Source organism: Pinus tabuliformis, chromosome 3_1, assembly GCF_031772625.1.
Source record: "Pinus tabuliformis cultivar Carrire ecotype Pingquan chromosome 3_1, CPIR1, whole genome shotgun sequence".
In the NCBI taxonomy this organism is placed as follows: domain Eukaryota; kingdom Viridiplantae; phylum Streptophyta; class Pinopsida; order Pinales; family Pinaceae; genus Pinus; species Pinus tabuliformis.
Genome location: NC_142301.1, coordinates 659,788,723 through 659,860,811, shown reverse-complemented (window position 1 = coordinate 659,860,811; position 72,089 = coordinate 659,788,723). Strand labels below are relative to the sequence as shown.

Sequence of the window (72,089 nt, the reverse complement as noted above, 5' to 3'; positions counted from 1 at the left end):
TTTTCTTCCCTCTCTCATCTCATAAAGAAGAAACTTTGAATAGCTTTGCATTCAGTTGTTGCTGAAGTACTATCACCTTCAGAGTGGAATAGAGGCATTCTGCATTAGATACTTTTCCCCCCAACAGTCCTTAAAATTGCATCTTGTCTTATTTCATCTAGCTCATTCAGCTGCTCCATTCTGTGCTTTTGGGCTTCTGATAGATTCATCCCCAACTGAACTGCCATCTTGAAGGTCTTGACTTGAAACTCAATGGGGAGCAAGACTTCTTTCCCATAAACAAGTTCATAGGGAGAATGTCCTGTTGTGTTCCTCCATGTAGTTCTATAGGCCCATAAGGCTTCAGGAAGCCTTTCTGCCCAATCTCTTCTGTGGAGATGAAAATTTTTGGTGATGATGCTCTCAAGAACTTTATTTGTAGATTCCACTTGACCATTTGCTTGCGGATGGTACGGAGTAGATTTTCTATGCTTGATTTTGTATTCTTCCATCAGCTTCTCCATCAAGTTAGATGTAAATTGACTTCCCTGATCTGTCACAATTTCTCTTGGGACACCAAAACGAGTAAAAATATCCTCAAAAAGAAATTGAACAACTGAATTTTCAGTGGCAGAAGGCAATGCCTTGGCTTCTACCCATTTAGTAACATAATCAGTGCAAACCAATATATACTTCTTTTGTTTAGATGGTGGATTAATGGGTCCAATGAAATCTAAAGCCCATTTTTAAAAAGGGTTCGATGAGTACTTGTGGCTGTAATGGCATTTTATTTGAAAGAGTTGGTCTCCCAACTCTTTGGCAGCTGTCACACCTTCTAACATATTGTTTTGCATCTTTGAAGAGAGAAGGCCAATAATATCCTAAAGAAAGGATTTTATAGGCTGTCCTCTTGTCAGCAAAGTGTCCACCGCATGGTTCATCATGACATGCCTTAAGGATGTCAGGCATTTCATCTTCCCGAACACATCTTCTGATCACACAATCTAGCCCTGTTTTAAACAATTCATTAGAAATCCATGAATACTTTGAACTCTCCTGAATGATTTTCCTTTTCTCATTAGGAAATAAGTGTGGAGGTAGCTTCCCTGTAACCAAATAGTTAGCAATATCTGCATACCAAGGAGTTTTAGTAGTTACTGCAAACAAATATTCATCTGGAAACTTATCCTCTACGGGAGAATCTTCGTTAGTATTTTGGATTCTATACAAGAAATCAGCTACTGTATTTTGTTTCCCTGGTCTATCTAACACAGTAATATTGAATTCTTGTAAAAGTAAAATCCATCTTGTAACTCTGCCATTAGTAACAGGTTTGTTCATGAGATATCTAATTGCAGAATGATCAGTATGGACAAAAGTTTCATATCCAGTTATATAGTGTCTAAACTTGTTGATTGCATGAACAACGGCTAAGAACTCTTTTTCAGTCACAGTATAATTTAACTCAGTAGGAGTCAAATTTTTACTGGTGTAGTAAATGGCATAAGTAACTAAATCCTTTTGACCCAACACAGCTCCTAGAGCTGTATCTGATGCATCTGTAGAAATATGGAAAGGAAGTTTCCAATCTGGCCCTCTCAAAATGGGTGCTTCAGATATTCTTGTTTTCAAAGTTTCAAATGCAGATTGACAGTCAGGATCCCACTTGAATTCACAGTATTTTGTAAGTAATTTGAAGAGTGGAGATTCTTTTTTGGTGAAGTTTTCAATAAACCTTCTATAATATCCAGTAAATCCAAGAAAACTTCTAACATCTTTTTAACAATTTGGAATAGGTAACTTGGAGATGACTTCAAATTTTGATCTATCAACTTTAATCCCATCTCCCGAAATATGATGTCCTAAAACAATCCCTTCAGTAAACATCATAAAACATTTTTCATGACTTAATGAAAGATTTGTTTCTTTACATCTTAAAAGAACTTTTTCCAAATTTTCTAATGCCTCTTCAAATGAATTACCATAAACTGTAAAATCATCCATATAGACCTCTACAAATTCATGAATTAGATCAGAAAAGATTCCCAGTACTGCCCTTTGGAATGTTGCGGGTGCATTACATAATCCAAAAGGAAGTACTCGGTAAGCAAAAGTTCCCCATGGACATGTAAATGTGGTCTTGTCCTGATCTTCAGGTGTTACCTGAATCTGATTGTAACCACTAAAACCATCCAAGAATGAGAAATACTTTTTACCTGCTAAAGTATCTAATACTTGATTAATAAAGGGTAAAGGAAAGTGATCCTTCAAGGTTGCTTTGTTCAATTCCCTGTAATCAATGCAAACCCTCCATTTACCATTCTTTTTAGGTACTATAACCAAAGGAGAAACCCACCGACTATCTGAAATGGGGTAAATGAAGTTTACATTAAGTAACTTTTGGAGCTCTTCTTTCACTATCTCCCTAAGGTTTGGATTCATCCTTCTTTGAGGTTGTCTGATTGGTCTACTGTTTTCCTCAATGTAGATGTGATGAATACAAGTCTTAGGGTCAATACCTTTCATATCAGTATACTCCCATGCAAATGCAGTAGAATGTTTTTGTAAGATTTTGGTTAGCTCCTCCTGTTGTGATTTTTCCAAGTTTTTGTTGATATTCAATGTTTTTCCTGGAAAAATCTCAATGGTAGAACTACCAAACTCTTCCATAGAGAAAAGAGACATTTGTCTAGATGATAGATACTCAATGTCAGAATCCAACTGAAATTGTGTGTGGTCATATTCTGAAGATGGTTCAAAGTTTTCTAATGTGTTCAGAATTTGACTATCTTCACTAATCTCAGAAATGGTAAAGATAGGTTGTATAGTATCTTCATCATCAACCTACTCATTATCTCCTATTTCTGTTATTGCTTTTGCTAGAGGATACAGATTGAACTTCTTTGTCGAATTACCATCAGAAATATACATATCCCCAGACCTACAACTTATGAAAGCATCAACTGTGGCTAGCCAAGGTCTCCCTAAAATAAGAGGATGTCCTCTTAGATTACTCTTGGGAGTTAAAATCATGAAATCTACTGGATATTCCCAAGAGTCTAAGGAGACTGGAATGTCTTCTAATACACCATCTGGTTTAATAATTGATCAATCTGCAAGTTGCAATAAAGTAGGTGTAAAAAGAAGATTAGGAAGTTTTAACTGTTCCATAGTCTGTCTACTCATGATGTTGATAGCAGCCCCTAAATCAATCAAAGTATTTGGTATTTCTACCCCATTGATATGTGTTTTGACAATTGGACTACCGGGATCTACATATTTCTGCATAGTAATTTTTCCCATCATGATATCTGCAATTTTCCCTACCAGGTGGATTCTTCTGGTATCTCTTGGTTTCCTTCCTGGCCTTTTAAGACTCAACTCCTTTATTGTTTTTGCTAGAATAGGAATTTATTTAATGGCTTGTAACAAGGGAATCTTGATACATACATTCTTCAATTCATCTAGAAAGTTATAGTCAGGCCACCAAATTTGTTTTTCCACCCCTTTATCAATTTGTAATCTTTCGGGAAAAGGAGGTGTGGATAATGGTGCAGGTTGCTCAACTATGGGAGTTGTGGGGGTTAATTCTTTTTCTTTTTCTTTTTGAGTGTTTGGGTTTTGAAGAGATGCTTCAGAACCCTTATTGGCTTCAAGAGACTCTTCCTCAAAAATGCTTTGCTTTTGAGCATTTATAGAAGGCTTATCTAGAACTCTACCTGATCTGAGTTGTACTTCATTGATAGGAACAAGCATATAGGTAGGAAATTGTTGACCTTCCATCATGTAAGCATTTTGAGGGTTTTTATTATTGGGGTTTGGCAATGGCTGAGAAGGAAGTTGATTTGACTTCTGTTGGAATGGAAGCAAGAGTTGAGAATTTGGATTCTGTTGAGAAGTTTGTTGTTGTTGTGGAAATGGCAATGATAGTTGTGGATTTTGATTTGGAAGTTGTGGAGCTTGTTGGTTTTGAAAAGATGGAGGATATTGGTAAAATTGAGCAAATCTCCCATAAGGATTTTGCATACCTTGTACCCATGATTGAAAAGGATTTTGAGGTTGGGACCAAGGTTGTTACCAAGGATTCCAATTTGGTGAGGGTTGAAAATTCATAGAGTTGTTAAACCCTTGATTTTGTTGCCCCTGCCAAGGTCTCCTTGCAACAAAACAGAGAGATTCGATTGTATTTGGATCTTCTTGTAAGACAGCTTTGAGCCCAGGAATTGAAGGACAATCCTTGGTCTCATGATTCTCTGAACAAATTACACATGTTTCTACAAATTTTGCATCCAAGGGACATTCCCTTAGAGCATGTTTCTTCCTACACTTTGGGCAAAAGATGGCCAAAGCCTCAGCTTCTGCTTTCTGCTTATTGTGAATCTTAAGGGTATCCAGTTGCTTACTAAGACTCCCTAAGATGTCAGTTTTGAATTCATCAAGCATGTTTCCAATCTCAGCCCTACTTACTGATCCAGTTGCAAATTTATTTGCTCTGATGAGAGAAGGATCTCTAGGCCCTTTTTGAGTTTTAGATTTCCCTCTTGAGAGATGGACACATAGCTCTGCTATATTATTGAGTGAAAGTTGAGATATATCTCCCTTCCCCATCATGTTTAAAATGTCTATCCATTCATCTCTAATGGCTTTTAATAGAAGGGCTTTCAAGGTCTCCTCATCTAAGTTACTCATTTTTTCTCTTTTCAGGTTGTATTGAAATCTTTCAAGTAAATCCTCCAAGTTTTCATCTTCTCTTTGCATCATTTTGAATACCTCATCCTTGTGATTGGTGGGCATACAATAGTCCAGGTACCTATCCAAAAATGTTTGTTCCATATCATTCCAAGACCTAATGGATTGAGTGAGTAATCCCATGAACCATTTCAAGGCTGCCCCTTTCAATGTTGAAGGAAACAGTTTGAGGTTTTGAGAGTCTTCCAGATAATCATAAGTTCGACACATGACTTCAAACTCAAATAGAAATGTTTCAGGGCCCTCATTCCTTAACCCATGGAAGTTTGGGAGGACAGATGGTGAGATGTTTTTCATGGTGGCTCGGGAGTCCTCATCGACTATAGGAAATCCGAATGAGTTATATCCATCCCTATTTCCCCCAATGTTATCTCTACCTCCTCCATTGTTTCCTCCTCCTCTTCCTCCTCCTCTTCCTCTACCTCTACCAAATCCAGTTGCTCCTTCCTCTGTCATGGTAGTTTCCCTGGAGACTTCAGAGTCTTCTGGTTCTTCTACTAAGGGTGAACGAGAAGGAATTTCTCCCTCTTCTTCTTCAGATGACTCTACTTCTTCAATTACAATTTGTCTCTCTGTAGAAGGAAGGAAAGGATCTCTTTCTAATTCAGATTCGATGGAAGGTATGGGAGAGTCGACTCCTGCCTCTTGAATTCCAGGAATCCTAGGGCTAGGAGTGGAAGTTGGAGATGATGGAGGTGTCTCTTGTCTATTCCTTGAAGTAGATGGACTTGTAAAAATCGAACTCTTAGCTCTAGCTAAAAACCTTCCCCTAGAATCTCTTGCTCTATGCATGTCATTTTTTTTTCTTCAAGTCGGGGTAATAATTCCCTTTCTGATCTTCCAGGTCACTCTAGGTGCAAGAAGAGAGCATACTCAAGAAACTATTAAACCAATCAATTTCTCTTTTCTGATCCTCCAGATCACATTAAGTGCAAGAGGAGAGCATACTTTGAGAGGTTATCAATTTTCCTTCCTTGAAATTTTCTTGTTTTTTTTTTTTTAAGAATTTGGCTACCTAATTTCACTTCCCCGGCAACGGCGCCAAAATGTTTGGTCAATTTAGTGTGATCTAAATTGCTATTTATAATGTCAACCCGGGGTTCGTAAATTGACGAAGTGAAGTGTATTGTATGTACTTAGATAACCATTTCCTTAGTCTTTTGTCGTTTTTAGTTTTTTTAAGTTTGTTTTTGAATTTATCTTTCCCTAATGTGAGATGATGAAAAGGTGATAAAGCAAATGAAATGTGGATGATTATGGTGATCTCTAAGTGGTTTTCAAAACTTAAAAGAAAGAAAGCTTTAAAATGACTGAAATGAAATCAATTCTTCAAAATAAATAAAGACATCAAACAATGAACTATGACATCGGCCCAGTATCTTTGTTGCTGATTGAAAATGAAAGTGAAATCTACACTAAATGAAAAGTAAGAACAACTAATCCACACTATTTTAACTCTTCAAATCAATCTTCCTTGTGAAAAGATATCATGAAATGTTAAGCAATGTGAAATCTAAAAGAAGTTAAACTGCATAAAAGAAGCTAATCACACTACTTTAACTTTCTTGACCTTCTGCCTTTCAGCTTAATGTACCCTGTGAGAAACAGTCATGAACAAGTCAAGCAATGTGAGATCTAAAGCAAACTAAATCAAGCTATAGTAAGTGATATTCTGGTTCCTAATAAAGTTATTTGATTATAGAAAGGAACCGTTAGTAGATGAATAGCATGATATCTAAAAACAGAAAATAAATGTACTACTCAAGGAAATGACAGTACTTGAAAATCAAACTTCAGAAAACAAGAGTCAGCTACAAAGATAAGATGATCTCGTATGCCAATAGTTATAAAAAGAAAAGGTGAAAAATTGCCCCGGGCTGCCTAAGAACACCTGCAAAAACACTGATCAGTTGTAACCATAAAAGAGCAGCAACGAAAATGTAAATCAACAGAAATCAAAAGCTTTGTTATGTACAACTAATATACATGTTGAAATAAAACGCAGAATTTAAATGACAACTGTACAGCTAATATACATGAACAGAAATAAAGCAATGCAAAAGTGAAAAGACAACTATACAAGGTCTCAGTAAGCAGGGGCCCTCTGCCACTTCAACCAATTCAATGAACAGCTACATGCGGAAGTTTAAACTAGTCTTCTCATATATTAAACAGCAACATAAAAGTGCAATGGGGAAATACAACAGTCTTCAAATTACATTAACAACGATTAACTTGTACAACGTTCATGGACGCATTATTTATAAGGAAAGAGAGCTAAAACAAATTAACTAAATCTACGCTATTAACCACGCTGCCAGAGACACGTGAATCCTCCTCAGCCCAGATCTAGGTAACTGTCATCATGTTTATTAAATCCGAGAGGTATGGTTGTTGGATTTGCACTGCCAGGATGTCTTCGTGGCTAAGGATTGTGCCACGTAGCTTCACATGCTAAAAAACAGAGCTACGCAGAGCCGTGCCACCGCTGGACACTTCCGTTGACCATCCTTTGCCCCTTGTTTGACTGCGGGCTTTTATGGTCGTGTTGGATGATCTAGAGGGATACGATCCATGTCCTTGACTCCTGTAACTTGCCCATGTGGCTCATTTCTTGAGACGCCACCTGTAGCATGGTATTTGACAAAACAGCTGCGGAATCCTGTGCTGGCTGCAGAAACCTGGGTCAGCTGCGGAAACCTGTATCGGCTGCGGAAACTGAGAAGCTTCCGCAGCTATCTGAGAAAAATTCTAAACCAAACAACAGTCATCAGCGTAGTTATAAAACCATGTCAAAAGCTCATTTTTAAACTAAAATTCAATGATTTTATCAACTTGGTGGATAAAATGAGTGGAAAAGAAGGCTGAGAGGGTGTATGGGAAGGTGCAGGTTCAAGGCTCAACAATTACATCATTTATAAACGCTTTTGAATCCTTAAAGAAGCTAAAAGGCTTATATGACTCACACTTTGAGCTTGAAGTAGTCCAATTAATGATCAAACTGTTCAATATAGAATTAAAATATGATGATCCCCTCGCCTTAGCCTATGAAATAAGAGCCATTATGCATGATATAGAAGCTACTAGAGTTAAAATATATGTTTCTCTCACAACTTTTGTTTATAGGTTTTAACCCCGTACAAAAATTACCTGCATACGAATTCTAAAACACAGAAAATAAACAATGCGAGAGCATAACACATAAAACACATACACAGAGATTTTCCCCTAGATCCCAAAACCGAGACTACCAGCTTGATTTTTCATTATGTTCCTTTTAATGTTATAATACATATTTATGCATGCCAAAGCATCCAATACCATGGACCGAAAACCATCGCATCCAAAACCATCGCGTCCAAAAACATGTGTGAAAATCATGCACAAAACCATAGGTGGGTCCCCCCAACCTAACATAGGTTCCAAAACCAAAATTTTCCGAGGCACTACCCCGGACCCCATAGAGTGGGGTTACTTGCACCCCTCAAACCCCCTATGACACCCCCGCAACGCAATCGGTGCAACGAAGGGGGGGCTCTGCCCCCCTTCTTATCCCCCGGTTAACTACGTGGGCTAGTTGTGGAAAGAATATAACACAACCCAACATTCTCCCACTTGTTGTTTTCTTTCCACAAGGGGGGGCACAAGAGAGCTTAGTCATTTATCTAGCCCTGCAATGCCCATTGTTTCTCTACACCAAGAGAACTTCTCAGAGCTCACAGATTTTTCAATGCATCTGTAGTACTCTTCAAAGTGTTCACCTTTACCAGCAACACCTTTTTGTCTTCTATCATATCCCTCACAAAGTGATACTGAACATCAATGTGCTTTGTCTTTGAATGATATGCAGGGTTCTTTGCCAAGAAAATTGCACTTTGGCTGTCATAGTCTATCCTTATAGCTCCCTGTACTAACCCCATACTTGAACACAATCTCTGCAACCAAACTGCTTCCTTGCTTGCATGAGTGGCTGCCATGTATTCTACCTATGTAGTTGATAGTGCCACTACAGATTGTTTCTTACTCATCTAACTCACTGAACCTCTAAATAGGTTAACCACATACCCACTTGTAGATCTTCTCTGATCCAGATCTCCAGCCCAATCTGCATCAACAAAGCCACGAATATCCAACACTCTATCCAATCTTGGTCTTCCTTGGTAGCACAAACTATAATCACTAGTGCCACGCAAATACCTGAAAACCCGCTTCACTGCTGTCCAATGCTCCTTTCCTGGTTTTGACATAAACCTGCTCAATACTCCCACTGCATGTGCAATGTCTGGTCTAGTACAGACCATTGCATACATCAGGCTACCGACTGCACTTGCATATGGAACACGGGACATGTCCTCTTCCTCTTCTTGTGTCTTGGGACACTGTTCAACAGATAACTTTACACCTACAGGAATAGGAAACTTCACCGGTTTACTATCATGCATATTAAATCTCTGCAATATTGTCTCGACATACTTCCTCTAGTTTAATCAGAGCTTCCTCTTTGCCCAATCTCTTTTACTTTCCATGCCCAAAATATAGCTTGCAGCACCAAGATATTTCATGTTGAATTTGGAGGACAATTGAGTCTTCAAATCCTGGATAAATTCTTTGTCATTTCCAACCAGCAACATATCATCCGCATACAAGAACAAATAAATAACACGGTCACCAATTAATTTAAAATACGCACAGTGATATGCTTTGCTTCTGGTGAAGCCAAGTCCTCATATAAATGTATCAAATTTATGATACCACATCCTTGGTGATTGTTTTAACCCATACAGAGACTTCTTTAACTTGCATACTAGTGCTTTCTTACCCTTTACAGTAAAGCCTTCAGGTTGCTTCATGTAGATCTCCTCTTCCAGATCCCCATGAAGAAATGTTGTCTTCACATCCATCTATTCTACGTCAAAATCAAAAGCAACAGAAATAGATAAAAGTAATCTAATAGAAGTTACCTTGGCAACAGGAGAAAATTTATCACCAAAATCAATTCCCCGCACCTGGGAATAACCTTTTGCTACCAACTGAGCTTCGTATTTCTCCACCTTTCCTTCTGCATTTGTCTTCTTCTTGAACACCCATTTGCTACCAATGGGTTTCCTTCTAGCCAACAACTCCACCAGATCTCAAGCCTCATTTTTGTGCAAATATGCCATTTCATCAACCATGACCTCTTTCCAGAGTTTTCCATCCTTTGAATCTACTGCTTCCTTCACAGTTCTGGGATCATCATTAGTAATACATATAGAAAAATTTGAACAGAAAGTAGATGGACTATAACTTTCTAACTGCCTTCTTTCTCGAACTAATCTTCTCACACCCAGTGTTTGTGGCTCTTCGTCTTCTCATTCCTCCTCTACTATAGAGTCTGATTCTTCCTCCTTTAGCTCAAACTCTATCTTCTCATGTTCTGTTGGTTAGACTTCATGTTTAATAACATCTTTCACCTCTCTGAACTCCATTTTGCTGAGGTGTATATGGAGTAGTATTCTACCGTCCTATACCACACTTCTTACAAAATTCTTCAAATTCCTTACTGCAAAACTCTCCACCGTTATCTATCCTCAACACCTTTATCTTCTTCTTTGTCTAGTTTTCCACCAGATCCTTGAATTCTTTAAACCTGTCATAGACTTTATATTTCTTCTTAAGGAAATATATCCATGTATTCCTTGAGAAGTCATCTATAAATGATACATATAACACAAACTTACCCAGTGATGGAACCTTCACAGGTCCAAACACATCACTATGCACAAGCTCTAATATACATTTCGCCCTCTTACCACCAGAGGGGAAACTCATTCGATTATGCTTCCCTTATACACAATTTTCACAGAAGTCGAAATCAAAAGAGCTATTACTCATACCTTATACCATACCTTTACCATGAAGTATTTGAAGGCCCTTCTCTCCAATATGTCCAAGCCTTTGATGCCACAACATGGTATTTTCTCCAGAGACCACTAGATTTTCTGCTCAAATTTCAAGAACCATAGAACTATTGCACCCATCAACAACAGTGCTACCTTGCAGCTTGTATAGAGTTCCAATCCGAACTCCTCGCATCAATACCAGTGCTCCCTGAACCATCTTGCAGGTATCCTTCTCGAACATTGTTTTTACACCTGCATCATCCAGCTTGCTTATAGAAATCAGATTTCTGGCTAATGCAGGAATATGCAGAACACCCGGAAGTGTTCTAACCCTTCCACCTTGCAATTTCAACTTTACTTTTCCGTGACCAACGATTCTCGCCTTCCTGTCATTCCCTAAGAAGACATTACCACCATCATATTTCTCATACTTTCAAAACTACTCTCTATGGGGAGTGAAGTGAAAGGATGCACCTGAGTCAATCAACCATGCCTCGTGATCTACATGTATACTTGAGGAAGCCAAGTACACATCCCCACCTTCATCTGAGGTGGTTTTCGCCTTTGCAGAAGGAGCATCATCAGATCCATTTCCTTTGTCAAGAGCTTTAGATTTACAGTCCCTTTTGTAGTGCCCTTCCTTTCCGCATTTCCAACACACCACCTTTACAGGTTTTCTTGGAAATTTAGATGTCCCTCTAGATTTAGACCTCCCACTCGATGACTTATTTTTGTTTCTGTTCTAGGACCGTCCTCGTACAAACAAGGCATCACCATTCTAGCTCTCCATATTTTTCCGTCTCATTTCCTCCGTCGGCAAGGATGAGACTATTTCATTAAACTGCAAGGCAGTTGCAATGCTACCTATTGCAATAACCAGTCTATCCCACGAATTTGTTAGAAAACACAACAAACTAATGCACTTATCTTCATCTGAAATTTTGATATCAATAGACGATAACTAACTTACCACAGTATTAAACGCATTCAGATGCTCTGTCACCAAGTCTCCATCTTTCATCCTCAGGTTATACAGCGTTTTCTGTAGGAACAATTTATTCACCAAAGACTTAGATTGGTACAAAATCCCTAACTTGTCCCACAAAGCCTTCGTCGTAGCTTCCCCTGATACATTCAGCAAAATATTGAATCTGAGACACACAATCATATTGTGCTCTTTGCCTTCCGATCCAACTTCTTCCATTCTTCAATAGACACTCCCATTGGTTTAGTACCTAGATCTACCGCGATCTGCTGATCTTTATTCACCAACAGATCCTCCATCTTGAGTTTCCACAACTCAAAACTTTGACCATTAAATTTCTCGATCTCTATCTTTCCACTGCTCGCTATGTTCTTTCACCACCAGAATCGATCTCGCAGATCTCCCACTAAACAGGGTTTACCACAGGCCCGAGTGAAACCCCTCAGCAACAAAGGCGTCCCCTTGAAGCCAAAACAACTCTGATACCAAATGTAGGTTTTAACCCCGTACAAAAATTACCTGCATACGAATTCTAAAACATAGAAAATAAACAATGCGAGAGCATAACACATTAAACACATATACATAGAGATTTTCCCCTGGATCCCAAAACCATGACTACCAACTTGATTTTTCATTATGTTCCTTTCAATGTTATAATACATATTTATACATGTCGAAGCATCAAATACCATGGACCGAAAACCATCGCGTCCAAAACCATGGACCAAAAACCATTGAGTCCAAAAACATGTGCAAAAATCATGCACAAAACCATAGGTGGGTGTGCCCAACCTAACATAGGTTCCAAAACCAAATTTTTTTGGGGCGCTACCCCGGACCCCATAGAGTGGGGTTACCTGCACCCCTCAAACCCCCTGTGACACCCCCGCTACGCAATCGATGCAACGAAGGGGGGGCTTCGCCACCCCTCTAACCCCCTAGTTAACTACGTGGGCTAATCGTGGAAAGAATATAACACAACCCAACATCGTCAAGACTCTATATCCCACTTATTCTGATTATCTTGAGTCATTACAAGCAAGTGGTAAACTTAAGGATATTTCCTTTGACTCTCTTGTGGAGAAGTTTGTTGAAAGAGAGAAAGATTTTGGGAAGAAGAATATAGTTGCTCATTCTTCTGAAGAAGCTTTGTGCCTTGCAAAGAAATAAAATAATTAGGCACAATATTCTTTTAGAGGAAGAGGTGGTAGAAGAGGACTTGGAAGGAAGAATAATAGAGGCAGGGGGGTAGAAATTACCAAGGAGGAAGACTTGATCTTCATTGTGTATGGTGAAAAAGAAATGGACATGATGCTTTAAAATTCAAGCTCTCTTGGTATGTGAGAGAAAGGAAAATCACCAGATCCAAGAATATGCTCATTATATTGTGGCACATTGCAATATTGGAGTAACTGAAAACTTGTTTAATGCCTCACTTGCTTCATTGAAAGATGCATGGCGTTGGTATCTAATTGATCATGTCTATCATAGTTCATTTAATGTCAACCCGGGAAGTTAAACTTAGAAGTACTTATCTAAAATATATAGATCTAGAAAGATTTCTAATTTGTCCAAGATATTTTGGTTCTTTTACAAGAACACATTCATCAAGATCTCTTCCAACAACTAAAAATAAATAAATCTAACATTCGTCAAGATTCTAAGGTTCTCTTACAGGAACACATGAATTTTAGGATCTCCTCCAATATTAGAACATCTAACAAAAACTTAGAAGTTGAAATGAAACAAACCTAAATCTAATAAGTGTATAAGGTCTTATGGTTCTCTTACAAGAACACTTTCAAATAAGACTTCTTTCCAATATTAGAACATCTAACAAAACTTAAAAACTGAAATGAAACAAAAACATAAATTAAATTATACTTAAAATAAGTATGCAAGTGAGGCCATGTGGGCCCTCCATAACTCCACAAGCACACCACTTCAAAGGAGACTCAGATGTAGAGGCAAAATCAAACACTACAACAAAACCAACGATTTGCGCCAGATTTTAGTGCATTTTTTTTGTAATTGTGATGAGCAACCTGGCGCTAAATCTGGCTCTATTGTACAATTTTTAAAGCGTCCTTTTTTGCACCCGATTTTGCATCCTTTTTCACGCTAGATTTTGCATCATTTTTTACACCAAACTATGCATCATTTATTGCGTCAAATTTTAAACCAAGATTTGCATCTTATTTTATGACAGGTTTTGCTTCTAGTTTTGTGTCATTTTTTGCATCTATTTTTCATTCTCTTTTGCTTCCTATTTTGTGTCATTCTTTGCTTCCATTTTTGCACCATCATTTGCATCAAGTTTACACTGTATTTTGAATCCAATTTAACGTCTTTTTATGCATCCATTTTGTGTCATTTTTTGCATATAATCTTACGCCAGGTTTTGTATCTATTCTTACACTAGTTTTTGCTTCTATTTTTGCACCAGCTTTGGTGCCTATCTTTGCACCATGTGTTGAATTTGATTTAGCACCAAATTTTGCATCCATTTTTGTGCCCATTTTTGCATCTTTTTTTGGACCATTTTTTACATCCACATTTACGTTTGATTTGTCTCCATTTTTCCCATCTCATTTTGCACCATATTTTGCGTCATTTGTTTCATCCAATTTTGCATCATTTTTAACACCATCTCTTGCATCTAATGTTACATCATTTTGAGCATCCAAATTTGCATTTATATTTGCATCTTATGTTGAGTCATGTGTTGTGTCCACCTTTGCATCTTATTTTGTGTCTAATGGTACATTCAATGTAGAGCCATTTTTTACGTCTAATTTTGTATTTGTTTTTGCACCAAGTTTTGCATCCAATTTTAAGCTATTTTATGCCCCTTTTTGCACCATTTTTTGTCTACTTGTGTCCAATGTTGCACCATTATTTACACCGACTTTTTCATCCAATTTTGCATTTCTTTGGTGTCTAGTTTTACATCGTTTTCACCATCCAAATTTGCATCTTCTTTTGCCTCCTTTTGTGTCCACATTTGCATATAATTTTGTGTCTGAGTTCGAGCCTAAATTTGCATGTGATTAGGAATCATTTTTTACATCCAATATGGCATCCTTGGTTTCACCTTTTTTCAGCCCCATTTTGCATCTTGTTTTATGTCTTTTCTTACATCTTTTTTTTTCCTTTTTTGCACCCAAGTTTGCATCCCAAATTTACACCATTATTTGCATCATCATTTGGCATATTAATTTGTAACGTTTTTTGCTTGTTTTTAACGCTTAACTTTGCATCTTATTTTACATCTAGTTGTTGTCTTTTTTTGCATCTAATTTGGTGCCCATTTATGTGTCCTTGTTTTTGCCCAATTTGATATCCTTTTGTATGCCATGTTTTGTTCCCTTCTTTGTGTCAACTATTGCACAATTTTTCACTTCTAATTTAAAACACTTTGTATGTCAATTGTTTGCATTTTGTATTAATTCCTAGTTTAACATCCAATTTTACTTTCAATTTTGCATCCATGGTTACATCCGCATTTGACTTCTTATATAGAGTATATTTTTCTTTACATATATGACCCCCTTTATAGATTCATAGTGAAATATATGATAGTTTCTAAATATCATTAAAGCAGATATCACAATTCAAAATCATTTGTAAAGAAATTTAAGAGAAATTGACAACATCCATCCAAAAAAATAACAATGTGCCATTAACAATTTTCAAAACATGTATAAAATAGCAACATAATACTAATAAAATCAATATTATTTTTAATCAAAACAACTAAAATTCAAATATGATTAACAAATCAAAATATTTCATGAATATCGTTATTCTACGATAAATTAACAACATACATAAATCAAACTCATCGTATGATTACAAAATCAAAATGTCTCATTGATATAGGGTAAATTCACAACACCCATCTAAACATAACAATGTCATTCTACACAATAATTTCTTCATAAAAAAACAATGCATGTGCATGCCTAGCTACCACCACCAAGATCATCCTCATAATCATCTTGACCATCCTCATTACTCTGATCCACATCATCACCAACACCGCAACTATCATCATCATCTCCTCCTTCACCACCATCATCCTCATCCTCATCCTCATCATCTCTTGATATATGTTGAACATAATTTGGATCATCGTCTTGGCAACCATTACCTATAGCATTCTGAAAAAAAAAAATCAATATTACATGTTAGTATTAATTACATAACACAACGCATGTTTTTGTTATACAATGTTAACCATAAAATGAGGTAAGATATAATATCTAATAGTACTAAAAAATAAAATGAAAATATGGTTTAAAAGTATATTGGAAATCCAACTAAGATTACATACCATAGAGTCCATCCAAACAACAAATTCAACCCATCAACACAAATATAACTTGTTAAGTTGAATTTATGGAATTAATTAACACAAATATATTAAACTACATGCAAAAGTTTGGTACACTTGCCTACCAAACTACTACCCTAAATTTTCCTATCAAGAACCTATGCCTTTGAAGTTTGGTACACTTGGGCTCCTCCCAACACTGTTGTTTTTATCTTCTAAATTTTTTGCACTTGGAGTACTTCCAAGTCATCCAACATCTTCTTCAAAGGAAAATCAATAGCAAAATGATTCTGATAATAAAGGAAACAAACAACATTCTTAACACTAGATTTGGGCAATTTCAATTGCTTCATTGTCATCACATACTCTTCTTTTGCACCATCCATCTACATATAGGTATGGGCAAAGAATCTACTCGAAGTCTCAAAGACTCAATCTACTTTACTACCTCAGCCTACTTTTGTCAACCTGCTTAACTTGCCACCGAAGCTTGAAGCGCCCTTCTAAGTCATGGTTAAGAGAGGTTGAAGTATTCAACTTTTGTGCAAAAATGTAGTCTTGATTGCTTGATTAAAAAAGGAACAAAGTTTTTGTTCCAACCTTTAAGTCACTCTTGTGGTTGATTTTGTCCCCAAACCTACTAATTTGCCTCAAGTTTGGTCAAACATAATGAACATTTGCACTGCTTTGATACGATTTGTCATGAACCTACAGTTTGCTAGAATTTTTCTACAAGAACCTAAGTTTCCCCAAGCCTGTTTTGACTCTTGAGGTTGTGTGACACTATTTTTACTCAACCACGGTCGGTTGGCCAACATACACCTACAACAACCACACTACACACTTTAACTTGAGGTCTACTCATAACTCTACTGTAAGCTACAATGTATCAAATGCAAATGAATCCAACTTAATCAAATTCATTAAACAATAGGCACATGTCCCACCACAACCTTTAAAACATCCCAACAATACTTAACACTTAACCAACAAAATACATTGCAAGGAACATAACATTCATTCAAGTAAACATATTATAACAACACACAAAGTAGAGGTAGCATCCAAGGCAAGTGCCTTATTGTTATCATATAAAAAATGTCACAGATATATAACAACATAATTGCAACTTTATTCTAGATATACAATGAGTCAAAGAAAGTATTGCCTTAACTACTACCCAATAGACTTTCACAATCCAAACCCTTTAAAAAATTGAAAGATTGCCTCTTGTAATTCTTGTCTTCTTGTTCTTCTCACTCACTTAGTGCAGTTTCACCCTACCATGCCAACCTTGAACTTAGCACGATAATCGAGCTCATTTACACTCTTGGTGAATGATCAATGGATGATGCCTTAGCAACTTTGAGGTGTCCACTACTTATACAAGACTTGGCTCACACTTGCATCCTTCTTTGGCATATTACAAACCTCTCTATGCTTAAGTGGACTCAAGTGTCCACATCACCAACTTCTATGCATAGAGAGGTTTGTAATATGCCTAAGGCACCCAAGCACACATGGCAAGGGTGCACCCAGTAAGCATGTCTAACATATGTGTGCCTATTAGTCTCTACCCCTTCTTTTCCATCCACTATCTGACATCCAATGGTGTTGTGTAGAAGGTGCCCAAGCACAACCAACAAAGTTACACCCAACAAGTGTGTCCAGTTGATGTGTGCCTGACGAATGTGTAGCCAATGGTGCCTAAGGGTGCACCTAGTAAGCATGTCTAACATATGTGTTCCTATTAGTCTCTGCCCCTTCTTGTCCATCCACTATCTGACTTCCAATGCTGTTGTTCTGAAGGTGCCCAAGCACAACCAACAAAGGTACACCCAACAAGTGTGTCCAGTTGATGTGTGCCTGACGAATGTGTGGCCAATGGTGCATTTTCCCACTTCATTCTTGTTCCATCAACTATCAAACATCTTTATCACGTTGGGCCCGAGATGCCACACACCCAACAAATGTGCCCATCACACCCAAGTGTGCTTAGCAATGGTGCACATAAGAAGTTCATCTAGTGGATGTGTGCCAAATGAATGTGAACCCAACTAGTGCATTGTACAATTGTACTCTCGGATGCTTACGCCTTAGGGCACTTCTACCCATCCATTGCAACCCTAAAATAGCAAATCCCCAACTCTTGGAATCTACATGTATCCTAGGATCACAAGTCTATAAAATCTAATCAAGTTCTTTATGCCAATCTTGTTCATCATGCATCATACTTGCAAATCACCAAGTTCCCTTCCGAGCTTCTCTTAGTAGGCCTAACTAATGGGAGCTACACAAATTTGCAACGTGCCAAGTTTGAAAAAGGGCAATAGACATGTCCATGGTGCACCTTGCCATCAACAAGGGTACCTATAAACTAACTATTTTTAGCTATCAACCTTTTGTCATGTCCATCCATGCCAATCAATAACCACAAAGGTTATTGTCTTGTCTTAGTAGCTCAAGTGGTTGGGAGCATAGTTTTTTCTCCTATCCACCCAGGTTCAATTCCAAGGGGCATGTTTCGCCTGTTGTGATAAGGCTAGAAGGTTAGGCACCCTCACTACAAAGGACATCTCAACCCTTGCTAAGTCATAAATTATTGGTATATCCAGTTTTTGCATTGTTGGATATACCATTGGTGTTATAATGGCAGCCAGTAAGTCGAAGGTTGATATGTCATTACATTATGAAACTTTATCGTTTGGATTACAAGATAAAATACGCTACTTATAATTAGTACATCCCACTCAAACTATATGTTATGAAATGCATGTGACGGCTCTACGCCCATCATATGCATGTGAATTCAATGAAGGTTTTGTGAGTTCTGTTTTGTTGTTTTTTTAAATGGAAATGCATTGCACAAATAGTTGTCAACAATAAACAACAACTTTGCATGATAATATAATGTGTTGGAAGCATTTAGGAAGTATGAAAGTATCCCTTTGATTAAGAAGTCAGAATTGGTACCTAGCATCATCTCCACACAAATATGTGAACATTGTTTTTACTAAAATGTAACAGGAGATTTGCATGGGACACCATTAGCAAACATAAATACAAGTACAATCGGAGATATTCTAGAAAGCTTTGCATGGGACACCATTAGCAAACATAAATACAAGTACAATAGGAGTTATTCTAGAAAGCTACGGTGTGTATACCACTGTAAATTAAACAATGAAAACGGCACAACCAGAGTTAGTCTAGATATACACTATTATAAATTAAATAATGCAAATGTTATGTGGAGAGGGTTTTTTGTCTCACAAACAAGTGGGTCTCATACATCATTTTAGTGTCTAGCTAGGCCATGAGCTTGAAATAAATTATAAATATACAACTATCTAACTTTACAGCCAAAGGATGCCTCTTGTGGAAAGATTTCGAAAACCGTGTCCTTGGAAACCCTTCAAATATCAAATCTGGAATTCTCTCCATTTAGAAGATGGTCTAAAGTTAACAATCCTTCATTTTTGGCACATATATCCTCCTAGGCTGATTCACATTCTTCCCCTTTAAACGAAGTGGATCTATCCCATTTCCCTTCTTAATACTCTGAACACCCTTTGGACCTTTCTGACCCAAGTCCTGGATGGGAAAGCTCCAATAAGAAAGGAATAAGTAAAACAGGGCACCCAATCAAGAAAATAGATTGTTAAAGAAGGATACCTCAAACTTCGACCCAAGTCCCGGATGGGAAAGCTCCAATAAGAAAGGAATAAGTAAAACAGAGCACCTAATCAAGAAAATAGATTATTAAAGAAGGATACCTCAAACTTCTTGGAAGGAGCAGATCCTTCCTCTCTCTAGAAATCAAATGAAACAAGATCGAATTGAGCTATTCCATCTCCAAACTTGAGTTTTAATGTCTGGCCAAATGAGACACTTTTAACAGAGGAGAACCTGGTGAAACAAGGAATCAATGGTCCTTCAAGATGTGACTATTGTTTTGTAAACAACGAAACCCCCTTTCCTACGTTCTTCTGTTATAGAAATGAGTCTCCCCTCCTCTATTACAGCATCTTCTAAAGAAGAACTGTTCAGTAACTGGTTTCTTTTATTGCTTGAAGGATTCAAAAACAAGCCAATTATAAAGGTAATTTGGAATATTATTCTCTTTCGAAGATACAACTGATCAAAATGACAAGATATTCAATGAAAATAGGTATATTCCCAATACGTCTAAAGAATCAATGCCAACTTGATTAGAAAAATTCAAAAATTAGGCAGAGTGAATTAAGCCAACAAGAAAAAGGTTGGAAGAATAGTTATGATTTGGCAAATTGGGAAGAGAAAGGGAGGGAAACCAGCACCGAAAAAAGTACATGAATGTAATCCCATTTAAGTAATCTCCTGCAAATTTGATTATATTAATGATTGGATGCGAAGATTTTAACAATGCTCTTTGATGAACATCAAAAGGAGATCCAAGCCATTCATTCATGGCATGGATAATCTTAACAACAAAAGGAAGATTATTTGAAAATTTAACTTGGGACATTGGAGTAGCAACCAACAACTATGTAGAATCCTTGGCATCACTCAAAAGGAATACTTATATTAAAACTTACAAAAGAACACCTCAGAAGATCTAACAGTACTTAGAGACTGACAAGTAGTAGTAGCTTCATAAATGGGAATTTCAAGTTCTTTGAATGTCGAGATAGAAAGAAACATAAACAGATTTAGAGAGACTCTAAGGAAATTCCACGTTTGGGAGGGAAAGCACCTTGTATTGGAAAAAAATATAAACATGTCCGAATTTTCCATGAAAATGAAACACAAAAAACAAGGAGCTGGAAGAGGTGTGGTGTCCTTGCTTCAACATATGACATTATGACTCAGCTAGCAGGCTATATTGGGAACGCTTTCCTTCTCTCCGTGCTTCCTCTGTTCTCAACTCTCTGTGAAGTATTGGCTTCCAGCATTAATTCCTTGCAAGTGAGACCAACAACTATTGAAGTTCTCACTCCTTACAAAGCAACTTCACAAGACCAAATCCCAGATTCAAAAGGCTCTCAACTTCAAGAGACCAAATCCTAGCTTCAAAAGGCTCTCAACTTCAAGAGATGAAATCCCAGCTTCAAGAGGCCTCTGTACAGAGATTATGCAACAGAAAAGTTCCATCGAATAACTCTGTTTTCTTATCCCAATATGCTAGAATCTATGGTCAGCTTTCAAGGAAGTACCTCCCATCATAGTGGAGCGAAGGCTTTGATTCAAGCACTTCTTACTCTACTCCAAATGACACTCCTCTGGAGGATACCCTGTTGGGGGTTCCTGTAAGGCAGACAAAGATATACTTCAACATATTAACAAGTGGTTAATAGTTTTGTCAATCACGGCAAAGAAGTATTGAGAAATTACAAACTATAAGGATGACTGTCTCAGGAAGTCGGTTTCAATGCAGCTGTTTATGTAGCTAAGTGTCACTCTAAGTATGTTTTGCCTCTAAACAAGACTTCACAGTATGTAAACTATCTTTCGTAATATAAACATAAATTGTTCTTGTTTAAAAAATAAAAGAATGAATTCGTGTTCGCTTTTATATCCCATAACACTATAGATGTTGGACCTAGATTTGCTAGCATAATTTTGGCTATACCTTTCATACTTTTTTCCAAATTCGAATCAGTCAACCTATGGTGTTGTTCAAGATCAACATAAAAACAATATCAAATTCCATTAAATATAGCATCGAGATGGGGAGAAAGGGAATACTGTGATTATAAGTAGTAAATAATGAGAACGACCAAATTTTGTTTTATGCATAAGTCATTCCTCATGGAAGTAAAATTCCCAAATTTTGCTTTCCATTCTCTTGTTGTAGTCCTATTCACTAGTCATTCTTGATGGTATTAAGCCTTAGCAATAATAATCAGCACAATTTTGATAAATAAAGATGTTTTCTTCCTTTGTTCTTTATTCTAGTTCCGTTTCTGAATGAAACGAATTCCTATGCATTTCCTATGTTTGTGTGTAAGTGAGTGAAACTTAGATGCAATAAAGCTGTTGAACTTGAGCAACAATGGAATGAAGGAAATTATATTCCAAAGCTTGAAACACAGGACTGAAGCATGGACAAGTGAAAAATACCAAAAAAATCCACCAACAAAGTGATCACTGGAAAGGAAAATATAATTATAGTATCTTTGGAGCCAATCAACCATCCACTGTCAACCTAATCTTCTATATGCTGTATTTGGATTTTCATTACTAATCTCTATGAATAAACTTGGCATAGCATGATCACTACATCTTTTATCCATAACAAAAAAGAAAACTGAGAACTGAGAAATAATGCATAACTTCATATTCAAGGAATAGCTACTTCCTAAAAGAGATTTTGGAAATACAAACAACCTCATTAAACAAAGTGAAGGAAGCATCAGCTGATCCTGAACTCAATTATATGTCTCTATAAAATAGCATTAAGGAAACTGTTTCTATAAAGCATTATGTGCAACTCAGCATGGACAAAGAATCAAGGTTTGACTTAAAATCAGGCAAGACTTAAGACTTAATTCAGGAAAGTTGGGCAAAAGAAAATAACTTGGACAAAACTTTTATTTTCTAGTTGTCAAGTTTTACCTGATTCTTGCCAAGCCCAAGTCAGATCCTAAGATAACTCTCAAGTTTTGTTTGAGTCTGAGTTAGACCCTGAGTTCTGACCAAGTTAAGCTTCAACTCCGTTTGATCTGCTCATATTTAGATCCCAGCAGAGTCAGACTAGCCAAGTTAACTCAGCTGAGTCTGGTAACTATGGATACAATTATCTTTACAAGCTAACGTAGCAATGGCCCAAACGTGATATGAAAAATAAATACAATGTGATAGAGTCATCACATTGTATGTTGGTTAAAAACACAGTAATAGTGAATTCCATGCATGCAGCCATTAGCCGTAAGAGAGAATATGGATGGCTAATTTATTCCTAATTGCTGGCGGGCAAAGACCAATGGAGGGAACAAAGATTGATAGGAAACAAACTTAATTCAAATAATGAGGATTAAGTCAAAGATTATAAAACAAATTGAATGGAAACACTAAAACCCTGTTGAACCCTGTTTTTTAAATTTTATTTGCTGATGATCAAAAATGCCGAAGCTTTTTTACTGAAAGACCAAACTTGACAGCTGAATACTGGAAGACAAAGTTTATGGAAATTTTTTATATTTTAAGCTAGTAGGACAATGTTCTCTGCTAAGGACGATACCCAAGGGCCTAACCAATATTCTCTCGCCAGGCCATAAGACTGGTTTAGGGCGATGTACCTTGCAGATGATGCATCGCCTCTTATGAATCCTAAGTTGTACGAATGGTTGATGAACAGATAAATGCAAATTGGGAGACTGGGGGTTATCCATATAGACATTCTTAGTCTCTATTCTCAATTATCTTTGTGATATCCATATCCACAATCACTGCAATTCTTATTGCTACAGTGGCATGTCCATTAATAGCCCTCTTACTCTTAACACAAGCTTTTAGGAGTATAAAAATGAATTACTTCCACTAAATTTGTAACTTCAAATTTATTAGGCATTTACATTACTAATATGAGAAAGCAACTCTGATTACTATTACGAAAAAGCAACTCCTATCACTAATTTACAAAAGAGGGAAGAAAACCTGAACACCTAAACAATGGCAACCAAAATAACACTGACAAAAAAGCCATGTAGAACGTAAAAAGTTGTCCTCCAGTTGTAGAACAGGCAATGGTAACCAAAATAACACAGATACAAAAGCCATGTAAAACATGAAATGTTGTTCTCCAGATGTAGAACATAAAATGCAACCAGTAAGGTAGTGAGTGCAACTAGTAGGTTTATCAGCGCAACCAACAAGTTTATGAGTGCAACAGCAGTTGATGGTTACTTTCCAATGATTTCCAGCATTGAAATGGTTACATCTTCATCTCAAAGTGCTAGCCAAGTCATTAAATCCCCATTGTTCAAAGTAATTATCCTCTTTTGTCACCATACCACCAAATTGACTCTCAGGCCAAGGGAAGAACACACGAATTTAATTGTCACAAAGTGATAAGTTTTGCCAAGAGTCTTGCACTCCCATAAGGGCCCACTTTTTGCATGAGTGGTCATGGAGTCTAGCTCCACCCTAATACACTCAACATGCTGAACATGATGCCTTATATAAGAAACACAAGCCAAGCCGAAATTGCAGACAAAGCAACTCAAGGAGAATGCATCCCCTAGAAGGAGGACCCACCATTCAACAAGTACCTCTAATTTTCTAAGTAGCAAGGTAGGAACAATAGTCAGATGGCAGAAAGGATGCCATGTGGTACAGTGAAGGAAAAGAAGTTGATAGGAAGATCACAAGGTGCACTTTTGCATGTTGGAACATCTATGTGTAGAGCCAAAGACACATCTATATATATACAGAGGATAGTGAGACACATATGTGCAGTGAAGCCTACTATGTCGCAAAGGAACAATGTCTCTATGTCAATGTGACCATTGATGAATGGATGAATAGTGTACAATGTAGTATACAAGAGATGGGAGACTGTAACTGAGAGCAATAACAAGGTCCCTTAAGAACAATAAAGATTTAGAGCGAGAGACTTCCTGTGGCGAGAGTCATGTAAAAAAACCTACAAACTTTGTAACCAGTCATTACATCAGAGGGAACAACACATCAATACTATCATTACTGAGACAATCCATCTTTTATCTGGAACAAAATCATACATATCTTGATGAGAGAACACATTCTTGCAGTCTACAAAATCGATTGAAATGTCTGTTCTGTTTCAAGAATAGAATCAGTTATACCTGAACAAGGGAACATATCCCACTGCCTCCCTGACCCGTGCACTTTCCTTCTCTCCTGCCACCAATAGCTTCAATAACTTCAATCTAACGATGATCTGGTATTGCTAGCCCTTTTTCGTTCCCATCGCGTCCTTTTCTATTTTTGGTAATCCTCCCAAGTCCCCTCCTTCCACCTTTTTTCCTATTCCAAATCAGGGTTTTCCCAGAGCGAATGTTCTATGGTCAGCATATTGAAGATGGAGGAGATCCATAGGTTCCAGTGCTGGCCCTTTTTCGTTCCCACCGCGTTTTTTCTGGTTATCCTCCCAATTCCCCTCCTTCCGCCTTTTTTCCTGTTCGAAATCGAGGTTTTCTGGAGCGAATCGGAGTTTCCTGCCGCGAATGATCTACGAAGTTTTCTGGAGCGAATCGGGGTTTTCATGTGCGAATGATCTATGATCAGCACATCAAACATGGGAGTGAGATCCATAGGTTCCAGCACTGGCTTTTTTTTCATTCTCGCCGCCTCTTTTTCGGGTTATCCTCCCAATTCCCCTCCTTCCGCTTTCTATCCTATTCGAAATCAGGGTTTCCTGGAGCGGATCAGGCTTTTCTAGAGTGAACGGTCTGGTCAACCCATTGAACAAGGAAATGAGGGGCGGATTGGGGTTTTCTGGAGTGAACGCTCTGGTCAGGCCATTGAACATGGAAATGAGGGGCGGATCGGGGTTTTCTGGAGCACAATTACCAGCTAATGAAGAAGCAGTTGAGGCCAGTGAAACTACACCATCCAACCCCTATCCTGTTGCAGTTGAGTAACCAAATGATCCGCCCACTAATTAAGAAGCGGGAGATTTCACACACGCATAAAGATATGGTATCGATGCACTACTACTGGCATCCGAGCATCCAGGTAAGAGTGGTTAACTCTCTCACGCATCCAAGCCTCCTGCTATAGCCGCCTCAGAAAGAACTCTTTCTAAAGTTCATTTGTTAATAATACGTATAAACAATATATATATATATATATATATATATATATATTGTTTTTGTCTATTCTTTTCTTTCTTATTTCATCCTCCCAATTCCGATTCAGTTGTTAATACGTATATAAGACATCCTATTCTGTCTATTCTTTTTGGCTCTATTGGCAAGGTTCAATGCCTTCAATAGAGAAACCCACAACCCCCGGTAACCAGTACTTTGATCTGGGAAGCCTATATCTTAGGAGAACAGAAGATTTACTAGCACTAGTTGAACTTGAGATTTCTCAAAAACTAAAAGGAACAAATAAGGGTTGCTTTGCCAATCCACTCATAACCTAATCCACTTTGGTGATGAAGGGAAACCAACTATAAGATATCAAACACCTTCCCTCATGCACAGTGCATAGAGGCTCTACCCCTGTAAAGGTTTGAACATGTGTTGTTTACATTGTAGTGCCCATAGTTGTACCATTTATACTTTACTCCTGCCTCTTTGGGAGGAATAGATCACTTAGGCATCATTTTAGGATTTATTTATTTATGCAATAATTCTTTTAGTCATTATTGACTTAGGTTGGAAATGCCATAGTGTTTTTTTTCCAATAAGAAAAAAATATTATTTGTGTATTAATATTAATGCAAAGGTGTAATTTAGATCATCTAACATATATTAAATATGCTTCACATGTATGACATGGTAGTATAATATGTTCAACATCTAATGTTCGCTAAATATTGGAATCTCCATAGGATTCAAACAACGCTATGTTCCTAATGTACATTCAAACTAGATAGGCAACTTGATATCCATGTTAAAAACCAGTATATATCCAAAATTCAATAGATATGACCCTAATAATCAAAAGTGTAGATCTGCATGAAAAGTTAAGACTTCAACTCGGGTTCAATCATTATCATAAGAGTGTCACAACAATGGTGGAGAATTTCATAATTGAAAATGCAAATAGCTAACATGAAAAATAGAATGGTTGAAACAATGGAATAAGAAATAAGACTATAACAATTCCATAGATGACTTTAATAAAAATTGTTATCATTGTTGTGTATTGCAGGTGCTAGGAGAGGCCATGGAAACAAATGAATTTATTTCCAATGAAGACACACAACATGATTTAGGGCATCAGGTACTTGAATATTACATTAATTTATGAAATATAATAAAATGAAATTTAGTTCCTGATCCTTGTTTTCCTAAACCTAGTAATTTATATAGTTTATTATTCAAACTTGAAAAAAAATAATGCATGTCGTTGATTCTTTTAGGTGGAAAATGTGTTTTCAAAAAATACAAAGTTGAACCCTTTTACTGTAAAACAACCAAAATATGTACACAAGGGTGGACACCATACTGTTAAAGCACATCGCATGAGAAAGTGGGTGGAAGAAGATATGACAATTGACTCTACAAATACAATAGAAATTGGTGGCAATGAACAAGAGGTTAGTCATGATGATAATACATGGAATGAATACTTTGATACAATTGTTATACTTTGTGGGTGTTATAAATAAGTTCAGTTATAAATTAATGGACGATAGAAGTACATCATATAGTCTAATCTCTAACCTTGGAAAAAATAATGCATGTATCAATTATTTTAGGTTGGCAATGGAATCAGAACAAATGAGGAGTTTAATCATTTTGATAGACCAATACAAATACCTGCATATGGACGTGGCCTACGCCGTACAATTAAATCACGCAAAAAGAAATGGGTGGAAGAGGATATGACAATGGAGTTTGTAAATGAAATAGAAAATCAACACAATGAACAAGAGGTTGGTCATGATGATACTACATGCATAGATGAATAATTTGAGACAATTGTTGTTTTTGGATGTTCCTAAGGTAGAAAATCTAAGAATATGAAATTAATGTGGCTTGTTTTTAAAATAATGTGTTCAAAAATAATATTTTTAATTTATTGTATACATGTATAATGTTGTTTTGTTGAGTAATTTATTGCGTATATCTTTGAAATGGATCCATGTTCTATACAGTAATTTCTATCTAACATTAAATAATGGTTGCATTTAATTATAGGTAAATGATGTTGATGATACACCTATTAATGATCAAGATCCAACTAGACCATTAAGAATTCAACGAGATGATCCAATTCATCCTTTAAACCATACTAGGAGAAGAAGAGAAGCATTGAAGAGAGCACTACCACGTGAAAAATTTGAGGAATTGATGAAATTAGCATACATTGATGACATGCCATCCACTACTCAGAGTAGAGATGTCGATGGAAATGTAATGCATGAAGAAGGATTGAATGAAATGCTCACAAGTTTCTTTGGGGATGGAAACAATGATGAGGGTGATGATCCTATGCATAATAATGATGATGCTGATATAGAGGGAAACTACCGCCAACATAATTATGATGATATCAACATCAATGCATCAATTAAGCAAGCAGCAAAGACAGTGGTGTTCAAATCGGGTGCAAGTAGAACATCCAAGCTTTCATGCACATTAATATTATTGGAAATCAAGTCATTATTTGGTTGGTCAGACAAGAGCTTCACTACCTTACTAAAGTAATTATTTGAATTATTTTTCTAGTTTTGCACTGTCAATTTGTGTCCTCAATTAGAATATAAGTACTAACTTCATTTAATTTAATTTGAGGTGGATTTTACATTATGGTATATAAACAACGTTATAAATGACATTTTTAACGTGTAGGTTTGAAAAAAAAAACTTGCAGGGCTCTAAAGGATAAAATATTCCCTGAAGATAATGTGTTGCCATCAACTTGTAGAGAAGCGCGTCAATTGTTAGTCAAGTTGGGGATTCAATATAAGCAAATTCATGCATGTAAAAATGATTGCATCTTATATAGAGATGAATATAAAGACAATGAAGAATGCCCTGTTTGCAAAGAGAAAAGATATCGTACGGATGTACAAGGTTCTACAGTTCCAAATAAGGTTTTAGGACACATGCCAATTATTCCTAGACTACAACGGATGTTTCGTTGTAAATCTCTTGCACAATTGATGGATTGGCATGCAAAGAATAGGAGTAAAGATGGATTCATGCGAATTCCTATGGACTCCAAAGCAATGAAACATATAGAGGAAAAATGGCCAAGAAAATTCAAGGATGAACCTCGCAGTATTAGGTTAGGACTTGCAATGGATGGAGTGTGCCCTTTCTCTTTCCTAAGCTCAAATTATAGTGTTTGGCCAGTTGGGCTGATAGTATACAATATTCCCCCATGGATGAGTGTTAGAAAGGAACACCTTATGCTAACTCTCATCGTTCCAGGAAAACATCAAGTGAAAAAAATGGATGTTTACATTGCACCTTTTATTGATGAGATGCAATTGTTATGGAAAGGCATAAGAATGTACGACATATCACGTCCTCCATCAAATAGGTCCTTCATGTTTTATGGCATACTATGTTGGACAATTCATGATTTCCCAGGACTTGGTGTTTGTTCTGGTAAGAGATCAAATAATTTGCATATTCGTAGTACATCATAATTTGTTTTCAATTCAAGTTGTATATAAGTATTACATTATTATTGTTTTCTTATGTAAGCTAGTTATTGATTATAGGGCTACAAACAAAAGGGATTTTTGCATGTCCAAGATGTGCAGAACAATTTGAGGGGTGATATTCTAAAGATCTACACAAAGTTATATATGCAAACAACAGGGTTTTTCTACCACCTGACCATAAGTTCAGAAACCGCCTAAAGAATCAATTTGATGGAAAAATTGAAAATAAATCTCCTCCCAAGGTTATGGGTCCAGCTGATTGGCTTAAAATGTATGGAGATGCTGAATCAAAAGCTTGGAACCATTTTTTTTGTCATGATCATTCAATTGAGGAACCAGAACAAGTTATGGTTGAAATGCCAAAAGGAATGAAAAGGAAATCCATATTTTATGATCTCCCTTACTGGAAGGATCTATTAATATCTCATTTATTAGATCCTATGCATGTTTTCAAAAATGTCCCTGATTCTATTTTTCAACATATATCTAGCAAAGATAAAGACACTTTATCATCAAGGAGGGATATTGCTCTTTCACGTACCAAATTTGATAGAAGACATTTGTGGCCAAGTAAGGAAAATGAATCATATGCAGAAGCTCCATGGATACTAAAAAGGAAAGAGTTAGATCAACTAAAAAATGTGATTCGTTCAATAAGAACACCCACTGGATATGGATCATCATTGAATAAAGATTTTACAGTAGAGGGACATATCACAGGATTCAAAACACATGATTATCACAATTTTATGAAGGTATTAACATCAATTAATTGTTATTCTTATCATTTACTTACTAAAACTTATTTTGATATATTATGATAAATCAATACTAATGAACTATAATAATTTGGTTTGAAAGCATATCATGCCACTAGCAATAAGAGGGGATTCATGCCTTACAACTGACTTAAGGAATGCCATATGTTGATTGTCAGCCTTTACGAGGTATGTGGTCGCTTGATATTTACAAGGTTTTACATGGTATGAAATGTTCCTCTATATGATACAATGATATATTATATCTCATTCTAAATGTCACTAAAAATTCATACTAACTTAATGACAATATCTAATTAGGTGGGTGACCTCTAAAGAGATCCATGAGTCTGAAGTGCCAAGATGGAAGAAAGAAATCACATAAATTGTATGTGTATTTGAAAAGGAGCTCCCTACAAGTTTCATGGACCTACAGGTCCATTTACTTATACATCTAGTTGATGACATTGAAATGGCAGGTATCATTTCAACAAGATGGATGTTTTTCTTTGAGAGATACATGAAAACTCTAAAAGATATGTCCGACAGAAGGCACATCCAGAGGGTTGCATGGCTGAAGGGTATGTACTAAATGAAGCATTTTTCTTCCTATGTGAATTCCTTGGTAAAGATTTTGAAGATGGTGCACAATTTTGGGATCAAGAACGTGCATCTGATATTATAGATGGAGAAAAGCCTCAAACTAATGGTGTTCAAGAAGTAATTGGTATGTAAAATATTCATTATTATAGTTATTTTAGAATCATTTACTATATCATTTTGGGCTTCCCGAATTGAAAGAATAATATTTTAAGTTTGAATTATACATGTTGATTTTTAATAGGTGTTGATGAAAGTGTTGTGCTCAACAAATTTGTCCTCTACCAAATGGAATTCATGAATAAATGGATTGATATGTATGATATAAAAAGGAAAGAAGTGTTAGAAGCAAGGAAACAATTTAAGATATCAAACCCAAGGAATACCCCACTTCCCACTAATATTTCCGGTCAATGGGGAAAAGAATGCACAATAGAATGGGTTTCTAAACAAATTCAAAACCAAATAGGTGAGGAAGGAATAGATGCAAACATAATAGAAGATGAGATCAACATGTGCAGAGGATGTGAAAAAAAGGTAAATTTTAAATTATTACAAAATGTTGCTTGAATACATTAATCACATTGTTAACTATTTAACTATGCACAATCATATTTAATTTCACTCAAGTAAATGGCTTGTCACATGTGAGGAAGTATCCTGCAATGTGGGCATACAGTCATCATTATCGTGTAGAAAGAGTAGATGCAAAAAGACGATCCTTCGATTGTGGGGTCATGGTTGATTTCAAGCAATCAAGTCGAGCAAGTTCAAAAGATAAAAATGTTATTGAAGGGAATCTTCAATACGCTGGAAAAATACAAGAAATTATTGAGTTAGATTACCGCTCTTTCAAATGTAGTATTTTTAAATGTAAATGGTATGAAGCATTTGACAGGACACGGAGACATGATATCCATAGTGGATTGTTTTCTATAGATTCATCAAAATACCTACCACTGGATAAGGAGCCCTATGTTCTACCAATTCATTGTGAGCATGTATTTTTTCACTAAAACAATATAAGAAATATAAGAAATAACGGTTGTATGTAATTTTGTAATTCATTTTTTATTGTGGATATATACATTCTCATTGATAATAAAATTTGATACCACTGGAGATCTAATATATTTATCTTCTTCACATGCAGGTTTTTTTCTATGAAGATATTTTGGATCCAAAATGGATATTTGTCATTCATTATGATCCAAGATTAAGGCATATATTCGAAGATGCCTCAATCAATACAGAGAAAAGTAATGATGACCAACCAAATATAGTTCAAGAATCGGGGAACATAGAACAAATTGGCATCAATGATGATGTTCAACCAGAGGACTGTGAACTAGATGATGGTGACAACATTCCTTTAGCAGTATGGACAAGCAGGGCTAGAGGTGTATTTTCACAAAATGATAAATTAGATGAGGCAATTCACCATGACAACCAACAATTTCCAAAGGCAAATGATCTTATAGAAGAAGGCAATATTAATGATATACAATATGAAGATCAAATTAATAGATCTGGTAACACTGATATTTTTGATGACGAAACAACTTTTATTGATACAGAATATGACGAAGGTGAAGATGAGGATGATCACAATATGATTTTAGCAGAATGGTTTAGGAAGAGTAATATTAATTTCTTGCAAGAACATATGAACATTGACAAGGAAGCATTGGAAGACATAGATGCAGATGATAACATAAATGAAGACTTCTAGATAATTTACAGGGTATGTCATTCATGTTTAAATAAGGACAATTATTATGTCCCATTTTGAAATGATTCATTGTTATTTGGTTGTAATAGTCATTTAATTACCATGTTTAGAACTCATAATCTAAATTGGTGTTTTGAATATTCTTATAGGTATACTCATTACTTGATGCAATTAATGTCATTAAAATGTATGTTAGTTAATATGGTTTGTTGGTTGGAAATAACAAGCTCAGTTAGTTAGATAAGAGTTACTATGGTTAGTTTCATCTATTAGTTGAAAATGGTTAGAAATAATATGAAGTTATGACTGAGACAAAATGAAAATAATTTATGTGTGTATAAATTGTCACATATTGTGAATATAGACAAATATAGCTTAACACACAAATATAACTTGTTAAGTTGAATTTATGGAATTAATTAACACAAATATATTAAACTACACTACAATAAAAATTCGAATTATTAAGGATATTTGGATGGGTAATGAAGGTGATTCAAATTTTCTACTGAGTTTATTCATTTTTGTGATCAATAATAACTTTCCCACACGCAGGTAATATTTTCCCCATATAGGGAATCCCTAATGGCATAGGGTCCCTATCATTGTATTGTTGTCATCGGTATCATCATTTAATCATCATCCTCATTGCCATTGTCATCGTCATCATATTCACCATCGCCACCACTATCATAGGTCATTTTTGATGACGATTATCATCATATCTTCCTTGGTTTCTAATATATATATGTATATGATGATGATGAGAAAAAAAAAATCATTGGTCATAAAAGGTTACCATACTAGATTATCTTTAAAGGTAGATCAAATTATTTTTTTGCACACTTCCAAAACATATGGTTTCTATTCCAAGGTAGATCTTGAACACATTGATGAATGCAACTTTGTCTTGGATGTATCATCCAAGCATTCTGTATATTTACAAGTTCACTTGTCATTTTCATTGTTTTTTAAAATGTTAAATATTTTCACGCATGATATACTGAATAGTTAATGGACACTACAAATAGTTTCCAGTACGGTTGATATTATTCTACTTATATGCTCTTTGTAACTGAACAAAATTATTAATTTTGTCTTGAAAATTAGACTTGTAGCACAAAGAAAATGGTTGGGAATTATTTAATGACTATATCAATTCACAACTACTAACAATTGTTTTTGCTTTCTCCTTAAGTTTTGCAACCCAATTTGACTTAAATTTGCTTAACAGTGAAAAACCATTTGTCAATACTTCAGGTTTTACAAAATTCCTATAAACAACTATATCTACTTGGTAATCTAAAAAATATCAACAAATTCACAATCTCATATATTAGTCAGAAGAGGCCATCGTCAAAGTGAATCAAATACCAAGAATGATCTATGTCTCCTAAAACCTATAATCACATTGTTTCCTTAATAGCAACTAAAAACTTCTATACCCAGTTGTTGAACTTTTGCAACCAATTATAAACCTTCAACAAGAAGTAGTTTTCTAACGAGAATTATTGCCATATCTTCCTTGGTTTTACGAGGAAAAAGAAATAAAATTTCATTTGTTATCAAAGGTAAACCAAATTCATTATTTGCATACTTCCAAACCTAGGGTTTCGTATCCAAAGTAGATCCTAACCACATCAATGAAACAAACTTTGTTTTTATGTATCATCCAAACATTATGTACAATTACAGACTCACCTCTAATCCATTGTTTATAAAAATGTTGAATATTTTCATACATGATATACTGAACAGTTGGACAATGAAAATAGTTGTCATCGCTATTCTTCCATTTATATGCCTTTTGCAACTTATTTGAAAGAGCAATTTTTTCCCAACAATTATACTTGTAGCATAAAGAACATGGTTAATACATATGATTAGACCAAAAACTAGTTACTACCAAAATTCAACCAAAAAAAATATTACTTCATAAAAATAGAATTAAAAACAAAAAATATAAAAACAAAAATTTCCCAAATTAAAAATAAATAAATGATAAACTTTTTTTACCAAAATTTAGTGATTTTTTTAGTGCTAATACTAACATCACCATTACAACAAGATATTTTTCTAGTGCTAATATTGCCATTACCACAAGATATAAGAGGGATATAATGCAAAAAGTTTAATAATAATATGTATGTAGAAGATGGTCTTCAGACTGGTGAATTCATGATAATCAATGGGACTACAGTCAAAATAATTGGATGTTATTTACTTTTTTACATAGATTGTCAAAATAATTGCATAAATCGGTTTTTTTAACCAAAATTTAACAAAAACTTTGCCAGTGCTAACATTAGAACCACCATTACAACAAGATATCTTTCTAGTGTTGACAACACCATTATAGTAAGATACCTCAAGAGATACAGAAAATTTTAAAAGTATGATAGCAATACGTATCCAGAAGATGGTATTGAAACTAGTAATTGTTCACGAATCCATAAGATTGTAAGGTCATTCTCATTATCATAATCATTGTCATCATCATCACCATCATCCTTGTCATTGTTATTGCCATCATTACATTATCATCATAATCACCATTCATGCCATCATCATCATCATCATTATGGACATTGTTTGCAATTGTTCATAATTGTAGATGTTGTAAGAAATATCATCAACCCAAAAAATGTGATCAATGCTAGAAAAGGGTTGATTAGGGCACATTGATATACGTAAGAGAAATAACAACTCTATTTTTGACAGATGATCGATGATGATCATCATCACCACCATTATCATCGTCATTGTCATTTTTATCATCCCCATCATCATCATTAATGTAATTTCTATCGACATTGTTGTAATCATGCATCATCATCATTCATGCCATTATTGTTTTTGATGATGACCTAGATGAAAATGATGATCATGACACCAAAGATAATGCTTATGATTATGACAATGACAACATCTAAAATTGGGAAGATTCGCCAACGTCATTAGCATCGTCATCATCATAATCATTGCCATCATCATCATTGTCATTGTAACCACTATCGTCTTTATCATCATAATCACAATTCATGTCATCGCCATCATCTTCATTTTCATCATTGTCAATATTATTGACATTGTCATCAATTGTTCATAATTGTCAATGCCATAAGGAATATCATCAATGCAGAAAATATGATGAGTGTTGGAAAAGGGATGCAAAAGCGAACATAGAAATGGGGGCAACAATAGAAGTAAAATTGGATGAAAAGTGGATACAACATAAGTAGATGCACAACAACATGAAAAACCTGACACAAAAGTGGATGCAAAAGTAGATGCAGTTGTCAATGCAAACTTGGATGCAAACATGAAGGCAAAAGTGGAAGCAAACATGGGTCCAATGGTAGGTGTAAAACTTGGCACAAATTGTGGTGAAACAAATGCGGATGCAACAACGGAAACAAAAGTATATGCAAAAATGGATGAAACAAAAGTGGATGCAATAGGGGATGCAAACGTGGAAGCAAATGTGGTTGCAATGGTAGGCGCAAGATATGGTGCAACAAAAGTGGATGTAACAATAGACAAAAATATGCAAAATAAGATGCAAAAATGGATGTAAAAGTGGAAGCAAACATTGATGCAACAGGCAAAACAAAATTGGATGCAAAAAATGGATATAATGTAAGTAGATGCAAAAGTAGATACAAAACGAGATGCAAAACCCAATGCATAAAACTGACATAAAAGTGGATGCAAAAATAGATGCAATATTTGATGCAAAAGAGGATGTGAACATGGTTGCAACATTGGAAGCAAACGTGGATACAACAGTGAGTGCAAAACATGGTGCAAATTGTGGCATAACAAAAGTGGATGTAATGATAGATGCAAAAAAAGAATCAAAGTATGATGCAAATGAAGATGTAAAAAGGGATGCAAAAAGTGAAATTTAAAATGGGTGCAACAGTGGATGCAAAATTGTGTGCAAAAGTGGATGCAATAGAAGTCGATGCAAAAGTAGATGCAAAACGAGACACAAAACCCGATGCAAATCCCAGTCCAAAATTGGATACAAAAAGGGATGCAAAATAGATGTAGTAGTTGATGAAAACCTAGACGCAAATGAGGATGCAAATGTGGATGCAAAATTATAATCAAAAGTGGGTGCAAAAGGAGGTGCCAAACTAGGCGCTAATTGTGGCACAAAAATATTAGATGCAATAGTGGGTACAATAATAGATGCAAAAGAGGATGTAAATATGGATGCAAAACAAGAGGGAAAAGTGGATGCAACAAAAGTAGATGCAAAATTTTATGCAAAACTAGACACAAAACTCGATGTAAAACTTGGCGCAAAAGGGATGCACAAATGGATGAAAAAATGGATGCAAAAAATGATTTAAAAAAGGATGCAAAAAAGGATGCAAAAGTCGATGCAAAAGTTGATGCAAGTGTAGGTGCAAAAAGTGGATGCAAATGAGGATGCAAAAGTATGTCAAACGAAATTAGGTGCCAAACTTGATGCAAAACCTGGAACAAAACCTGATGTAAAGGATGACACAAAACGTGGCATAAAATTTGGTGCAAAACGTGGTGCAAAACCTATTGCAATACCTGGTGCTAAACTTGGTGTAAGATTTGGTACAAAACTTGATGCAAATTTTGTGTCAAGTTTTGCACCATATTTGATAAATGGATGCAAATAGCACCAAAAATGGGCTCTAGATGCAAAAAAAGAAGTAAAAAGGGACTCTAATCGCTGGTTTTGTTGTAGTGAAAGTATGATTCTTTATTTCAAAATCTCCCTTACAAACCAACTCTAAGATTACAACTCTAAGCTTTTAAGATTACATACTCCAAAATTCTAAGATTACAAAAACTTACAAATGGAACTCTAAAATTACAAATGAAGATTCTTAGATTACAAAAACTTACAAATGGAACTCTAAAATTACAAATGAAGATTCTAAGATTACAAATGAAGATTCTAAGATTACAAATGAAGGAGATTGTACTTCTATTTATACAATGGGATGAGATAACAAACTCATAATGATGATCCACTAATCTCCCTTTAGTTCCATACATCTCTCAACCATCTAGACACATAACCCCCTTTTGTCCTTGATCTTATCCATGAGGCTTATCTTATCAAATTCGAATTTGATCATTCAAGGCCACATAAAGGTGTCTTGGAAGCTTCCTTTGTACCTACACATGTCAAAAAACCCATTCTAATTGTTAGGTATAAGTATAAGCATATTATTTTCTAAAGTTTAACCATAAATGCACTTTAAAATGTTAAGAATTAATAAACTTTGGAAAATCATAGATATAACCCAATGATGAGGCAAATGTAATGATGTGGAGGTGGAATGGAGGTGACATGAAGGTAATATGGAAGTAATGTGAAGGTATTGGTGAATAATGGAGTGAGAATAGGGCTATTTTGAGGCCCAACACATGGTTTATTGATTAGGATCATCAAGGGGTCAAAATGGGTTGGATTAATGAAGGATGAAGGGATTATGGGGGGTTTGGCTGTGATGGGGGATGATGGAGAAGGATCAAGGGGAACCTGTGGATGGCTTGATGAAGAGAGGGATTGTTTGTTTTCCGATTTTTTATTTTTAACTTGTTCCCATTTTGCTTCAGACTCTTTTAGGTTTTCACTTTCTTGTTTTTTTGGACATCTATTTGCAAAATGACCGTATTCATGACATGCCTTTCATTTTAACAGTATCTGCTCATATTCCAGCTATTGTATGTGCATCCATTGATCTACTTTGATCTTTACTACCTCCGGAAGGCCTCTTCCTAGGTCCACTTTGACACAAATCCTCGCACATGCATGCATGTTCTCTTTTGGTTCACATATGTCAATATACTTCCCCACAACATTCGCGATGGCCTTGACAAATTCATCTCCCAAGCAATGAAGAGGAAGGTGAGGAAGTCTTACCCATATGAGCACAACGCTGGGAGCATCCATTTCAGGGTCGAAGTCAGGAGTCCATCTTTTTAGATACAACCCCACCATGTCCATGAGGTATGGGTCATTTCTAAAGATTAAGTCTCAATATTCCTTTGTTTCAAACTGAAAGGTGTAATACCCTCTTCAACAAAATCTTATGGAGATTTTTCTGCTTAATGAAGAGGTCTGGTTCCTTTCAACCCATTTTTGAACCAAACGAGGGGATGGCCATAGTCCTGTAAACTGGCCAACCAATCCCCTTTCTTCTAGAGACAACGCCGTCTGAAGAGGTAGAGACAAAGGGAGAGAGATCTCTGGGATATCTTCGAGTTTCTTCACAAACTTGGATGTTGACAGTCTGGTTTTTGGAGGGCCAATGGTTGAGATCAAGAATGCAAAGGCATCTACATTTTCTTTGTGCTCAGTCTGACTTCCTGGAGGAAGATCTCCATCCTCCAGTGGCTTCGGTCACTCCATGGACACATCAAAAGGCCATTGTGGGTTGATCTGAATGCAAGGTAGTTGAGGCCTTTGGGCGTGCCAGGGGAGCTCACAGGAGCACATGTGCAACAACAATTGTTTAATGTGGGGAACTTTAAGTTAACTACGGATTTCTAATGGGATTTGATGCATTAATAATAGTATGAGGATGCATATGTTGCTATAGCTTGATTAAATTCATGGGTTGTATTTGTTATTCATACGACTTGAGCTTAATAAGATTCATTTAGATTTTAACACCCTTGTTTTCATCCCTTAACCTAGTATATTCCTCAAGACCCATTATTTATTCATAACTAACCTATACCATTTAGAGGTGATTGATGCCCTACAAAGGTCATATGTGATGATTTGAGGAATTGTCGTCCATGATGCCTGAGCCAAAGAAGTAAGGCTTAGTGCGAGGGGTTCTCGTTAACCCTCCAGTCCCTAGTTATAGTCAAGGACCCTAGACCCATCCATGATTCCTAATACCTTGCAGTGGCATTTTTATTCTAGTTGAACGCCAAATACTCATTATAGAGGGCATGCCTCATAATTTCTAAGAAATATCACTTCTATCAAAAATCAATGTAATTGCAAGGAAAGGAAGGAATTCTAAGACATATCGTGATCATTGTGGTGTCAACACAAACATCCTTCTTGACAAGTTATGATATTTCACGATTATTGAACAAGGTGTTCATGTAACCATGAATAGTTGCAACATGTTATCCTTGTCATTCAATGGTCAGTCTTGCTTTTGAAAATGAAAATAAATTAGAAGCATTAACCAAAATAGAGCATCAATGCGTCTAAAAAATTGAATCACAAATCTAATTATGAGTTAATAGATTAGAACAAAATTTGGGTTATGAAATGAAGAATATCTAATTATATTTCCGATGATAAATGAAAGGAAAGGGAATCAAATAAAATCTAATTATAAAGTATTAGTATGCAATTTAGATAAAGAGCAAAGGATTGATATGTGACTTAAGTATAAATTGAAAGAGTTACTCACTTGATCTATAAATGAGATACAATCCAAGCTACACTACAAAGTTAATGAAACAGGGGCAACATGGTTGAATTATTGGTCCCTTCTCAACCAACATCACATTTCTTGAGAGGGAACTAAATCACACGCAGGATTTAACCAAAATCACCTCTCGAAAAAAAACCAACAATGGAGTTTTATTAATCTATCTAAAAAATACATAAGAAAATACAAAAGTTCCTAGCGATTAGATCAATCGAAATATATATTTAGAACATTATACTATATTTACTGATTTGACTAATGGATCTTTACAATATGCAAGGGTCGAGTTATATAGTTTTTACATGGCGAATGTAACAAGCAGGTGTATTCCATGAATACCCTGTGTTTGGCATAGCAATTATGAATACATATAAAAATAAATCATGTCGGGTAAACTTAGTGGATTCCCATGCAATTTTAGAATTTAACCCAAATTACACAAACTGCACATCATTGGAGGCATGTGAATTTGTGTGAACTATTGCATAGGACCAATTACCTTATTTAAATGGTCCATATTGAGGTTTGTTGACTGTGATGTTTACTAGTGACTAATTTTTCCTTCAATAATCTTGGAGTTGATCCAATGAACACAAGAGCTTCCTAAAGGTGCCAGAAAGAAAACCCATGTTTTGTTTCTTACTTTTGAGGTCCACAACCATATCAACCATGGATGGGGATTATTGAATGTTGTGTGGGTTACAAGGCTTGGATTAAAATCGCCATTAGTGCTAAATAATATTAATTAATCCCTTTAAATCATTAAAACATTGGAAATAATAATAAATAGTTAACAAGTTACCTTGTATCGCTTTAGGTGCAATTTTTCCCATTAATGGCATGGAAAAGATTATAATATTTCAATAAGAGCAGAGTTTATAGGGTCAAAAGGGGATTGATTAATAATGATGATAGCATCAATTTAGAGCACTCACAATAAAATCAATAATGTTGATAACAATGAAAAAAATGATCAATAACCATGAGAAAAACAACAACAATGAGTATTTTTCATCATTGTGATCACATTCTTCACTTTCGTTATTAGTCATTGATTTTTATCATTGTTATCATCATCATTGTTAGGTGATTTATATGAGATAAATTCCATTACATTTAAATGCCAACCCGGGGCTTGTAAGCTTGCAAGATGCATGCACAGTATGTGTGGGATCAAAGCTCATGAATCATTCTAGTTGTAAAGAAAAGGAATCATTCTGTAATATAATCAAATATGAAGAAACTGATTCATGAAGGAAACCTAAGACGATCTCATTTTCTTCACATAACTGATAGTAAGTGTGACCAGAATTCAATTGCTCTAAATATCATGTCTAGATTGCTTATATATGCACGAATATGACTATAGTATGATCTTGTGTTCTATGCCATTTAGTGAATTTATAAACCATTTGTGTCCAAAGGAAATTAAATCTTTGATGAACAAACTAGATTCAAAAGTCAGTGACTAGTTCTTTGTTCTAGACCTCCTTATGAGGCATAGGAAGTAGTCTTTGACTTAACAGCTTAAGTGTTCTTGCTATAAAAACGAGGTTAGATTTGAGCATTAGATAATTATAGATATTGTTCACAATCAACTGAAACATATCACTGAAATGTGAAATAAGGTATCGTTTAGGAAAAGTATAAAGGCCGTAATAAAATTGATTGCTAATTTCTTTACAGCTAACCTCCCAAAGGGATTTGAAGTACAATTTTTCACCTTGATTTTTCTTGTACATGTAGAAAGTGATTATTCATTTATCAAAATATGACTATAATAACTCTGAATTGCATTAAATTATAGTAGCACAAAAGAAAATGCAAGAGACAACATATCAAACCAACATGAAGACTATAAATAAATGGGTAAATATATGAAAAAAGAAAGGAAAAATAAAATGCTTTAATTTACCTAACTGTATAGCTACAAATATAAAATCAAGTGCTACAATAAGATGATCTAAATGCTACAATATAAAACCCAAATCAAAATTGGAAACTAATTTAAGTAAAAAAATACAAAACAATAGGACGTTACCTGGGTTGAGGTTTCCTTCCCGACCTATGAAACGTGCTTGGAGGAAAATTAGATCAAGTCACAACCAATGAGAAATGTCTTCGGCAATCAACCAACGTCATATATTAAATATCATACCTCTAATTACAGAATAATAGAGCTCAATTCTTTGAACTAAAAGAGCATGTTGAATTCATTTTCCCAATCTTTGAATTGGGAAGAAATTACAAAATACCATTTACTCAATCTGAAAGAATATGAATCAAGTAGGTATCTTGAGAATAAATTACAACCTAATTTCTAACCATAAGCCAATTTTATTTTGCCTATTTTGCTAATATGAGCATAATTTGTATTTGCCTATTTTTTTTAAATATGGGCACAACATGAAATCTAGGAAAACCTTAATTAAATAACCAACCATTAATCTCAAATCATGCCTTATTTTGAAAAATGGCCCTCACCTTACTCAATTTGGGGCATCCTACCAAGAAACCCATGTTCTATAGCCTTTAAGATTCACCTTCATTCGCACAGAAATCAACTTCAAAGATCATTTCTTGGAAATTGTTGCCAACTTTGACCATAACCTTTAACCATGAGTTGGAGGCTCATACATGCATCCTAGGTGCACTTTGAGTATCAAAAAATCATTATTATCAAGGGTACTAGCAAGAAAACCCCTATTCTAGCAAGGGTACTAGGAGTGATTAATTAATAAATAAAAGACGATAATAAAAAAGGCTGTGATTAATTAATAAATAGAAGAGGATAATAAAAAAAGCTGTGATTAATTAATAAATAGAAGAGGATAATAAAAAAGTGCTGTGATTAATTAATAAATAAACGAGGATAATAAAAATAAAAATAAAAAGAAAAAGAAGCTGTGATTAATTAATAAATAAACGAGGATAATAAAAATAAAAAGAAGCTGTGATTAATTAAATTAATAAATAAACGAGGATAATAAAAATAAAAAGAAGCTGTGATTAATTAATCAATAAAAAAATTTGGACCATTTCTCGATTTGTGCGTGTCATCCTTGCGCAGGGGCCATGCTAATCTTCTCTGTATCGTTCCAATTTTATCGGATGTCTCCGAAGAGACACTAGAGACTGCACTCTACTTCATTATCCAATGTCTAAATGTATTTCGCGTTACGCATGTGGGAATATATTGCGACGTTCCACGCCTTCCCTTCCGTCTTTCTGTATGTACGTGTTACCAATAACAAGAAGCCGATGATGTTTGTGTCGAATAATATTCATTCATTGGTTTGCGTGAGATTTGGGGTTTGAATCTCAGTGGGAATTTAGTATTATCATCAACTATGCGCTCTCACATTTACATTTTGTGGTTTGCAAGACGGTTACCATAATTGTTACAGCGAGAGCGTTTGCGGTCCAACGGTTACGGTTAGGGTTAGAGTAATAGCCTGCTAGCTTCCTTCCTTCCTTGTGCGGAAGGTGAGTAGGCTTGCGGCAGGTGTTTGCCGCAAAGCGTTTGTAGTCCAACGGTTAGGATAATTGCCTTCCAAGCAATAGACCCGGGTTCGACTCCCGGCAGACGCATCGTCAGGTCCTTGACCTATTTTTAGATTTGTATTAGATTGGATTCCAATACAAATACATACATACATTTAAATCCCAGAAGATCTCCGCTCCGCGATGTTACAATGGAAAAAGTAAAATCCGATTCCAGCTGTGTCCTCCCTCATACATACAAAAACAGTTTTGAAACCCCGTTGCCGCGATGAAAAAAGAACAATCCCATTCCAGCTCTGTCCTCCCTCATACAAAAACAAAAACATTAACATTTTTAAAACCCGCAATGTAAAATAAAATTAAAATTCCGTTGCCGGGACTCGAACCCGGGTCTCTCGGGTGAGAGCCGAGTATCCTAACCAGCTAGACTACAACGGAGCTGTGATCGCTTTGTGCATGGACGTTTCTGTGAAACCCAGAGCCACATCCATCACTCACTCTACTCTAATAATAGGTTGCCTCAATCTACCAAAAAGGAGAAGTATGGACTTATTTTATTTCATCATCCCACCGCACCGCACCGCACCGCATTAAAAGAAAAACAAACACAAAGTGCTCAAATCTTATTTCGCACCGCATTAAAAAAAAGAAAAAGAAAAACACAACCATTGGTTGTGAAACAGAGCAACGAGGTTCCACCGAGATTTGAACTCGGGTTACTGGATTCAGAGTCCAATGTCCTCACCACTAGACCATGGAACCACATGAAATGCCAAGCATAAATTATCCCAACAATTCCAATTCCTATCACCAGAAACAACACGACCATACGAATTTTGCAATTCATATTGATGCCACCACTACTTCTCAGATTCACAAGTGTGTTTTGGCCACACATCTTACAAACTTAATTATTCCTATTCATGTGTCGCAAATTTTGAAAATCGTGTGGAACTAACCGTTGTAAAAATCCCACCATCTCTAACCCAAATGCGCGCGCTTCTGTCCAACCAGTGCCTCTCTCTCATATGAAGGTTTGGAACCTTCACCCAATAATAATGGTAATCGTAATCGTGCACAATAAATAACATAACTCAATATTGTCGCAAAATTTTGCCATTCGGGTTAGATTTCCATTTCCTTCCTCACAAATATACACACCAAAAAAAAGGCTTTTTCCTCACTTCTATCTTTTCCCTCTGATGTACTGTTTTCACCTTTGCTCTCGTGCTTTTATCTTTCGTTGTCACCTTGTTCATGGCCCTTTTACTAATAACTCCCATTTCCATGGAGTGCCTCTTTGAAGATGGTCTTCGTCAACAAAGCTCATGGATATCTTAAATAAGGTCACGCACCTACACCTTGGCTTTTCACTTTACTCAACTTGTCAACTATCAAACAATTAATCATGTAACTCAAATGCGATTTCTGTAAGGTGTTTGGGCATGGAGAAGGCCTTGTAGGGGTATTCTCACCTTCAAAAGTCTACTACAACAGTTGTAACTTGCAGTGTTTATCTTAGGTTCACTTTTCTCATTATGTTATGTCGGGGGAAGTTTTGTTATGTGCTTCAATGTGGAATTGAAGTGCCCACATGCTCATTTTAGCTCATTTCAGTTGCAGTATGACATCTTTGTAGGAGATTCTTTGTGTTGTTGTTGTTTGTGAGAGTTATTTTCATGAGAAAATTACCTTGTAGGGGTAATAGCCACATGTTTACCATCAGCTAACTATTTATGTACTCCATTTTTCTATTGAATATATGAGTGGTCTAGCTATGTTACCAGGCCCATAGATGTAGCCCAGAAAGGGTGAACTCCATCAACAAATAATCTGTTATCTCTTCATTATGCCTGCAAGAGTTATGTGTTGTTATGTTTCTTATGTTAAGTTGCATGTGAAGACTAATTCATGACTTGAAGAGACATTGAAAAAACCTGTTTGTTTCAAGACCCATTTTATCTTGCAAAGCGTCAACACAATCCTATTTTTGTTTTTATTTGATTTTAGAAAAGAGGAAGAAGACACCTACTCCAACTTTAGATCATTTTGGTACAATGAAGCCAGTATGTGGTCATGGTTCAAATAGTGGTTTTGGACCATATTTCGAAGATGATGCATGTGCATTTTGAAAACATCTTCAAGAAACACACCATATGCTAGTGGATAAGAGTGGGTGGCTATATTCATATGAAATATCATTGTCGTCGTCATCAGAAGCCAAAAACATGAATGATAAGTTTAAGGAGGTAATTAGCATTTCAAGTACCATTCGTTCCGTTTATGTGCATAGCACTTCTTTTGCGGCGTTTGAGCAACATACCAAAGGCAGAGGTATGAAGTTGATTTCCAGGATGGGTTATGAAGGTGGAGGCCTCGATAAAAATTGCCAAGGTATTACCAATCCAATTATGGTGGAGGAGAGACCGAAGTATCATGGATTGGGATATGGTCGAAGGGAGTTTGGAGAATGCTCTAAACGACCTGAGGCACATCGGCCATCTAAGGATGAGATGTCACCACCTTGTGACAATGTTCATTCATCTCCCAAGCAAGATGAATGCTTGAAGGGACCTTGCATGGAATCATCCACTCCACTCTGTCAAAGTTGCAGCCCTAGAGACAGGTATAACTCTCATGGGTGTTTTCCAATGCATGGTAATTTGGAATACTTGTGGAATGAGTACCCTTGTACTTTTTGTGATGCATTTGACCCTTGCATGGATGTATATGAGAAACATATGATAATGGTTAAAATAATGAATCAAATTATAGGCATCAAGCATAATGACTCTCCTTCGCATGAGAGAAATTCTATGTCAGCAAACAAGAGAAATTTCTTCTGTACTCATTGGAAGATGCATGGGCATGACACTAAATTATGTTGGAAGTTACATCCAGAGCTTCATTCAAAGAAGGATAAAGAGATTGTGCAACATAATGCAAGGGCAAAAACAGGTGGCAAAGAGGACTTGCAATAATCCAAAGCAACCTTCAAGGAAAATATGATGCAAGAAGAGAACCCATAAGCCTAGGAGAGGCAAAGCTTGGGTAGACTTATTGTAAAGTTGCTTTGTAAATTTTGTAATTACTTGTTGTTGTTTACCTATTTAGGTATTTTTGTGAAGTGAACAAACATTGTCACTATGTTCAACAACTAGATGTTTATAATTGATGTATGTATTGGCTTATTTATAGTCCACATGTTCAAGTGATAATATTGAGGATTTGGCAGTTGTTTTCAATATTTTATGGAGTAATTGGTCCTACCTGTTGGCATGACCTTTACTGAGACAGAATGGAGTTTCCGAGAGTAATATAAAAATATATGTTGCACACACAAGAATGCGAGTAGGCACCAGCGTCAATACTTGGGGGTCGATCCTTGTGTGATCCGAGAATAGATGATCATAGCTAGTCATATACATACTCGAGAGATAAGGAACACACACTCCCATAAAATGTTTGGTACAGATTATTATAGTACCGTTCGCAAAGTAGATAAGTTAATTCCTGTGGATGTCTATTCGCCAGATTGCCCACCTGAACCAGAGGCTATTATAGATGCTATAACGAAACTTCGTGAAAGAAAAGATAGTTCGATGGATATATGAGGCCCGAACTCCAACAAGGAAAGAATAAAATATTTCACTATAAATCATAGGGATCATCATATTGGATCCAATATTCATACTAGAAACTATGGTCAAAAGTTATTACATCAATCTTATGAACCTCAATTCGAATCTACTTTCGAGATACCCTCTGCAACATTTGGATCTACTTCAACTCTGCAATTATAGATCTATCATTGGGATAATCTATCCCATTTCGATTCGAATGGAATATGATGAATAGATTCCGACTAGTGCCGAATTATCAGTCCCACCGTCAAATCTTGGCTTCTGAGTTCTCGATCCTACTTTTTTATATGTACAGATTATCGTGATTCAATTGGAACGGACAGAGAGGGACAATATGAGCAAAGAAGAGGGAGAGAACAGATTGATCCATCTATCTATTTTGATCGGGGTGTCTCCGTATGTAGATATACATCTAGATAGAATAGATTTAGATAGATGGATACAGAGACATGGATATTTACATCTTGCCAGGAACCAGATTTGAACTGGTGGCACGAGGATTTTCAGTCCTCTGCTCTACCAACTGAGCTATCCCGGCTCTTCCTTGTGGATCATCCTGGTACAGGGTTTTAACTTGTGTCAACTAAAAAGAAGTAAAAAGGTATTTTTACTAGTTTTTAGAATGATCTTTATTATTTTCGATCTGGAAGTCACTAATATGATAAAAATGGATTGCAATTGAATAATTTCAAAATGATCTAATCTATGTAGATCATATATCACAAAATCAATTGATCATATGATCAGCTTATTAACAGATCAAATCAACTGGTCATAAGATGGATGAAAAGATTCATGTTCTAATTTCTTCTCTTCATGAAAAAAAAAAATAGCGAGGTAAAAGAATCAAGAAATTAGAATGGATTCGAACCAATGGAATTGGAGAAGATAGATCAGTCCGTTCGGGAACGAACCTGGGTGGGGATAGAGGGACTTGAACCCTCACGGTCTATAAAGCCAACGGATTTTCCTCCTACTGCAATTTGCATTGTTGTTTACATTGACATGTAGAATTGGACTCTATCTTTATCCTCGTCCAACCATTTATTCCAAAAAATAATTCAATTCTCCATCTAGAGTAGATAAGTTCATAATTGGATTACTTAATGTCAAATCAGTACTTCAACTCGAATCTGGCATCTATCTTATGAATAAAATGCTTGGAACGAGTTCCGATCGCCAGTTTTGTCTGATGTTATATAACATCTCTCTCCATTTTTGAGGTGTAAATAGATCGTTCTATAACTACAGTATTGGACCAAATGAGATTCATTCGTTAGAATAGCTTCCATTGAGTCTCTGCACCTATCCCCTTCCTATCTTAGGAGAAGAAACATTGTCTTCATGAACCGGATTTGGCTCAGGATTATCCATTCAAAATATCCCAGGGTTCCCTGGATTTGGAAGCTATCACTTGGTAGGTTTCCATACCAAGGCTCAATTCGATCAAGTCCGTAGCGTCTACCAATTCCGCCATATCCCCTTCTCGAAGAACAAGATCATACCTTGATCTAATCCTATTATGTAATATCCATCAACATTATTCATTGGATATTTGCTCAATATTGGGTGGGAGAAATATCCTCCCCTACTCCCCTACTCCCCTTCTCTCCCCTTCTCTCCCCTTCTCTATATCTACCCCAATCGAATATGACTGGGAATCATTATATTATTTATCCATTTGAAATGCAATGTTATTATCCTCCCCTAGTCGATTTGGAAGAGTGAGTAAAACGATCGATATCAATTGACCCTTACTTCTCCTTTCTTTCCCTTGAAATAATCTACATTCAAACAATGTTCCGTTGTAATCGTGATCTGGATTGCGTCATTGAATCTGATTCGCGCTATAATCGTTAGGATTCCAAAGGAATCTATGGATCTCACCCCAATGAAATGGGGAGTGATATTCCATCGAGCCTGCTTAGCTCAGAGGTTAGAGCATCGCACTTGTAATGCGATGGTCATCGGTTCGATCCCGATAGCTGGCTCTTTTCCGTTTCGTTCCTCTCATTTCCATAATCCACAAAGTTTTGTTAGGATCAAGATGGAATGGAGAATACTCTTACGATCGTTCGTCGGGTCCGTCATGCCATGATCATTTACTCCCAACTAGGACCGGGATGAATGAAATGATTGGAGCTATTAGGATCAATAACAAATTGGAGAAAGATCTTCGTTTTCCATATAAAAGAATTCTAGTAGTACTCATACGGGTTATACTATTCTTTCTTCTTTCTAGCACTATTTGTTAATTGAATAAGGAGTTTCTATGTCCCGTTATCAGGGACCTCGTTTAAAAATAATACGTCGTCTGAAAACTTTACCAGGTCTCACTAGTAAAAGACCCAAAAACAGAAAGGATTCTATGAACCGGTCTTCTTCCAGGAAAATATCTCAATATCGTATCCGGCTAGAAGAAAAACAGAAATTGCGTTTTCATTACGGACTAACGGAGCGACAATTGCTAAAATATGTTCGTATTGCTAGAAGAGCCAAAGGCTCAACGGGTCAGGTCCTATTGCAATTACTTGAAATGCGTTTGGATAATATTCTTTTTCGATTGGGTATGGCTCCCACCATTCCCGGAGCTAGACAATTAGTGAATCATGGACATATCCGGGTCAATGACCATATGGTAGATATACCAAGTTACCCTTGCAAACCTCAAGATGTGATTACTATAAGAGATCAACAAAGATTGAGAGCTATCATTAAGAAGAATATAGATCTGTTCCAGAGGGATAAATTGCCAAATCATTTGACTTTTCATTCCTTACAATATAAAGGATTCATCAATCAAATAATAGATAGTAAATGGATCAATTTGAAGATTAATGAATTGCTGGTCGTAGAGTATTATTCCCGTCAAGCTTGAATCGAGAATGAAATGAAAGAGAGGGGTGGGTTGGTTGCTGGGCATCTGGAAATTATGTTCTTCTCCCTTCTTTTTCCCTTCCCCGAAGGAGACATTTTATAATCCTTACGTACGTTACTTGTTATCCGCGATACTTTTTTTTATTGCTTCTTAAAATAGTCTTTACTTTTCCCATACCACGAACCGATGTTCGTTCTATTTTCTCTATTACAAATAGAGGTAGATTGATCCTGGAATTAGGAAATAGTCCTATTGGGATTCAATAGATTGGAAAAACAATGGATGAGAAGAAAATAGATAGTAGGGCGAAGATACGGAAAGAGAGGGATTCGAACCCTCGGTAAGCAGAAGCCTACATAGCAGTTCCAATGCTACGCCTTGAACCGCTCGGCCATCTTTCCTATGAGATCTCTTGGTTCTAATTAATAAAATGAGTCAATAGCAACTTCCTTACGAAACAAATTCGTTTTGTTCGGGTACGAACAGTTCAATCTTTCGGAAATAAATAGATAATAAATAAGGTAATGATTCAATCCCCCCCCGGAAAGACGAAAGGACATTTTTTACAACTTCCTCTTATTTTAGGAAATCCTCAATCATCCTGGTTAATCCGACGTATTCGGATCGCCTAATCAAGAATTTAAGACAGATTAATTGATCCATTCCATATTATGATAATATATAGATCTGTAGTGATCATCTTATCAATTGTATAAGAACTAATTCTTTGGCAATGATCCTGTGTCATGATGACTATATTTTCCCGATATTCTTTTATCTATATGGATAAAGCACACAATTGTTGGGTAGGCATTTCATCCTCATTATGCAATGCTCGATCGTTTAACTCTTTCTTTGTTCGGATCATAATCGAACTAGACTTCCCGAGTTTACCCAATCTATTATTCTTTCAATACGAGCCTTTTTCCATTATTATTCATGTTACTAATGAACAATTATTCAATTTATTCCCTATCTATTCTAATTTTAAAGAATAGATTGGAATAGATTGGAATAGATAGAATGAGAACATATTTACGATTGTAAGGAAATCCATTTTATGGTATTGTGCACCAGGAAAAAAATTCGTTCATGGAATCATTTGCGTAAGGGAATGAAGGAAATTATCAAATCTGTAATTGACTATGCCTAGATCTCAGAGCAATGACAATTTTATTGATAAGACCTTCACAATTGTAGCATATATATTATTGCGAATAATCCCGATGGCTCCGGGGGAGAAAGAAGCATTTACCTATTACAGAGATGGTGTGATTTGATATTTTTCCGTTCTTCTTTTTTGGGGAAAGAAAAGGTAAGGTATTCGGGAATAAAAATTGGGTAAAATAAAACTTACGCTCAGTGAAGGTGAGTTCTGGAGATATAACAATTCCTTCTGTCGTGTATCCCCGGTCAATGCACCTTTAGATGCTTTCATCTCCTAAGGATTTTAGTACCGAGCGAAAGGTTACACCTATGCAATAGGCCTTGCTTGTATAGTTGAACCTATTTGATAGGCGCGCATGAGGGGAGAAAGCACTACGTATGGAAATCGACAACACAAAAGCTTCGTTATAGCCCATATGCATTACCCTTTTCTGAAGGGTAGTGAGAATGGTTGGGACAACAAACATCCATCTCGTTTGTACTTCGGATACCCTTATAATGGAACCATCGGAGATTGTTGAAGTGATTAATCCCCGGAGAATACAGGGCGTTAAGAACAAAGAAATTGTTAAAGGTTCCATTCCTAGTAGTAAGATCCTTGGTATTTGGAAAAGAATCTTTGCAAGAAGGATGGCTAGAGATCCATTGGAAATACACTAGCCCCTGTTAATTCATAATATTGGGTCAGAATCTTTTTTTTTTTTTCAATTCCACGGATTACTCCCCATATTACCTACTGTAAAGAAAAGAGGAGCCGTATGAGGTGGGAATCTCATGTACGGTTTTGAAGCGGAGATCATTTCAATGGAATGAACGACCGTAACGAATGTCAGCTCAATCGGAAGGGGAATATGCAGAAGCTTTAAAAAATTATTATGAAGCTATGCGACTGGAAACTGATCCTTATGATCGAAGTTATATACTATATAATATAGGTATTGTGCATACAAGTAATGGGGAACATACGAAGGCTTTGGAATATTATTTCCAAGCATTAGAACGGAACCCATCCTTACCACAAGCTCTTAATAATACGGCCTTGATCTGTCATTACGTGCGACTATCTGTACCATAGAATAACTTAGTTAATAACTACTACGAGTAAGGACAAAAGAAAAGGCTTTCTACATATGCACCGTCCCAAGTAACGGTATTTTATCAGCTGTAGCGAAAAAAACTCTCATAGGAGCCCGAATATGAATAGATAGAGCCTAAATATTCCATGGATAATAAATTCAATTGATGATGGAAGCACCATAAAGATCAATTATTGAAAGAAGGTTCGGGCTGATACGATCAAATCTGCTCATTGACAAGAATCAGGAATCAAGGAATTTGTGCAATGAATTAACTCTTGTTTTATTTGAATTGATTCTATGTGCTCTTACTGAACGACTTATGCAAACCTTCTCTATGTGAGTTGCTTCTTTGTGCTGTAATGTGAATGGATTTTTGTTTGCTTTGATGTCCAAAACTTTCGTGAATGATGACTTAAGGGAAGTTTTGAAAGTACAAGAAAAAGATAGATATTTCCAAGAGTCAATGCTTTGGAGACAATGAGTATGGACACTTTAAGAGGGATTGACCAAACAAGGTGAATAACAAAAGAACGGAAAGAAGTGAAGCTCACATAGCTAAAAAGAAGGGAGAAATTGAGAAGAAGCCGAAAGGAGAAGATCCAAAGGATATTTACTATTGAAAGAAGCTTTATCCATACCAGGTTCTTTATGAAATTTGTCTTTCTTTTGTTAAGTATAAAGTATAATAACAAGTGTCTTGATTTTTGTAAAAACATGGCGTCATAGAAAGAAGCATATGATAGTAGAATAATTAGAGTCTACCTGATTAAGTTGTTTGGTAGGAACCATCTAGATTTCAAGAATGAGAATATTGTGATCACAATGCATATTATTGTTCATTCAAGATTTTCCATCATATACTTAGAGGTAGTCATTTTACAAAGAGGGATCATCAAGATCCTATACGAACCATCATTTTGGAAGGTTCTTGGAAAGAACATTATGACATGACTGGTATATATTCCATCTAGTATGGAAACAATACTCTTGAAGGATGAAGGAATGTAGATGGTCAAGTTGTAGTAAGAAAGGCATAATGAAAATATTTCTTGGAAAAGGAAACCTATCTTTGACAGGTATAAGAAGCAGGCTCATTCAAGAAAAGTTGACTACATGGTTGTATGGAAGCAAAGGTACACATATTATAAGTATCTCTTCTCTAGAGTAGGGTTCATAAATATAAGAATATAATCCGAACTTAAACAAGAACACTACAACTTACAGATATAATCATAAACATAGAGATGCAACAGAAAAACACTTCATTTCATTGTCACCTTGTTGATGGCCCTTTTACTAATAACTCCCATTTCCATGGAGTGCCTCTTTGAAGATGGTCTTCGTCAACAAAGCTCATGGATATCTTAAATAAGGTCACGCACCTACACCTTGGCTTTTCACTTTACTCGACTTGTAAACTATCAAACAATTAATCATGTAACTCAAATGCGATTCTATATGTATAATGTACTATGTGAACCATAGGAAACATAAATTCTTCTCTTAATGTGTTTTCTTACTAAATAATGTACATGTCATTTACACAATGATTAATGAATGAAAACCTTTGAATTCAAAGGGGAGTAGTTTGTTCATACCCAAAATTGGCTACTTCTTAGTGCTACTCATTTATAGGGCCTAATCAAATTGCACCCTTCAATAAGACTCTCAACATTAGATCCAAATATTCCTTTGCTTCTTCTCACTATAAGCACATATGAACCAAATTGAGAATACGACCAATGAACATGAAAGCCCCTCGTCTCACTTCAAATAATATAAACTACTCTTATTTTCTCTCTTAATAATGATTAATATATCTAAAAACCATACATGTCAGTTGTATAACGAAATTTAGACAATGAACTATAGAAAACACTAGCAATATTCCATTTACATGTAAAAAAACAAAAGATATTTTACATTTTACACTTATGTGGTTTGCTTTTGTAGATAGAGAGTTTGGATTTTCCACAGTGGTATTCGAAAGTTGTCGACTTTTCAAAACCAAAAGAGGATCCATCATCACGACAAAATATATGCAATAAATACTCGCAAATTTCTTTTCGGAATTTCGGCGGAATTCACAAAAAGAAAGTGCCAAAGAAAGAAAAAATGTAAAATAATTATATTACAATTTAGAAAAGAGAATAAACTCTCTAAAATTTATTTTGATTTTCTTTAATAGAATAAAAACTTTAAAAAGAAAAATAACCTAAAGGAGAGAAAAATCGACATGTTATCTATTAAAATAGGAAAACCAATTATAAATTTTTTTATATTTGTGATGTATCTAAATCCTCCAAATACAAAAATTAATCATTTTGATTTGTTGAAATATATATTTTGTAAAATTAATCATTTTGATTCGTATTTATATTAATGCATGTAATTTAACCTAAATCAAGAGACACAATTATACTCTATTGCTCTGCAGAAATTAATTCACAATTTAGAACAACATTCACAAACGTGCATCAATCACATACACAAGTACATAGATGTATCTAGGGTAAACCAATTGGTAAAACCCCTTAAGTATGCTTGCATTAATAAAATGAATATAGAATGTATCACAATTTCTTTCTCACTCTGAGCTCGACCTGCAAGTGAATAACCATTCTCTCTACTCAATGAGAAGATTTGACCCAGACTTAGTCAATTTTTCCCCCACTTGAGATCCTATTTCCTTGAACAAATTCTGAGGAATTAGGCCCATATTTTTTTAGGAATTTTCCTCCAATTTATTTCACAATTCCCAAGGTTGGATCTCTAACTACATGCAACACATGTACACTCAAAACTAGTCTACAATTGATGTTACACTGCCTTGGAATATGCACCATAGATGGGGAACTCAAATTCTCTGTATGCACTAGCTATTTTTGGTTAATTGACCAGTTAACTAGATGATCACTGAGTTAGACTGATATCCCATTGCACAATTGACCTCCAACTAGTTCTATCAACAATTAGAACTAGTTTAACTGAACAAAACTAGAAATAACTGATCTGGATTGCTACAAATTAGCAATCACACATGCATAACTGAACTCCAAGCCCTCTAACTGAACTAAATGAGTGACAAGAGGCATGTCACCTCATTTAACTACCTCCAAGTTATCTATTGATGTGGAAATTCATTTTTTCTCAATTTGACCAAGGCAAAGTCAAATTGAGACTTTCTTGATACACTTCTTAACACTCCCTCTTAGTAAGAACGAGATTTTCAAACACCCCTATCCCACACCTATGGAATTTGAACTTCCCTCTTAACAAATCATTTATCAAGATGTCAACATCTTGTTTCTTTGTCGGAATGTGTTATATCGAAATTATCCTCCTCTACACACAATTCAGTAAATGATGATATTGGATATCTATATGCTTAGATCGATCATGAAATATTGGATTCTCAAAGAGCTTAATGCAACTCTGATTATCTTAATATATCACAGTTGGATCCATCTCCTAACCAAACAGTCCCATAAGTATCTTTCTCATCCAGATCGTCTCACATGTTTCTTGACTTGCTTCCATGTATTCATCTTTTGCCGTGTTGAGTGTCATATACCTACACTTCCTACTATACTAGGAAATTGTTGCGGACCTAACACTGAAAAATTCCACTTGATGTACTCTTTTGGTCGAATGGACTCTCTGCCCAATTTTCATCTATGAAGCCACACAACTTCACTCCCCCTATCCATTTTTTCCATAATCCATACCGGGTAGTGCCTTTGAGTTACCATAAAACATGATTAGTTGCCTTCCAATACGATTTGGTTGCCCTAAACATAACTTGGCTCAACTAGTTGACTGCATATCACATATATGGTCGTGTGTTCATAAGATACATCAGTGAACCAACTAGTTGTTGGTAAATCGTAGCATCAACCTATTCACCTGAAGTGACATTATCCTTCCTCTAGTTTGTCGCTAGAGGTGTCTCCGTGGGCTTACAACTCTCCATGTGAAATATTTGCAGTATCTCGGTGGCATACTGGCCTTGAGACACAAACAAATCCCCATAACCTTGCCATACTTCCAGCTGAAGAAGTAGTGCATGAGACAAATGTCTTTCATCTCAAATTCCCTTGCAAGGTCCTCCTTGCAAGTGTTGATCAACTTCTCATCACCTATCAATATTAAATCATCAACATATAAAACAATGATAAAAAATTTACCTTCTACTAAAATATGATATAGGTTCACATCCTCTTCACTTTTGGTGAAGCCCAATCCAATGAGATAACTATCAATCTGAGTGTACCCAACTCACGGTGCCTTTTCTAGATAGTACAATGCTCGCCTGAGTCTGCACACATGATACTCCCTATTAAATTTCTTAAAACCTTCTAGTTTCTCTATGTACACTTCCCCCTCAATAAAACCATTAATAAATGCTATTTTATTGTGCAACTAGTGAAAAGATTGATCTAATTGATGAATGCCTTGCTACAGGAGCAAAGGTTTCCTCATAGTCAATGTCCTCAACTTGAGAGAATACTTTGGCCACAAATCTAGCCTTATACTTCTCTATGATTCCATCTACAACATGCTTAACCTTGAATATCCATCTCAAGCCCACAACTGATTTATATACCGGTATTGGGACCACTTCCCAAACACCATTATTCATGATGGATTCTTATTCTTCCACCATTGCATCAACCAAAACTGGTTTCTCAACTGCTTCCTCAAAAGAGGATGGCTAAGTCTCTACAATCTTAGTCATTAAAACAATGTAGCCAGTGTACCTCTCAGGTGACCTTCTTTGCCTGCACAAATTTGAAGGAGCTCCCACATTCTCCCTCACATCCTGCACCAATGTATCGGCTTCCCAGATTATTTTCTACCTTCTATGGATGGTTATGCTTGAGTAGAAATCTCCATTCTTCCTCCTCTCTAATCCTCCATTTGTGGCTTCTCCACAACTTCTTGAGGCTCCTCTTAAGGCTCCTCCTTTGGAGATAAAAGCTCCTCTTCTGGTGGGATCTGAAGCTTCCTTTCAAGAGAGCATGTAATTTCTTTCTCCTCATCAAAATTTACATCCATTTGCACAACTATCATTCTGAGGGAAGGTAAATACACCCGGTAATTATGTGGATTTTCAGTGTGTTAGCACTTCCTAAATTTCCCTAGGTTGAGGAGAGAAATTCCAGTGGTATCCACAAACCACTTAGAAGTTGGAATCTAGCCCTTCCAACTTCAGAGAGGGCTCTCTCTCTTAGGTTTCTATACTAATCTGATATTAGGCTAGGTATAGTCTCTAATTTTCAAAGGTTTGTTGGTAAGAAAAGAGACAGATCCATTGGGCATGGAGTCATGTCAAATTGATTATTTGTCCAATGATAAAATGAAGAGAGAAAGGGTTTTTCCACAGGGGCAAGGTAGGCAGTCTTGGTGATGGAATTAATTCGCTATAGGAGGGTGAGTATGAGAAAAAATGGAAACAACAAAAAGAGTATCAAACTGCAGATAAATTATAAATGTTGTTTGAAGAAGAAAACATAGATTTCTTGGGAAACTAAATCAGAGAAAATTTTAAATGAATTTTGAATTTATTTTCTGGTTCATCCAAGCATGAAGACATACATTTAAGGCATGAAAATAACATAAGGTAAACTTACAACAAGAAGGAATCACAACACCATCAAGATCTGACACAAGAATCCTTGCAAGTCACCTTCAATCTTTCATTCACTGGAAAGTATTTAGAAAATTTACAACATACACAAGTCTCTTCCTCAGTAATCTGACCAACCCTTTTTCATTACATGCACATCATAAAATAGACTCGAATGAGTCAGTTCCCACCTCTAGGGGTCAAATTCCTTATTAGGAATGTTGTTTCTAACTTCTGCAATGAAAATAGAACTAATTGCTAAAGACTAGGGACTACTTAACCAATTTTTTCCTAAGAATTTTTTATTAATTCCTCAACCCCAAATCAATCCTATGAGTTATTAGATGATTTATTACAATTACTAATACCATAAAAACAAAATGATGACTATCTGGAAACACAACGCCTCCCTTGTAGCAAAAACACAACACTAAAGCACAACGACAATATTTTTCACATATCTCCTAAATGGTAAGCAAGATTGAGATTCTTTTTTGAAAGAAAGTTAATATCATCATAGCCATTCTCCACAACAAATTTGAGCCAAATCCAACTCACGAACCTCGAGAAAATCTAAAAATGGTTGTAGATGATAATGGCTCATTTATTGAAAATCGTGAAGCATTTTGACATGAAATTAAGTGGGATTATTGATATCACCACCATGCATCTACTGTAAAAATTTCATGGTAAACGGGTACATGGTTTAAGAGATATGGTGAAAATACGATGATTATGTGAAAGCGCAGTGCTCCAAGCTTATACTATCTTCGACCATCATCTGACATGTTGAGGGTATTGGGATGGAATGCAATGATACATATAATGTTTCAAACCCATGGGAAAACTTCTAGGTCAAACAGAAACCTTTAAACCCCAAACCTTCTTCTTGGAGCAAAAGTGCAGCGTAGTTGCATAACGCACCTTCATCCACATGACTTGACCAAACAATGACCTTATGATTGAGAAAAATGACTTGGAGAGGATTAAAATGTTCACAAAAAACATCCTACATGTCTTCATTCATAGACCAAATGCCAAAAACCATGATTTCTTCATCAAAATGAGTTTCCTTGGTAAAAGCACACCACCCCATGGTTGAAGGAGGTTTGGTCACTCTCTGAGTTGCTTGATGACTTCAACACATATGAAAAAGGCTTGGACATGATCAACTTCCTCCTTAAAATATTTCTTTCATCACACAAATCCCCCAACTCTCACAATTTCACCTTTATCAAAAGCGCAACGCCAGTGAGAAAGCGCACCGCCACTTGTTTTCATGGTTTGAGTGACTATGTGGTCTCTGGAAGCTTCTCATGTTGGTGATGATACTAATGCTACAATAATCATGCCACCTACCCCTTTCAAGATTCCTTTCACCAAAATGCAAAAATTTCATCTCCACATTGTTGTCCTCTGAGGTAATTCTAGGTTAATTAATTATGCCAAAGCATCTAAAATGTTTTGTTGTTTTAAAAGTTTTTTGGATGACCAATGTGATGGGCAGGTTAAGCTAGGCGCTTAAACCTTATTAGTACTACATATTATGAAAGGGCTGCTTCTTAACCTCTGAACATTAATTTGATTTAAAGTGTATGGAAAGGCAGAATTGTAAGAAGCTATGATTTCCTAAATATCCAGACTGAATTTTTAGTTAATCATAAGGAAGAATGCAAGGAAACAATGCTTACAACCCAACAAAATATATATAACCTTATGAAGATGGTTGAAAATTTATAAATGTAGAGGAGATTATAAAGACAAACAATCCAATAAACTAATCCCTAAAATAGATTATAATTTCATGGGGCTTTAAGATAGACTGAAATTCAATTTTCTCTTACCCAATTATCCTCATAAAACTTAAATACATGTAGAATAACAAAAATGAAATGAAACATTAAGACAAACTCACAAAGTAACAAAATTTTAGAAGAAAATCCATAATCCTTTCATTAATGTGAAGTAATTTTAGTCTAATACAATTCTGCTTTAGAAAAAATTATGCAAGGGTTCAACCCTTAATACATCGAGTCACTGCTTATTTATACAAAAATATAAGGCTATAGAAACATCTAACTAATTACAAAAATAGTACATAAATGTAGGGGTACTTAAACTATTGAGTTTGCTGGCACTATCTGTTTTGGAAAATTTAGCATCTACGGATAAATACTAATTCCCTAGATACATACCTATATCTAGAATAACAGTTTAAAGTGTTTTAGACTTTTCCTATAAACAATATATAAGATGAGAAGATAGAAGACCTACTTGTAGTTCCGAGTTCCTCTCGTCTCCCTTGTATCGATCCTGTCGCTCCTTCCTGTATTTAATCCGCTTGAGAAGTACCTTGTAAACACAATAGAATACAAAGAACCAATCAAAGCATACAATCTATTGAATATAAGTGAAAGGAATTAGATACAATTCACACACATAAGAATTATGAAACAATACAAACATATGGGAAAAGGGTTCAAACACTTTATTAGATAGAAGAAGGAATTACAACCATTGGTGTCTGATTCAAAGCCAATCCTCTAGCTTGGATCCCATCCACATCACATCAAAAGCATGACAAACTTGTAGCATTACAATACTTGCTTCAAAGCCAAATCTCATAGCAACGTTATCTCCTTACAATTCAACATAATCCAGCCCCTAATCACTTAAATGAGTGGTAAATTTATAGGAAGATGAAGGAGGTTTTGTCATTAATGGTGGCATTGAATGGCCTTCCATACTTAGAATTAGTTCCATGGAGGAAGGGATGAGAGGATAGGATGCACCTTAACTCATTCCTCATCCATTTTCAAGCTCATAGGAGTTGATAAGTGAGGGAACCTTCTAGATAACTCCAAAAATAAGAATATTCCCCAAACCATATGTGAATTTCTCTCATTCTCGCATAGTGCAAGTGAAAGGAAGCCTAAGTGCTCTTCAAAGCACCTTGGCAAAAGGACTCAACTGCTCTACAACGCACCCTCATAAGGGCTTACCTGTGCTGGTCCCTCTAGAGGCTATTTCTGGATGTCTTCAAGTCATGAAACTGTCTGGGAAGGAGGCATTCAAAGGGGTGACTTGTTTAGGGCATGATACAGTTGAATTTAGGGTTTGATGTTCCCTAAAACACTAATCTGGATGTTGGTATTCAATGTGCCCAAATGGATCTGTAACAGTTTCCCCATAAAGCATGAAGTCGGAAAAATGCCAATGTCAAATGAAATGCTTTACAATGTGATGAGGAGGTATCGAAGTGGAAGGTGACCTGCATCAATCACAATACATATATCATGATATTTGATTTTTACATGAATTACTGAGAGAAGGCATACCCATGATCAGCTTATAAACTTTCATTACATGTACATAAACAGTCATCTACAGATATAGACCCATGATCAGAATGACCATCAATGTAAAGCCATTGTACATATGATTTAGTACTCATGAAATTGCAGCCCGGATGGATGAAACTAGATCCGGGGTCTTCAATCTCGTTCAATCGTTCGCTCAAGTACGAGTCTAACCATGTGAATTTGTGATTTGAAGTCGAACACGGGAAGACACCATCTGATTACCAACCAATGATGTAAGCTACTAACAGATGCGAGAGAAATCACCGATAATGATAACGATCCTCAAGGTACTACAACACATTTTTCATGGTGTGAATGGATGATTTAATGTCGAACACCATACAAAGTCTTTTGGTCGAAGGCCATTGATGTATGCCTATCGCCAGAAACGAGAAACCTGCCATTGATGCATGCAAGCTTCAAGGTACTGGAAAGGTGTTTCTAAGTCAACTTCTTGGATAATGAGATGATGTCGACAAGAAGCGACTCGTCGCAAGAGGGCCTTGATGTATCCCACAGCAATGACAAAAAACAAGTGTAGGGATTTTAGAGATGGATTTGACTGACGACACAAGGTTCAGAAATGGCGGTCATGAAAATGAAGGTTTATGGTATTGCAAAGGATGAATTTTGACTGAATGAATTCTCTTGAACATGTCGGCGACACTAAAGTGAATTGGTAGCATTGACCCAAAACAAGGTGATGGATGGTATGATAGACCAACAGTGTGATAACCATCAAGCTAATAACCCAACCCAGATAGTCACGGTGATGGAGTGAAAGTGTCATGTTCAAGAGCGACCTGCTACCATAAATTAGTTTTCCCATTTTCCCCAGTCATTGCTGACCAGTACCTCTTTATTTTTATCAAGCTTGAGGAGGATAACATATTCTTGTTTTATAATTTAACCCTTCGGGCAAATCCATTGCTATTTGATGTTTTAACGAGTCTAGTGAAGGTGAAACTCGATCTTGTCTAGATGGACAAGTTTGTCGCTATTTAATGTTTTAAAAAGTTTAACAACAAAGAAAACTTGGTCCTTTTCATGTTCAGAGAGTTTGAAAAGGAACAAAAAGAAAACTCCACAAGTTCTTTTTCGTAAATTAATCTCTCAAGCCCAAAAAAGCGTAAAATAATACAAGAGAGGTATCGTTTCCAATCCGTTAACGAGTTGGAAAGGACAAGCACTCGATGATATTTTCATATTTAGAGAGTCTGAAGAGAGCTTAAAAGAGGACTCCAAGGGGGTTCCTTTTTCATTTTTAACATAGCTTGAAAAAGAGATAAAAGTGTGCTCTATGGTCAAAGTTACAATTTACAATCGAGCACGTTGAATTCTGAAAGTCAGTTGTAAAACCTGCTCAAAACATCACCAAATGGATTAAAAATATCTGTTTCATAGGCAAAAATAGGCAAATACTAATGTTTACTCGATTAATTAACATGAAATAAACATAAAACAAGTTTTTACCATGACATTTTACAATTTGGAACTTGTCATTCAGTTTTGTGCTATGAGCTTAGTTTTTACCTTAATCTTCACTAGATGATTGCGAAAGATTCTGCGAACCATTTCTCAAGTCGTCTAGACTAGGTAGGAGCTAAACCCCTCTACTTTCTTTTCAAGTCATTATTTTGTCATTTCATGCAAATTTTATGGTTTTTTGGGGCCCCTGGGGTTTCATTTTTTTTCCTTGGGTTCAACATAGGCTTTCGCATCAAAAACTGCACTGAAGAGCACCCAGATAGAAGGCTACATGCTCTACAGTTCACTATCTCTGTTACACTAAAATATTGTCACCATGATTATTTGCAGTCAGTATGGGTCTATCATCACTTGTACTATCCTCCTAAGCAAGTCTAAGACCTCAGATCTTCAAATCAAGCTTTAGAAGTGGGAGAAAGACATTAAAAATCAATGTAACTCTGGTTCCGCACTTTCTCTCATGGTCACCTGCGGTCCCGCACCTTCTGTGTACAAAAGTTGCATACCTGCCCGCTCTGTTCTTAACGGTGTAGGTGTGGACCCCTGTGAAAGTCAAAAGGCGCAAGTTTTATCTTAAAAAACTCACTTTGGGTTAATTCTAGAGTTTTCTAGAAGGAATTTTGAGGTGGATTGTTCGCTCTGAGGTGGTTCATGCATCCCAAAAGAGAAGGAGCTAATCCCTTGACTAAAGGAGCTATCCCTTTGAAGGAGGGCTTTATCCCTTTGAAGGAGGACCTAGTAACTTCCCTCCATTGCACTATAAATACATGCATTGGGGTGAGGACTAAGGAGGTTAGAAGTTGAACATTTTGAGGGTAAATGCTGGTGAAATTAAGACTCTTTGGTTGAGCTTGAGAGGAGAGATCACATACCTCTTGGTTCCATTGGAGAGTGAGTGAAACTTGTCAATGTAGAGGAGACATCTTGTTGGACCCTGGGAGGAGCTTGTACAACGTCAAGGAAAAGGTTGTAAAGTTCTTCTTCTTTTGAATCAATACAATCAAACTCATTTTTCTCAACAAGTATCTTATGTTATTTGTTTCATGGACTCCTTGACTTTCATGTTAAATATGTTTTATGCAATTGGTTTTTCAGGTGCTATTTAATGTGTTTGCCTTTTTTGTGTTTGCAGATTCGCGAAAAGGAGCTCATTTGGATCAAAGGAGCGAGGGCATCCACAAGCTTGCATTGGACTAAAGGTAGGCCCTAAAAACACTTGTTTGCTATTGTTTACCAAAGCATATTTAGAGAAAGATAGTGTCTGGTTGGTTTGCTTGCCGTTACGTCTTCTTTAGATTCTAGGAAGGTCTATCTTGTCCGCAAGATCGACTCATTCCGTGCGACAAAATGCCGACTCCACTGGGGACTTGATTGTTTTCTTTGTCTATACTTTGACCTGAGAAACTGTATTTTCTGTTTCTGTTTTTGACTTGATGATTGTGGGATTGGGTGAATTTAGTTAATTTTGAGTTAGTTTTCATTTTTCATAGTTTTGGGAGAGGTACACACCCTCTGAGTTAAGCACAGTGTGTACCTGTACGCACTTTTGCTTTGTGCACAGAGCGTGGACGCACCTGTGTAAACAGGTTGCCTGCATACCCTATCAAAAATTTGAAAAATTTTAAATTTTTCTCTTTTTTTATCAGTTTAGAATTTGTTTATAGGTTTTAGCCATTCCCCAGACTTGCTTGTTCCCTGTCAAAAACTTTCCTTGGTTTAATTTCATTAGCATTAGGGTTTTAGGTGGAATTCCTAGGAATTTTGCTTGTTGGGTTTGTTTTTCGTTTTTGGCTGTGTAGTGGCTCTAAGCTTAGAAGCCGTAGGGACCTCAGATTACCTTGGTGTCTACTAGTCTTCTTATGAGTCTGACCATTTATGAAATCTCCCCTTGTTGAGGAATCCGCTTTGAGTTTTCTCATTTCCAAATTTCGAAAAGCTTGTAGTTGAAAGTTTCGAATTTTCATTTAAAAAAAGAAAAGAAAATGAAAGATTGGTTGTTTTTTGACTAATTGTGATTCTGCATAAATTAGTCCTTAGCTCACATTTAGCTAAGTAAAACATCCTCAAAAAGACTTTTAGTATGCTTTGACTTCAAGTAGCTTTTTATATAGTTTGTAGCTCTCAAAGTTAGTCATTTTCATTAGTTTTGAGTGTTTTATTTACAAAATATAAAAAAATCTCTTTTGGAAAAGTTTATTTTTTGTAGTGATTGAGTGCTTTGAAAAGAAAAGGGAAATTTGTGTGAAATAGCTAGTTGTCTCATTTTGAGTGCTTTGGAAAGGAAAAGCTCTTCTTTTAATTTGTTTAATTGAGAAAGATTTGTGTTTACAGAGTATTTGCATTCTCAAACTCTTTCTTAGTTTAGAAGTTCATCGAAGAGAAAAGATTGTTTAAATCATCTTAGGTGCATCTTTTTAGTGATTTTGAGTCGAGTCTTTACACCACGAGTTTCATCTCCGCCACCTCTTGACTTAAACAACAACCACTAAAATTAACGCTTAAAGTAAAATTCACCTAGTAACATTTTATTTCTAGGGCTCTGATACACCAACTTAGCTTAGGCTAGTGTCTTGGAGTAGGAGAGTAATTAACTCTCCAAGACAGTAAAAATAAACAAGTAGCTGTATCTTGTGGTAGGAAAAAATACAATTGTTGCATTTATGCTCTGGGAAAGTTCCTCTTAAAGGAGAAGCACGAGATCGTGTCCGAACCAGTGTGGGAATCAATCCTTCCTCATTGGGAACGACGCCAGATATTCACGTATTAAAAACGGTAAACCTCGGATTAACCATTTTCGAGGAGCCTGGGGTCACTTGTTGGTAAACCTTGGATTATGTCAAGGAGCCTTCAAGGGGATTGAGCTTGCTACTCTGCCCTTGCGTGCGTATCGGATCGTAGACTGTTCCCCCAGGTGTATTTGTCTCAGTTGGTAGCCTTAGTGACCATATTCTTTAGGATTCTTCCTAAGGTGACAATGGTGGGAAGATCCCATTGTACTTGGAGCAGATGTCGGCTAGACTCACTTGGATTTTCTGGGGGGTTCACTTCACTCGAGACGGTTAAGTGGAGGAACTTGGTCCAGTCTATTCATTAAGCAGGTTGTCGGGGTAACTGTTCCAACCGCCATTTTTGTACTGAATTCTGCGACGTTGGATTTCATCACCAACTAGTGTTTTCGGTCCAGAAAGTTACTGTTTGTGTGTGTTTGATCTCTAGATTCTTTAGGCGTTTGATTCAAATTTGTTTGGTTCTTTAGAGGCTTTAGGTGGTTTTCATTGAGATTTTACTTTGTTTGTGTGTGAAGTAGTTAAAAGTTTTTAACTGTGGCTGAATTACCAAGACAGTCCCGTAGACTTCGGGGCCAGTCTCCTGAGTTTATAACCGTGGTTGATTTACTGAGGAAGTCCCATAGACTTCAGGGCCAACCTCCTGAAGAAGTCCCGAGCCAGCTTGAAGGCTTGAAAGTCCTCGTAACTCCTAGTGGTAGTAAAGTTGGGTCACCCGAAGAAGGAGAGTCTTCATTGGTTGTACATCCTGATTACCAAACTCTAGTAACAGGTTATAATCCTGAATCTATTTCGGTTTCTGAACTTGCTGGTAGCTTTTCATCTACTAGTGATATAGGTGAAGAACCTGAGATATCTGAACCTGTTACTCCAACATCGGGGTTTGTCTCTCCAACTTCTAGTGGTCCTAATTCACCTAGGGTAGAAAGAGTAATCACCGAAAATCTTCCTTTTGGTTTGATAGCTATTGAAGAACTTGCTCCGGAAGAAGAAGTAGGCATCCCTATCCCTGAAAATCAACCTGTTATTGATCTAAGGGAGCGTGAATCAATTTTTTACAGTCCACCTAGAAGTACTACTTGGTATCTTTCTTTGACTAATTATTTGGAAAACCCAGCATTAAGTTTTTCACCACCTCGTGCTCCTTATCATCCTAGAGGTTTTTATACTCCCGTAAATATGTCAGGTCAGTCGTCCATGTTTACTCAATCGCTTGAAACTTTTTTGTACGGCGGTCCTTTTGTTCCCTCTGGGTATCCGTCACTTTCTGGTACTTTTTCGGGAGCATCTCCTCAACCCATTGAACAAGGGTTATTCACTGGAAGCAATGGTGCAAAGCCGTTGAGCGTAGAAGACATTCTTATGATGTCAGGTTCTATTCCCAATTCTCAACCTCAAGGTGGCCAGTTACCGCCTAGGGGGCAGCCTCAATTAACACCTGGGGGGCAACCTCAAGGACAGTACGTACCTACGGTACAATACGTTCCTCAAGGTCAACCCCAGACTCAATATGTACCCCAAGGTCAACCCCAGTATCAATTTATACCGCAAGGTCAACCCCAGTATCAGTACGTGCCTCAGGGGTATCTACCCCAAGGTCAGTACTCAAACCAAGGTTTCCAACCACCCCAAGGTCAATCTTATGTTCAAGGAACGAGAAATGTACCTTTCAAATATCAATCCTACCCTCAACCCGGTTATGGTCCTCAATATTCTCAACCTGTTATGGGTCAGTACCCCGGAATGAACATAGTGTGGGATCCATCGCAAACTCAACAGGTGTTGCAGCCAAGTGTACAGTTGTCATCTCAAACTGGACAACCCTTAGTTTCTGGTTCACCCCAACAACCAGTCCAGTCTAACATTCAAACTTCTGTACCCTCGGTAGTTTCTCAGTCTGGGCCTATTGCGCCTCGTACTCCATCTCAAACGACTACTGCAACTGCCGCAACATCTGTTCAATCTACCCCACCTACTTCTGGAGTATCGACAACTCCGGTTTCTACTGTTCCTGTATCTACTCCTCAAACATCTTTACCACTGTCTAGATCCACGATTCAAACTACAGTTCAGATGCCTGTAGGACAACCTGGTTTAAGTACAGTTGTCACAAGTCAACCTCAATTCACCTATCAACCGTACCAGGGATAGTACCAATTCGGTCATGTTGTTCAACAGCCAGTTTATCAGTATCAACCGTATCCTGGGTACACTTATCAACAACCTCAACAACCCCAGTATGGTCCCGGATATCCTCCTCCTGGGGCTGGTCTCATTACCCAGAGTTTTAGGGATCCTAATCGGCAGTTACCTTTTATCGCAACTTTGGACTTACCTGATTTGTCGCGCCTAACGAACGATCCGATTAATTGTCTTCTGTTTTGGCTGCCAATGCCGAATAAGTTGCCCAGTGACATTCCCAAGTTTGAAGGTAAATCTAGAGAGGACCCGTCGAACCATGTGATGACTTACCACCTCTAGTGTGCATCTAACTCCATCACAGATGATTCGATCCATCTTAGATTTTTCCAGCGCACTCTAATTGGTCTCGCGGCCAAGTGGTACATTGAGTTACCGCGAGGCACTTTTTATAATTTTAGTCAGTTAGCTACCTCGTTTTTAACTCATTTTCAGTTGCCAGTCAGATATGACAATGGCACGGAATTGTTAACTTCGCTAAAACAATCGACATCCACGTACATTTCAGATCATATTCATGAGTGGAGACGTCGACGACGTTTAGTGAAGGTATTTATTCCGGATCAAATCTTGGCTGAGTGGTTTGTAAAATCTTTGTTGCCAAGGATCACTGAAGATGTTGCTAAAGCCGGAGTTGTTACTGAGGAGCAAGTGATTGCTCAAGCACAGTACCTTGACTTGGTATATACTCAGTCAGGTACGTTACACGAAAAGATCCCTGATCTTCCCAAGTCAAATCAAATCACTGCAGCTCCTTCGGGATCTCATGCCGCTGACGGTATGATTGGTACGGTTAACACTAAAAGTAAGAAGAAGTCTTCCAAGAATTCTTCTCCTATCATAACCTTGCCTGATTCCCCGATAGGAGATTCTTCTGTAGAGGTTTCCGCCGATATTCACGTTGTAGAGTCATCTACGGCTAAATAAAAATCCGGTGGGAGGAAGAAAGGAAAGAAGAAGAATAAAACAGACAAAAGTTCAAAGGAGAAATCTGAAAAGGCAAAATCCAATGATGAAAAGCGCAAACCTCGTTATCCATGTCTCATTTGTGACGAAGAACATTTTACAAGAGACTGCCCTCATCGAGCAGAGGTTGCAAAGATCGTCAAAGGTTCCAAACTCCTTTTGTTTTGAAGGATCCATTTCCAAATCAAGATAGCAAGATGATAGGTTCTTCCTCGAGTGCCAATGAAGAACCCATATTGATGATGTCCCATGTGAGGATTGCAACTCGATCGCAAGATTATGGTAGTAAGAGTCCTGTTGATGGTAAAGAAGCAGAATCTTCTCATTCTAATCCATCAACCTCAGCTCCTGGTTCCGATCCACTACAGATTGAGAAACCTAATCCAGACTTAGTAATCAAACTGCCTGCCAAGGGTATACTTCGAAAGTCAGCTTTCAATCCACATGCGAGAGCGGCTCAGAATTATAACATTGTTGAGGATTTAGTAGTTTCACCCTAAGCAATGTCGGCTTTGGAGGTGCTGCAATCATGCCCAGCACAGCGTAAATTACTTTTGTCGGCTATAGGAGCTGTTGACGTTCAGGACCCGAACTTAATAATCTTTGATCTAGAAAATAGTACACCGCATTTCCCTCATCAAATGGCTTTTCAGATCCCCGTGATAGTCAAAAATAGGCCTATTCATCGGACTGTAATTGATGAGGGAGCTTCAACGTGTATTATGTCAATACAATGTTGGAGATTGCTTGGTTCTCCTTCACTGAATCAATCCTCGAAAATTCTTAAGGCCTTTGATGGCTGTGGGTTTCATCCTTTTGGCATTCTACAGGATTTTCCTATAGGGGTTGAAGGAAAAACTGTTAGTCTAGATGTGGAGGTGGTTGATGCCCCACTAGACTACAACCTTCTCTTGGGTCGAAGTTGGTCTTACGCTATGACAGCGGTCGTTTCATCGGTCTTTAGAGTAATAAAGTTTCCACATAATGGAAAGATCGTAACAATAGACTAGCTGGCTTACTTTTCATCCGACCTAGCCTCTTCGGAGAGTATTCAGCATGTCGGTAAAACGACTATCCCATATAAGGATGTTGGAGTAGGATTAGTTAAAGATGCCGGTTTACTGGGAACTTTTCCTTTTCCTCCAATCAATGCATCATCTTCATTTGCAACCATTCATATGATTACATCAAACACTATTTTTTATGACGATCCTTGGATCGTTCCTTCTGAATCTGAAATAGACTCATTTGGTAATTCCATGCCTTTGAGTCCATATGAAATTGCCTATGAAGCCGTGCAGTCTTTTGCCGACTCGTGTTCAACCGAAAATGACTTAATGAATGTGGTCCGTGAGGAATCAGTTTTCACATCAACCTCGGATTTAACTACGTTTTCTGAACTTGTTCACTCTGATGAGAAAATTCGTGAAATACTATGTGTAGATGATTTACCATGGGAAGATCTCCATCACAGATCTTCGTTTTTACCTGAGGATGATCGTTTTGAAAATGATTTCTCATCAATATTTACGACTGAATATGTCAAGGAACCTCATAATCCAATGAAACATCCTGATTCAGAGTTAAATTTGGGAAACATCTCTCGAACTATTCCCATTGACATTTCGGTTAAGCTCGGAATTGTTGAGAACATTCATATATGTGCCTCATGTACAGATGACGAAATTCAATTATATAAGGCCCTATTTGAAGAATTCTGCGACGTGTTTGCCTGGTCCTATGAGGAAATGCCAGGAATTGATCCCGCGATTGTTGTTCATGAGATCAAGACTTACCTGGATGCTAAACCCGTCCGACAACGTTTGCGTCAGATTCACCCACGAAACGCTGCTGCAATTAAAGCAGAAGTTGAAAAACTGTTGAAAGCAGGTTTCATCTAAGCGATCCCGCTAACGGATTGGGTATCGAATATTGTTCCGGTTAACAAAAAACAGGGGACAATAAGAATATGCATCGACTATAGGGATATTAATCGAGCCTGTCCAAAGGAAAACTACCCAACTCCCTATATTGATCAAATCATTGATGATTGTACCAGCAGCGAAATATTTTCCTTTATGGACGGTTTTTCCGGATACAATCAAATCAATATTATACTTGCCAATCAACCAAAAACGACTTTCATTTGTCCATGGGGGACATTTTCTTATTGCAAATTACCTTTTGGGCTTAAGAATTCTGGAGCAACTTTTCAGAGGGCGATGTCTTATGCGTTTCATGACATCAAGCACATTGTGCAACCCTATCTCAATGACTTGCCTGCTCATTCATTACATCGAGCTGATCACCTCGTCCATTTACGAGCAACCTTTATGAGGTGTAGGCATTATCGTATTCGGTTGAACCCACACAAATGTGTCTTCTGTATAGAAATGGGTCGATTGATGGGATTTGTAGTTTCGAAAGCCGGCATTCGCGTTGATCCCTCGAAGGTCGAAGCTATTATCAATTTGCCTCCTCCTTCGAGTCTTTGCCAACTCCAAAGTTTTCAGGGGAAAGCAAACTTTTTACGACGATTCATTCTTAACTATGCCGAAGTTACAAAGGGTTTTACACGGTTGTTGAAACAGAACACTCTATTCTCTTGGGATGAGATAGCTCAGAAATCTTTTGATGCACTCAAACACGCATTGACCCATGCACCATTGTTGCATCCTCCCAACTACAACCAGGATTACTTTTTGTATCTTGCCGCCTCCCATTCCACGATTGGAATGGTATTAGTTCAGGAAGATGAATTCGGAATGGAACATGTGATATATTACCTTAGTCGAACGTTAAATCCAACTGAGATAAAATACTCACATGTGGAGAAATTGGCATTGGCAGTCGTTCAAGCTGTCCAACATTTTCGTCACTACATTTTACTACGTAAAACTACGGTAATTTTAGATTGCAACCCTATGATCTACATTTTGACCAAACAATTGCTAGGGGGAAAGTACTCTAAATGGATCTTTATCCTACAGGAGTTCGACTTGGAGTTTGAAAAATCTAAGTCTAAGAAATCTTTAGTTTTTGCAGAGTTAATGTGTGACTTCCCACGTGCTGACACAGAAACTGTGGCAGAGGAGCCCATTGCGGACGAATCTTTGTTTCTAATTAGCACTTTAGATCCGTGGTATGGGGATATCATCGTCTATCTCCAGACCCAATCCTTTCGGCCAGAAATTTCAAGGTCGGAACGTCGGAAAATTCACTTCCAGTCCCAACAATTAAAAATTATTGGAGATACTCTTTATCGTCGTGGGGCGGACTCTATTTTTCGACGTTGCTTAACTCACCAACAAGCTGAAAGGGTTCTAAATGACTGTCACTCTGGAGCATGTGGTGGTCATATGTCTGGGTATGCCACAGCCCAAAAGATATTGTGTGCTGGCTATTTCTGGCCGTCCTTGTTTAAAGATTGTATTACGGCGGTCCGAAAATGCCACAACTGCCAAATTTTTTATCGTAAGATGCGCGCTCCACCTTCTCCTCTCCACCCTATAATTTCCATTGGTATTTTTGCCAAATTGGGTATCGATTTTATTACATGTAACCCTCACTCGGCTGGGGGGCATGCGTATA

The 72,089-nt window shown here is 36.6% G+C and overlaps 7 non-coding genes across 7 annotated transcripts; 2 read left to right on the top strand and 5 right to left on the bottom strand.

The window, feature by feature from the left end:
* Positions 1–42,820: 42,820 nt before the first annotated feature.
* On the bottom strand, positions 42,821–42,923 carry LOC149188813 (U6 spliceosomal RNA). The gene has a single exon (XR_016256614.1). It is a non-coding gene; the product is annotated as a U6 spliceosomal RNA (small nuclear RNA).
* Positions 42,924–43,315: 392 nt separating this feature from the next.
* Positions 43,316–43,387, top strand: TRNAG-UCC (transfer RNA glycine (anticodon UCC)). The gene has a single exon. It is a non-coding gene; the product is annotated as a tRNA-Gly (tRNA).
* A 278-nt stretch (positions 43,388–43,665) lies between these two features.
* On the bottom strand, positions 43,666–43,738 carry TRNAE-CUC (transfer RNA glutamic acid (anticodon CUC)). Its single transcript has one exon. It is a non-coding gene; the product is annotated as a tRNA-Glu (tRNA).
* Positions 43,739–43,990: 252 nt separating this feature from the next.
* Positions 43,991–44,062, bottom strand: TRNAQ-CUG (transfer RNA glutamine (anticodon CUG)). The gene has a single exon. It is a non-coding gene; the product is annotated as a tRNA-Gln (tRNA).
* A 3,347-nt stretch (positions 44,063–47,409) lies between these two features.
* Positions 47,410–47,482, bottom strand: TRNAF-GAA (transfer RNA phenylalanine (anticodon GAA)). The gene has a single exon. It is a non-coding gene; the product is annotated as a tRNA-Phe (tRNA).
* Positions 47,483–48,862: 1,380 nt separating this feature from the next.
* TRNAT-UGU (transfer RNA threonine (anticodon UGU)) lies at positions 48,863–48,935 on the top strand. Its single transcript has one exon. It is a non-coding gene; the product is annotated as a tRNA-Thr (tRNA).
* Positions 48,936–50,136: 1,201 nt separating this feature from the next.
* On the bottom strand, positions 50,137–50,223 carry TRNAS-GGA (transfer RNA serine (anticodon GGA)). The gene has a single exon. It is a non-coding gene; the product is annotated as a tRNA-Ser (tRNA).
* Positions 50,224–72,089: the final 21,866 nt, after the last annotated feature.